Here is a 72089-nt window from a genome sequence, read left to right on the forward strand (position 1 = left end):
GATCGATTCCGACAAGGATCGGGGTGTGACAGTAGAAGTGGCCCGATATTGTAATCTTATGAATTCAACCTCTGGAAAAGGAGAGATGAGAAAATACAAAAGGTTATAGCTTATTAGATCACAATAATGAAGATTTTTGTTTTTGTTCCCTATAATTGAATTCTGTGAATTTATGTGTGTGTGTTTGTGTGAATGTCGATTCTAACAAGTAAAAGAGAGGATTTAATTTAGAAACTATGCACCTTCAACTCCTACTTCATGCACCAATTTTACCATTTCTAACTAAAGTTGGAATCATGCCTCAAAAACTTAAACAAATCAAGTTTTTTTAGTCCAATGTTCAAATTCCAATGATTATAGGATGGAATGGAATTCACATAGAAAAAAGACTATTTTTGGTCCCTGAGTATAACTTCTTTTTTTTTTTGCAATTTTGGTCCCAAAAGTTGAGTTATTTTACTTGGAACAGGGACCAAAACTCTTAGGGTCTAAAAATGAAAAAAAAACCAACTATATTCAAGGATCAAAAATTTAATTTACTCTATTTCTGAATTCAATTTTATTTTGGAGAGAGTAAATTATATTTTTGGAGGAAAAAATTTACAAAGTAAAAAAGCAATGTAATTTACTGGTATTGTAGTATTTGGTAAAGTTGTATGTTTTACATACAAACGGCCAGGTGGTGACAAAGTGTACAACATATTCGATAATCAACTTCCTGCTGCCTTAAAAAGATTACAATTTGACAAACAACTCTCCATGGAAAATGTGAGAAAATTAATCACTGAAGTCGATGGTTATCAGCCTCATCTGATATCCCCTGAACAAGATAGTGTTATGTTATTCCTACCATTTGTCTCAAGGTGAGGGTGGGTATTTGATAGCTATCAAGAAAATGAGATTACTAATTTATAAGTTTGATACTTTAAAATGTTTATAGAATCAAGATTCAAGAATTGTTCTTACATGAGATTTGAGTGCAGTGGGACGAGATTTAGGAGTTCTAATTTGACCCATGACTAGTTTCTGTGATTCCGATTCCAGTGAAGGAAATAGAGGGGTACTAGAGGGTGTTAAAAGCCTGAAAAAGAAACAATTTTCAGGGAACAATAACACAGTGCTATCATCTTATCTAAATTTATATCATGTAATACAAATTATTACCAATCATAATCATTTTTATCATTTTCAGAGTTGAGAAATTCATCAACACCGGTCTTTCTGGCTGGTGTTGCTGCAGGCATACCAAACATTGGTGAACATACTTCAATTGATCCTGGGAAATCAATATAATACAGTTTAATTTATTTCAACTTGAAATGGAATCTTTCCGATCCTTGTACAGGGTAATTAGTCAAAAGAATAATTGTAGTTAGACAATTTGATAATCAAAATCTTAATCCTCATTAATTTCAGTATTATTCTTTTATTATAAACAACACTTCATATATAGGGAAGAAAAGACAAATCTTTTTGTGAAATTGACGAGTATAATTGGAAAGTAACGATAGCTAAAGTTTTTTAAAAGAAATTTTTTTTGAAAATAGTGATTTACCAAGTGATGAATCGAACTCTTCTGAGTTCTGAAGAAGATTGTTTCGCTCTTTTTCTCGTTTTTTCATTTCCAAAAACAACCCTAGCTCTTCTTCTTTCTCTTTTACAGACTTCCTGAAACTCCCCGTCATTTGTTGTTGTCATTTCTTCACAGCCGTTGTTCCCGGCATTACCTTCTCCGGTTCATCGCCTCAAACAAACAGTATAAGCAGTTTTACAACCCCGGATTCCTAAACGCTAAAAAAACACATTGTATTCACGAAACCCAAAGCACAAGCCTAAATCCTAAATGTTAAGAACCCTAACTTTTAAATTTAAAATACAAATGACTACGTACTGGAATCTTGAAACTCTAAGCTCCGAATCTGAAAATCCAGCTAAAATGCTTCTTTCAATGCAGGGAAAACAAACTTAAACAAATCTACTTTAGCAATCAATTCATTCACTGTATTGAAAATGAAATGCTAAATTAGAGAGATGAGCAACAGAGAAATTTCACATGAGAATGAACTTACCGGAGACGGCGAGGATAGGACGAACGGTGTCGCCAATACGACAGATGTAGAGAAGCGCCCAGAGCACTGTTGATCCGATCGTTATCCAAACCACCGCCATCGTTCAACTGGATCTAAGCTTCTCAATGTCAATGTAAGTATAAAACAGATCTTGTTTATATCCTAGCTCTTGGAAGCTTTAGACGGTGCATCGTCCGGTAGCCTAACGTTCACCTCGGAGTGTGCTTGTCGATGATGAGACAACCAAAACAGAAACGTCACCGCATTTTGTGGTTCAGAATTCAGATTCAAAGGATCTAGAGTCTTCACCTTACTCGATTCAATGAATTAGGGAGACGGTTGATGGAGGAGACGATGATTCTGGATTAGGGAACAATCAACGACGAAGTTGTGTGAGAGAGAGAGAGGGATGAAGAGACGATCGAAGAATTTGGGAGAAATATGGCATCGATTGATTTGATGGAAATGATCTGAGTAGCATAAATGCCCTTCAATTAAATTCAATACCATACCCCCGTGTGTTATTTTTTCCAATTATTTACAAAAATGCCACAAATCATCTTGACCTTCCATTAATTTGATCTAACAGCTATTATTTGGTTCTCAGGTTCTCGTGAATATATGAGTTTTCAAATGATCCTTCCTCTATATATATATATATATATATATATATATATATATATATATATATATATATATATATACAAAATTGCAAAAATGGTCCCTGTGGTATGCATTTTTTGGGGTTTTAGTCCAAACCACGATTTTTTTAGATTGGTGGTCCTTTTCAGCTAGTTTCGTTGCGTTTTTGGTCTCTCTGAATAGTGAAATGACTGTAATACCCTTGGGGTATTTATTTTCCATTTTTAAATTCATTTTTTTAATTTAATAATTATTTATTCATTTTAATTATTAAAAAAATGAGAGGGCCCACCTCTTTCTCTCTCTCTCTCTCTCTTTCAAACCCACACAATTATTTGTCTGTAAAAAAACATACATTCATTTCACTCAGTGGCCATGTTCATCAAAACAACACGCACATACACTCAATGTTCGAAGGAATGTTTTCTTTGGTTTAGTAATTCCCCATGGTTGTAGGTTGACAGAACTGGAACGAAGGAAATGGAATCAGGGGCGATTCCGGAATTTTGCATATCTGAAAAGGCTGTAATAGCGTAATAGCAGTTTCACCATCTCCAGTCATGCCATAAGCAGAGATCATGGAAATCCAGGAGACGAAATCTCTTGTTGGCATTTCATCGAACACCTTGTGTGCCTCGTTTAAAGATCCGCATTTAGCATACATGTTGTGACAACCCGAAACTTTTTCCGTTCCATTATGCAATTTCCGTTAATGAAATTTGAATTTTATTAATCTTCCGTCGAACCTTTCATTTAGAAAATCATCTGGTATTATATAATTAAACTTATATATGCAAGTCGGAACCAAAACCGCGCGAAACCTGAATTATCCTCGAAAAACATCATGTTCACGACCTGACTGGAGTTCACGGCCGTAAACCTGTTTAGGGCCGTAAACTCGTTTGCGGCCAGCGTCGGGTGGACCCCACCCACCGACCACAAAACCCCTATAAATATGAGACCCCCACCCTCATTTGAACACCTTTGACCGGAAACTCTCTCTTTCTCTCTCTAAAACTCTTGACCGTAAACACCTAGAAGGCCTCCAATCTTCGAGGAAACACTGAGAAACACCGTTTAGAGTTATTTCGGGGCATCTGGAACACATTTCTCTTCGAAATCAGCACCCTTGTTCTTGAGTTTACGGCCCATCTTCAAAGACCGTAAACCCGTTTACGACCCATCTTCAAAGACCGTAAACCCGTTTACAGCCCATCTTCAAAGACCGTAAACCCAGTTCACGACCGTAAACTCTTCATGGCCGCAAACTCTTCCTAAGTGGTGAAAGTTCATTTTCTCGATTCAAGCAAGTTCCGGTAACATTCCTTAACCGAAAGCAAGTGTTTCTCTAACACTATACCTAAAGAAATCGCTAATTTAGATACATATATGTATTTATTTGATAATAGGATTCCGTTAAGTGCCACGTACAACAACTCGAGGATCTTCATTTCAGTCAACGCTTTCACACAACAACAGTGAGTTCATACCCCTACACTTTTACTGGTTTTAAAACGTTTTCAGGGGGAGAATACAAGCTAAACCATAAATGCTTTTGTAAATTAATACAAAGAGATTTTAACAAATATAAAACTCATGCAATTCTCATACTTTAACCCTTTGTACTATGTTGAGCATAAGGGAAGTTTTCAACTTATCACTAAATTGCATAGTTTTCTGGACTCGATATTCACTACGCTATTCATGCAAACTATAATCGGTATAGTTTGGGATTTTCAAAACATAACAAGTACAGAAACTGTCACTACTAAACATATATGACAGATTTAGTTATAGTTATATCACAACATGAGCATGACATTCATAACTGTAATTGTCACTACATACGGTATACATACGAATTTCACTACGGTATAACGCTACAACACTACATGTAAACTAGATTGTACGATACTGTGAGGCTCTACTTCAACACTGTACCCTTAGGTGTACATGGATATATCCTATCATAGTATAACCAGAGTCTCCTGGAGGGAGAGCGTGAGATTTGTGAATAGATCTATTCGGGACTGACAATCCCACACCTGAGCTGCTAGCTACAGTTAGGCGGGCACGCCTGGGGTGAACAAATGTCATATAGCTTAACGCCAGAAGAACGTTATAAAGGTCTCTAGTCATTCAAGTATGGTTATACGACTCACAATATGTATAAATCACCTTTAGTTTGCAAATTGGCACTCTTCAACAGTTTTATTTATACTAAATAGAACTAATACACACTATAACTGGAGAATTTCCAGGGTTTTCAAACAGAACCGATCATACAATGGTTTCACGTATGAAATACTTATACATCATGATTAGCATTCGCTAATCACTTGAAGTATTATTTACACATATCATTACAGTTTTCAGTAATAAATATGCATGGTTTTATACAGGATTTAAAACACTACATTTTCATTAAAGAAAATATCGGATTTTCTTGAAACTATACGAACACCTTTACAAGCTCATCAACAAGTTTTCATTACAAAATACCACTTATGAACTCACCAGCTTTATGTTGATATTCTTTCAAAACTGCTTGTATTCTCAGGAAATCAGTAGACAGGTACCTGCTGGATTTGAGAAGCTGGAGCAATAAGAGTCTTAAGTTTATATTTTACATACTTTTGATGTACCTAAAACAAGTTTCAAACTGATGTAAACATTTTTCTTATATATGTATCCACTGTACTGGTTGTGTTGCTATGTTTCCTATTATTCATTGGTTGTGATGCTAAACATGACATCCTCCACCCCGGAACGTTTCCGCCATTCTGGTTTCGGGGTGTGACACATGTCAATCAAGGTGTTCTGTTGAACAAGAGAGGATATTATGCTCAATCTACAGGTGAATCATCAGTTATAATCTTCCATTGATCTGAATAATAAGAAGCTGCAGATTTCTAAGAACAACAAAGAACTCAAAAATCAAAATATATTAATGTGATTTAGGGATTTTTGAAAGGATTTGAATAGAAAAGGGAGTTGGATTCCTGTTCGTTGGGTTCCAGATCGTTGGAATAGAAAAGGGAATTGGATTCTCGTCCGACGGTACACAATGAGAGTAAAAAGGGAAACCAGTCGGTGTAGTGGGGTGGCGAGCTGCCTCTGGCGACTTTGCTACCTCCGTTTTTGGAGTCCGACTCGGATTGACGAGAAGGAAGGGGAACAGCAACAACGATGGATGGTGGTGGAGTGAGACTGTGAGGATGGTCAGAATAGGCGGTGTCGGGCGATGGCAATAGGTAACCCAAAATGTCTTCGTGGCCGGAAAAACAGCTCCACCTCCGGTGGGGAGTTCTTGGTCGTAAATGAAGAAGGAGGAGGGGGGGGGGGGGAGTTTGGAGAGAGAGAGAGAGGGAGAGAGAGAGAGAGAGAGAGAGAGAGAGGGCCCACTTATTTTTTAATTTTTTAAATAAATAAATGAATATAAGATTTTAGAAAAATGAAAGAAAAATAAAAAATAAATACCCCAAGGGCATTACAGTCATTTCAATTTACCGAGGGACCAAAAACGCAACGAAACTACTTCAAAATGACCACCAATCCAAAAAAGTCATGGTTTGGACTAAAACCCTAAAAATATGCATATCACAGGGACCATTTTTGCAATTTTATCATATATATATATATATATATATATATATATATATATATATATATATATATATATATATATATATATATATATACACGCCTAGTTTTGATAAGATCTTGCTAATAAACTGACATATCAGTGAATATTATTATAAAGGGAAATCATGATATTAATAATAATATTATTATTACTAATAATAAATAAATAAGCTACTTATATGATTGAAATAAGTAAAGTATATATAATATAAACTTACAGTCTTACACTTGCGTTACCCACATGATACATGATTTTATAAGAAGTTAAAAACCAGTTGAATTTATTAATACTAAAACGATGATGATGCAAGGAAAGGTAGGGGAGAAAGGTGTAATCTAGAGACGAAGGCCAAGGCACGGTTCCCAATTATTGCTTACCGTGGGACACTGGGACCAATATTCATACCAAAACTTTACATTAAACCCCTTGCATTTTCATACAGTTATCATTACATGCTAGGCAACAACGATTAGGTATTTAGGTTTACCAAAGAGGCAAAGACAAATGACCGTGCCATTTTAACATTTTCAATATTTGTGCGTCTCTTCGGCACCATCTTATTTTCATTTAACTTTTTTTTATAGTTCTTTTCTTTCAACTTATATTATACAGTTTTTTCACCTTTTTTTTTTCCATAAAATACAAATGATAAAGTAAATGTTAAGAAAGAAATTGAAATCCTTCAATTGAAATTAATACAGTTTTTTTTTCCTAAAATACAAATGATAAAGTAAAGGGTTATTTGTGTTTGGAAATTTGGTATGAAAGATGATGTACCAAAAACGTTTTGTTGCAAATTTAGTCCTTGCTCATAAACGTTATGTTGGAAGTATGATGACAAAGGAAACTGGATCGGAGTTGAAGTGGAATTGAAATAAGTTTGTTGGTATGATATTTGCAGCGAACTTTGAGTGTTTAGTAAGTTGATATAACCCTTGTATTGAGTGAATATCATAGGAGAGGTTGTGTTCCAATGTGAGTTTGGATTTTGTGGAAGGGTGTTTGGGTTTTAATCCATTTTTTATTTTTGAGGTTATGAAATTGTATAAAATAGATAGAAAGAAAAGAATGATGTAAAAGATTGAGTGGAATGATATGTATTTATAGGTAATTTTTTTTTAAAATCTAACCGTTTGACCAACGGTCATATGATTGTTCATTTTTTCCTTACGTTGAGCAGCGTCAAAACTTCTATGAGAATTAACGACGCATTATGATGGGGTGGTGTTTCAATGGCCTCCATGGCGTTGAAGCTGGCAAACTCAACCTCCTCCACATCGTTTCCGACCCATACCTAACAGCCTTAGGTTGTGAAGAGTGGTGTCGGCATTGTCAAGCACCACCTCATCTTCTTCCCCTCTCCACATCTTCCAACCCTGCAGAGGAGAGAGACTCGACAATGGGCTGCCGAGTTATGCACTTTTTATTTATTTGCCGAGTTTGAGGGGCGGTGTGCCTTCGACGTGCTGAGCCCCACCTCAGCGACGCCGAGCTCTTTTCAACGCCACTCCCTGTAACGTTATATTAGGCCATCGAGTATGTTCACATTGTAGTCACGAGTGAAAATGACACCACATCATCATCATGCATTTTTCACAACACATTCACTTTTGTTTGGGGATGGTGTTCACTAATGAACAAGAGAGAGAAGCCAATGAGAGTTTGGAGCTAGCCAATCACAATCCTCGTAAGAATCTGTAAAGCTAGCTACTCCACATAAGATTCTTACGCGTGAAAATATATCCATAGTTCCATACCTCTCATGGCCTTAGAAAGATATTGTCACCAAAAAAAAATACACAACTAGCCCCAAGTGATATTAGTAGCACCAACACCAATGCCAATGAGAAGGACACACTAGGGATGAGCATGAGACGGAACCGGTACTGACCCGTACCGTTCCCGGTTTCCCGAAAACCGAATTTTATCGAAAGTCAATCCCGAGTACCGAACCGAATTAACATCACCGGTACCGGTAACGGGAATGATACCGGTTTTCGGTACTAGTACCGGTACCGGTGGTACCGAATCCTGAATTTCATGTATTTGGAGTATCGAGTACCGTCCTATATTTTCAAATTCAGTACGGTTCGGTATCGGTTCTGGTACGATACTGGTACGGGATCGGGATTTGGGACAAACTGCTCGTCCCTACGACACACTATAAAGCCTTTGAAGTGCAAGAAATAAATGACATGCCATTGCTAGTTTTAGTTGAAAGAAAGTTTGCAATACCGATGTTGACTCAATTTAATATTGGTAAAGCCCCAATTATTACTTACCTGCATGGACCAATATCTATTTCAATTCTTCACATTTGGCCCGTATAGCTTCATAAAGTTATCATTTGGCCATCATGATTTAAGGTCTTGCCTTTTCTAAGACTATAATTTACTTTTTTTTTTTTTTTGGGGGGGGGGGGGGGGGGGGGGGGGGCAAGAATCGACATTAGGTAGTAGGTACATATTGGATCCAAGGGCGGATCCAAGAAGTTTTCGAAGAGGGGGTATTTATTTATTTATTTTTTTAATATTTGGATCCCATAACATTCTAATGATTTTACACTTGAGATTATGCAAGTTGACTTCTCATGACTATTGTTTTCCAGAAACCTATAGTAACACCACACTAACGACAAACAAAAATTGTTAAAAGTTAGTAAGCTTCATGAAACTAAAAATCAAGCTTAAAACATGATATTTTTTGAAGCTTTTGGAGAGTTGAGCTTCAAACAACTAGGTTTGTTGCATGTGATTTTATTACAAGCAACTTAATTGTCTAACACATGATTTGGTGTCAACATTGACATAAAAGCTATAGTAAAACGGAGAGCTAGCTCCTATTGATTCTTATTTTAGTCATTGTCCATCTCTTTTATCAGCATCACAACCATTTACAACTACCTCATCCATTTTCATTTTGTTTTGGTCAAAAATTATCAGTCCAAGTTCATCATTATTATCATTATTACTATAACCATTTTCATCTTCTATCTAATACATACATGATGATGTTCAAAGTGCAACCTTCCACACTCCAAATCTTTAAAATCACACCTTGATAAAAGAAGTACAAAAACACAATCAAAATCAAAGATTCAAATCCTTTAATATCCATCTAATCAACTTATCTTTTAAAACTTTGTGACTTTGCTGTAAAGTCTGAAACTATAGGTACTATATTGAAAATCCCTTGAACCGTAATAATTGTATGTGTGAAATGAACAATAAACAAGTATTTCATTTATTCATGTTCATAAGGGTGGACCCAATCATTGTGTAGCACTATATTGAAATTGTATATTACTCAATTATCATTATAATATCTTCAGAAGACAGACGCTAACATTGTTGAATGATGATGTGTGAAATGACCAAAAAACAATCCTTTCATGTTTTGTATTTTTTTTTCAGGAAATAATATTAGAAATCAATGAAAAAGCAATAGGCAGGAGGATTAGGAATGAATGAACGTGAGCAAGAGACTACACAAACAAACAATAGAAAATTCAGGACCGCCCGCCCATAATGGGCCCGGTTCATCCAATAACAACAGTGCCTATATTTATAATACAGAGCCAGCATATAACCAGACAAACCATCCTGACGCTTTCTCCATTGATACGCAACGCAAGGCTTGGTTTGGTTTGGTTGCGTCTTGATATCTACCCAAATCTGCCAGCCAATCCATCCCTATTAGTATTAGGGGGAAGGATTGAATCTTTAAGAATCTATCTTGAATCTAAGATATAGATAGCTAGATCTCTGTTTCTCATTATTATGCTGGCAGGTTTTCTAGATTCGTGACCAAATAAACCAATACCGGAGAACAAAAAAGACTCAGATACCGTTGATAACCGAGCGTTGATTCCGATACCCAATTGTCTGTAATTGAGATTGGGTTTTCTATTTGATGGGTTTTGTTGCTGAGTCAAATCAGGGGGCTATTGGTAATGGAGGAAAGTCAGGGTTAAGAAGTTTGGTGAGGAGGAAACGGGTTGATTCGGTTCATTCGAAGTCATTAGAGACAGGCCATCATCAATTGGCTAAGGAATTATCGATTGCGCATCTCATCGCCATAGGTAAACAAAAACGAAACAGAGAATTCTGTTATTTTATCATACATACTTCAAATTCTGAAATCCTCTCGTTTTCGTTCAATATTGAAAGATCTGTATTAATATTGGGATTACGAAATTTATCAGGTGTTGGTTCGACAATCGGAGCTGGGGTTTACATTCTTGTGGGTACAGTTGCTAGAGAACATTCTGGCCCTGCTTTAGCCTTTTCTTTCCTTATTGCTGGTATAGCAGCTGCTCTTTCTGCCTTTTGTTATGCTGAGCTTGCAAGTCGCTGTCCTTCAGCTGGAAGTGCCTATCATTATTCCTACATCTGTGTTGGAGAAGGGTAGGTTCTTCATCTTCAAATTCTTAATAAGCTATGATATTGTAAAAAATCTTGAATGCTGATATTACCATTTTCTAATTTTCAGTCTTGCTTGGATAATCGGATGGGCTTTGATTTTGGAATATACAATTGGAGGATCTGCAGTTGCTCGTGGCATTTCTCCTAATCTGGTATGTATATGAAAATAATAGGCAATGATACTACTTTCTGGACTTAATTGGCATTTCTCCTACGTTCAGGCATTGCTCTTTGGGGGCCCAGATAGTCTACCATTTTTTCTTGCACGCTATTCTATTCCTTCGCTTGGTATTGTGGTCGACCCTTGTGCAGCTTTCTTGGTGTTTATTGTTACAGGGCTATTATGTGTTGGAATCAAAGAGGTATTCCTTCATTTTCTTCCAAAGATCTTTTTTTTCTTCACTAAGTTGTGTTGGAACTGTTGATTTTAAACATGTTTGTTTAATGAAATTTGAATGTTGCAGAGCACTTTCGTGCAATCAGTGGTCACGACTGCAAACATATGTGCTATGATCTTTATTATTTTAGCGGGTGGATATCTAGGGTTCAAAAGCGGATGGATTGGGTATAGACTTCCTGTTGGGTACTTTCCATTTGGAGTTGACGGGATGCTTGCTGGAGCTTCTACAGTATTCTTTTCATACATAGGGTTTGATTCAGTTGCCAGCACAGCAGAAGAGGTACATGATCATCTATATATCTACTCCCTCCATCTCCCTTGAAAATTGCAACATATATGACTAGTATTTGTCAAATGTCTAAACTAACCTTATGAAGGAATTGTACAGGTGAAGAACCCTCAAAGGGATCTGCCTTTGGGAATTGGAGCTGCACTATCTATATGCTGCATGTTATATATGTTGGTGTCTGCAGTGATTGTTGGTTTAGTGCCATATTATGCCATGGATCCTGACACCCCTATCTCTTCTGCATTTGCAAGTCATGGTGTTCAATGGGCAGTGTAAGTAATGATCAATGTGCACAAAATAAATAAATGTCGGATTCAATATGCTAATAATCAATTACTTCACAGGTATATCATAACAATTGGAGCTGTCACTGCTCTATGCTCAACTCTTATGGGTTCACTTTTGCCTCAAGTAACCATCTTTTCTTGATCATGAAATATAAAAACACTTGTTTCTATTGATTTTTGGTCTCCTGACTGAATTTTTTTCTTTTTATGAAGCCACGAATCTTGATGGCAATGTCTAGAGACGGTTTACTCCCATCATTCTTTTCAGAAGTAAATAAACGCACACAAGTTCCAGTGAAGAGCACGATTCTGACTGGTGTGATTGCTGCTGCCTTGGCATTTGCCATGGATGTTGAACAGCTGGCAGGGATGGTATGTGGCATCTTTTTTTTTCTTGAAATGATTCCATAAGTATAAATATTGAACAAGGTGTTTAAGTTCATTTATGTTGCAGGTGAGTGTAGGTACACTTCTAGCATTTACAATGGTGGCAGTTTCAGTGTTGATACTTAGGTATGTCCCACCGGATGAGGTCCCACTTCCATCATCACTACAAGCAGCAATAGATTTGGTCTCTTTGCGTTATAGTAACAACGTTAGAACCGAGGAAATTGATGTTGAGATTAGCAAAAGTCAGACTGGGGAGAAAAATATATCTAAAAAAGGAGAAGCATCAGCTGAATATCCTCTAATTGCTAAAATATCAGCTCAAGGTTTATAATCCAGATTCCTTACTTGCTAAATGATGATGTTTCATTAAAAAGCTATATAGTAAAATTATGTGAATCTTGGCAGCCAAATGCAAGGAAAGCAAGAGAAGAAATATTGCAGGGTGGGCTATAATACTTACTTGTATTGGAGCATTGATTCTTACATATTCAGCCTCGAATCTTGGCATTCCTAGGTTGGTTTATTTCTAATTTCTGTGTTATCAAAAAAAAAAAAAAGCAAATCCCATATTAAAGATTTTTTGGGATTCTGGTCAAAAAGTCAGATTTGTGATGATGGATTATTGAATTTGTTGGTTGTATGATATCGGCAGATCTTTTCGGTTGACATTATGTGGAGTTGGTGGACTTCTGTTATTATTGGGTCTAGGTGTGCTAAGTTGTATAGACCAGGATGATGCCAGACATAATTTTGGGCACTCAGGCGGTAATATTTCTGTTGGATTTGATATATACTTGACTATTCATTGAATGCAAGAAATAGTTTCATTATAGCATCTTACTTTCATTTCTTCATATTACAACAATCTACTATGAACCAGTTGTAGCAATTTCATCAAAATACATAGCAACTTTCACAGATATAATCGAGTAGAATTTACCCTAATAAGAAAATAATTGTAAGTACAATTGGGTAGATTTTTTGAAGGAGAATATAGAAAAAATACAAGTGTGTTGTTATTTCTTGCATTTAGCCATATATGTATTCTAAGAATTAGTTATTTGTGTTCAGGTTTCATATGCCCATTTGTTCCTCTCCTGCCTATCCTTTCGATTCTCATCAATGTATATTTGCTGCTAAATCTTGGGTGAGTTTATTTATATTAGTTTTTTAAGAATGATATATTAAAAAAAAAAAAAAAGTGTTATTTGATAAATGATATGATATGATTGGGATATTGTAGGGCGGATACATGGATGCGGGTATCGGTGTGGCTGGTGATTGGAGTGTTTGTGTATGTGATTTATGGGCGGAGTCATAGCTCCCTGCAACATGCAGTTTATGTGCCTGCAGCTCATGTGGATGAAATTTACAAGAGCAGTGCCGAATCTTTGAATTCTTAATTCAGATTGTTTGGCATCAATTAGTAACACTTGTACTTTAAAAAGCTTTTTGTAATATATGTGCCAAGGGAAATGTTCATTTGATGTAAATATTTATTTATATATATGTATTTACTTATTAAATTATTATTATTACTAGGGGTTGTGGAATTCCCTGTCGGGAATTCCAATGTAATGTATAATTTCTCTTTCTAATAATTCTACGGTAATTGAAAGAATTGTAGTGTTTTACCTTGACAAGATCTGTTAATTTATTTCTGTTGATAAAAATTCAGTTTACTTTCAATCAGGCTACTACATACATACAGATAGTGTCCATTATCAATCAGAACATGACTCCTGACACATACCATAACTAAACTGCATTCTGAAGCCAGCAACCACCGTCCATGTTCAACAACTGACAGTCTGACTCTGACAGGCAACACTAACTATAACTCTACAAGACATTTCTAGGGGCAGACATAGTTTGGCCACTTGCCTCATTATCAAATCAATATTGTATTGAGAAATTAAATATATTTCTTCATCTTATGTAATCAAATATCATCATCAATCATGTATTACGTGATGTTGATATTCCCTCATTAATTACAATTTCCATCATTAATCCATAATAACTCATTATTATCAATCATTCAATCATCAAATCTGTTTTACATCCTTATTAAGTATTGTTATCTGAATCCATAAAATCTTGTTTTGATAGCATGTTTGCTACTCGCCAATATCTATATTCAAAAGATCCCCTTGTCTTAAACTAAATTCCAAATGTTAATAATACCCGTACACTGTAGTGCATCTTTTCATACATTCCATTACCATTCATAGACCTTCTCTTCACTCAATTATCATTTTTCAACAAGTATCACAAAATGATCAATCCGTCTGCGAATTCACAAGATCACCTTCTCTGGGAAAAAAGTTCTTGAAAACAAAGCGGACTAACTTCATTTTTGGCTACGTATTTTAACTACCTTTATTTTTAAACAAGTCGCTTCTTTGACAGAAAGTGTTAATGCTTGGCCAATTCATCTTTGTAGAAGTTTTTTTTTTTTTTTTTTTTTTTGGCTCTTTTTCTTTACTCCCTTTCAATACTTTTTCTTTTATTATCCTTTCCTTCTTTCAGTAGGTGCAAAAACACCGAATCCGACCTAATCCGGATCCAGTTTCAGGTGGATTTTGATCCGGCCCTAATCCGGATTCGAACCATTTTTATCCGATTTGGGTGGATTTGGATCCAGATTCGGGCCAATCCAGTTTCTGATCTGGGGTCAAATTCGGCTGCAGTCGCAGAATATGAATCTGGTCCTAATCCGGTAGATCTGATTAATATGATCCAGATTTGGCAAATCTGGTTTCGGTTTAAACCAATTTTCAATTCAGATCAGAATTTTTTGCTCAATCCAGTTTTCTGTGGATCTCTATCTACTCTCTCTCTCTATCATGTTTTTTCTCTATATCTTTCAAAACCTCTTTTACACAAGTTTGTGTACAAAGGCTTCCAAGACAAGGATGGTTGTAATATTTCTTTGTTTGTGATGATTCGGGGTGCTTCCAAATATCCGAATTCCTTATTTTATGAACCATTTGTTGACTTAATAAAAGTTGAATTAATATGACATCTCAAAATTCTAGCGTAAACAAAGAAATTTATAAACCAAACTTAACAGAAGAACATGATTTTAGTCAACATATAAAAGTCGCAATAACTTCCAACTGACATAGAAAGGTTCTTACATTCCATTACAAAATCTATTCCCTAACCTCAAAAGATGGTTTAAGTAGAAAACAACATACCAAAACAAAAAGGAAGGGGGTGTTCTTAACAAGTCAATTGAAGTTTTTGAAGCATATGAGGTTCATAAAGCATGATGGTTGAGCTCAGCCAAATGTCGCAATTAGGAAGCCTTTGTAGATGCTCATGAACTTGGCCACAAATGCTGCAAATCACAAGACAGAAATAAAACATCAATCTTTTCATTTCAAAGTTGCAACATTTCCTTTTTCAGGAAGTTCTAGGGCTGAAGTTACATATTACCCCTTATCATCATTGTAAATAAACTAAAGGTAATTAATTTGGATCCACAAGGTTTCTTTACTTTAACTTTACTAAAGGGTATTTTAGATATTTAAGAAAAAGTTAGTACAACAATTTTGAGCTATATGTGTCAACCAAAAGCTACTCCCCATTTTATTATAAACACAAACAACCCTCATGAGCTATGACATCAAGGAGGTATAAAAGATAAAAGCTTAATCAATGCACCAATTCAGTCTACTGCATGCATGGTTGATAGCAATCGCTATAAAATATTATGAAATTCAAAAGAGAATAGATTGATGTACCTTCAATGTGAAATATGGCTTTCTGTCCAAGCCGCATCCTATGTTCCTAAAAAGGAAAATAAAATAAAATATATCAATACTAAGAGAATAATGGTTTTAGAAAATCTTTAATAGGACAATAGCAAGAACAGTGAACTCACATAATATGCTGCCCAATGACAGACCTCATGCTTCAACTCAGAATCTAGTTTTTTCAGCAATTCGTGAAGCAGTCTCTGAATCATAACAACAAAAATCTTCAATTTCAATTACAGCAAAATCAAATTCAGACTAGTTCTATGAGAGGAGCGATTATAACCTTCAATATAACGTCAGGAGGGATACAATTCACAAGTAACTCATACAACTTCCCCCGAACCTGGAACAACCTATATAAACATATACACATAAAAATAAGTAAGAAAATATAATGAAAGCATATACATATAGTGTATGATATGTATAAAGATACAAGATATAAACCTTTTAGGGCTCTGCTCTTTCATGATGTCAGCTGCTATCTCAGATACATATTCTTCCCAGTCCATTGGGGGGATTACTTGATTATTAGTAAAAGGGTACCTATGAGAATAAAAAAAAAGTCTCATATTAGCATTCCTTTAAATAACACCACATAAAAACACAAGAAATAATTGATCTTAACTGTTGGACACGACACGTCTCAAATGACAATATAGCCCTCCTTAAACTCCGACCAGATTTTTCTGCTATGCGAGCAGCAAATCCAGGAGGAAGTTGTAACCCCTCCTTTTTGCCAATAAATTCCAGAACCTTAACAATCTGAATAAAAAACAAGTTTGGCATACATCCCTATTAATATTCCTATGTATAATCAATCAGTTATTCATCCCTACCAAAAATGAAACTGCAAATACTGACCTGGTCTTCTTTTGGTGCACTTATTCGCACATTAAGACAACGAGAGCGAACAGCTTCAGTAACCTTTGATGAGCTGTCACAGCATAGAATCAACCGACATGAGGCACTATACTTCTCCATTGTTCTTCTTAGAGAGTGTTGTGCTTCTCTTGAAAGTTTATCAACCTCATTGAGTACTAATACTGATACAGCATATATGAAACACCATGAGCATATTGGTAGGACAGATGTCACATATATATAAGAATACTTGTTTGCAAACCTTTGAAACCCTTCTTTCCTTTAACGTCAATTGGTCTGTTCTTTGCCATTTCTTTAATGATTTCTTGAACAATGTACCGATCCTGGAATCCAGCATCACTTGGGTTCAGCTCCACATGGTGGGAGCTTGAAAGAGTCGTGAGTTCCAAATCAATAGTTCTACTTCCAGCCTGCAAAAGAGCCATGTTTCAATCTTGTTATATACTGCGTGATAGTTACCTATGCATAATCAGAAATAACAAATAATTCAGAAGGGGGATACTTACATCAACTTTCCAGGTTTTGTTCTCCACTTTCACCTGTAGATTAATCAAATTCAGGAAGAGCAGACATTTTCATCATCCGATTAGAGGGACATAAAATTAAACAAAAGAGAGAAGAGATAGAATTTTAGAAAGACCTTCTCGGCACTAGCCCCAAACATCTGCCTGAGAAGGGCCATAATTAGGGTTTTCTTCCCGGAACCCGATGGGCCATAGAAGAGTAAATGTGGGCAGTCCTGCTCGGTGACCTAATACATATATGATGAAAATCACAACGATCTAAATGAGAAACCCTAGTTTTCAGGGTAAACATCTAAATTCCAGAAAGTTAAAGACGGTGTATTAAGAAGTACCAATTTCTTGAGATTTTGAGCGACATCTTCGTGTACAAGAACCTTGTCCAGAGATTTTGGTCTGTATTTGTCCACCCAAAGCATCTTTCAAGGAGACGGAGAGGATGTGTGCGTATGAATTGTGATAGTGAAGAACTGGCGGGAAATGATATGAGCAAGCCAGCAGTAAAGGGGTTGTTCTTGGAGCCATTTTAAAGGGGCCATTGGCAATGGGCCCAAATCGTGTATGTCGTCATTGTGATTTGTGTGTTCTTGATTAGTGTAAAATTTATGGGTTGGATGTGGATTGTTGATTATAGCTAAATGATGAAGGGAAATCTTTAGAAAAGTCTCAATATTTGTGGAAAAGTTACACTTTAGTCCCAAGATTTTTTTTTGAACGAAAAAGTCCTGAAAACCGGTAAAAATTTACAGTTTGACCCCTTTTGACCGGTTGAAACCGGTACCAAATTAATTTGGGATATTTCGTAAACTAACATAAAATATTAGGACTTTTCTGTAAACAAAAAATATTATGACTTTTCTGTAAACAAAAATATTAAGACTTTTCTACAAATAAAACCCTTATTATTATTATTATTATTATTATTATTATTATTAAAAATATAAATAAGAAAACTATTTTTTGAACTTGTTATTATTAATATTGTTACTAATACATATAAATGCATTTAAATGAAAAAAATAATATTAATGATATTATTTAAGGGTTGAGGTGGAGGAGATGGTGATTCTTTTAGCTTTGAAATCATGAATGTTTGCTTCTATATTTTTACTTTGTAGAAGGATTACTTTCCAAATTCAACAGATCCACTACAAACATCTACATACATAGCCCATATCAAAATTCAAAAGTATTAATTACAATATCTTGTTTAATAAAAAGTAATAGGATATGTTTTTTGGATTAATACTTTTGAATTTTGATTAATACTTTTGAATTATTTCTATTACTTTTTATTAAACAATAATAACAAATGTGATTTGACCATATACAAAGTAAAAATATACAAGCAGACATTCACGATTTCAATGCTAAAAGCATCACCATCTCCTCCACCTCCAACCTTAAACAATGTCATTAATATTATTTATTCATTTAAATGCATTTATATCTATTAGTAACAATATTAATAATAACAAGTTCAAAAAATAGTATTCCTATTTATATTTTTAATAATAATAATAATAATAATAATAATAATAATAATAATGATTTTGTTTGTAGAAAAGTCCTAATATTTTTGTTTACTGAAAAGTCTTAATATTTTTTTTTACAGAAAAGTCTCAATATTTTGGGTTAGTTTACGAAATAGTCCCAAATTAACTTGGTATCGGTTTCAACCGGTCAAAAATGGTCAAACTGCAAATTTTTGCCGGTTTTCGGGACTTTTTCGTTCAAAAAAAAAATCTTGGGACTAAAGTGTAACTTTTCCGCAAATATTGGGACTTTTTTTCCAATGATCAATAGTTAAATAATAAACTTTCCAATGACAACGATTATGATAAAACCATTTTAATTATTTTCATACACAATATCAAAACTACTATGACCATAATTAAAATCCTAGTAAGTTGCGTGTCTACAAACTTCTATTCTTCCAACTTCAAACTAATAATATGGTTCATCTTTTTAACTAAAACTACATTTCCTCAGGTTCGGACATATATCCTTCCAACATTAATCTATTGGTTTAGTTTACGATATTTTTCTTTAACTTTAATTGTGTTTCCTTCAGTTCCGACTACATATCTTTCAACTCATTATGCATGTCAATAAGCAAATCTTTATAGCTTTGTAAGTTAGTTATCCGTTTATCCATCTAAAATATTTAGTTTTTTCTTGTGACGTGTAAAAATATCACGTTAAATGTAGTTGAAATAAACAATAATATAAATCGATTACAGTTACTACCAAGATAGTTATTACACAAAGATTGAAATTATGACATCCAGAGAACTTTCTATCAGAATTAAAGAAATCTGAGAAGTAAATAATTTAATTTTGTCATCACAATGACACTTTTTGATTTCACCATTTATGATCAACCGCATTCTCATTTGGTAGCTTCATACTAATAATGAAGAACATGACTATAAAGTAAATATGTTTACATCGTGAAAATCTTACGGCTACTTCAATGGCCAAACACATGCACGAGCTTTTAAGTGTTACATGTACACATTAATAACTCGTGTTGCTCACGAGGGGTTTTATTTAAGCGTTTATTTCTTATGCATCTGTTAATGCAAACCGCAAATAATTCACATAGTTTAGGAGGTTGTTTATTAGTTGTTTGTTTCTCATGCAACTATTCATATCGCATATCATTACCATCGAAATGCAAACCCCGAATTGTCATAGAGAGTTCATGTGGTTCATTTTTTTTTTTTGGGTTGACTGAAGATTATAGATTAACCAAACTTATGTGTAAATTATATCTTGATCACGACATGGTACTCTCAAAACATGTAGAAATGTAGAATAACTACCAATGGGGGAATACGGAATATGTCAACAAACTACCTATTGTCCACCTTCTCTTATTTTCATTTTGAGTGTTTCTTTTTCATTAGGCACATCTACTTTGTCAAGCACAACTTATAATTCCAACAAAGATCTATCAACTATCATACGCTTATTTTCATCTGCATCCTAAGAGTTATTAAGAGTATTTGAAAGAACTTTAGATGTTGCAAAAATAGATGTTCATACACCTATACTGATTTGATCTGACTTGTCAACATTATTCTCAAAATATCATTTTGCGGCTCACCATCAAACGTTAGATCAAACAACACCGAATATATATATATATATATATATATATATATATATATATATATATATATATCACAAAACGACAAGACATTGTCTCATATAATTCTATTTATTTGCTTTTAACTTATGTATCCTCATTTGACACCTTGTTTCATATGAAGCGTCAACATAATCAAATGCCATGTTTCTAGGCATTAATAATCAAATTTTCGTTATAAATTATTATTATTATTACTATTATTATTAGAATAACATTCTAATCTCGTGATATATTGTGTATACACTAAACGCAAATTTTAGAGCAACGACATGAATAATAATGTTATATATTTATTTATTTAGTTTGTGTATTTTGCTATTGAACTTTCAAACTTAAAAATGTTTTGTTTTAGCTTTTGGTGACACGACATTATTATGTCACCTTAAAAGCCCTTTAGAATGTTTAGTATTAGAATTAGGATGTTTTTGATAACAAACTTTTAAGAGTTTTTAGTTTTTAGTTTTTAGCTTTTAAGAAAATCTCCAATACCTAGCACAATTTTATAATTTTAAAAACTAACTTTAGTAACCTATTAGTTTTGCCAAACACACCGTTAATGTACAAGTTAATAGGATAAATAACAGGCCATGTCACTTCTATAATAGCCTGTGCGCATGTATGGTCAACAATCATATCTTCATTTTAAAGTAAATGTAGGAAATAGACAACAAAAATAGAAAATCTACAACTCTCCAGTTCACATTATTTTCCTAGCTGGGATCTTATATTTGATAAAATATTCATTAAATAAATTAGTTTTTAGTATATGTTATATTTGTCGTGTCGTTTCGTATTTGTCGTTTTTTAATTCGTTCGTTTTCGTATTAGTTAAAAAAAACACAACATCGTGTCGTGTCGTGTTCGTGTTACAAAAAACTTTGTCGTGTCGTGTCGTGTCAGACAGAAACACGAAACGGTAGCACGATTTGCCACCCCTAATCTCATTGTATGACTACAATGATAATTGGCGGAAGTTGCAATACGCATGCACCAATACCAATTTGATTGAACACAATATAACAACAACAAACAGGCTTAAGTTAGTCACACTATTGGTTTCTGAGACAAAAATACAGCAGCGTCAGTAGCTGGTTTGGTTTATAACTAGAGTTTCTAGTGTCCCCCCACCCCAACTTCGGTCTTTGGATGTTGTTGTGAAAAATGTTGTTTAAGTTAGTTTATACAAATTCCCGCATCCCTTCTTGGCTGATGACACCTCCTCCCTCCTGGCAACATAAATAATCAACCAGTCAAGCTTTCATTAACATTAACTCCTTACGATAATGTTTCTATTTTGGGAAACTTTTCGTGTCACATTTCTATAAAATTAATGAGTTGGTACCTCTACCCTTTTAGTTCTAGAGCAGGTCTTGATCCATAATAGCTTTCATGTGAAATTACTCTTTTACCAAATGTATTTGCACTTTTATCCATTAACTTGAGCCTCCCCATTAACTAGTGTATTTCCACTTTCATTAGATGCAGATGCAGCAGGGGTATCAGGTTTGGTGGTGCTTGTTTTTTGCTCGCTTTTGCGGGACCCGGAGCCGGAGCCAACGTATCTTTTGATGAACACGCCTTCAGGGCTCTTATCTTTGCGTTGACCTGAAGAAGTCTCTTCTCCTGTTCCATCACCCATTCGTCTAAATTTGCTTCTCTCTGTATATTTCTGTGGGCTCCCACTCTCCTTTGTCGCAGCACCATCTGTACTCCCCTCTGGAACTGGAAGCAGTGCTTTTCGGCTTAGACGAAGTTGCCCTTTTTCATTGATCTGTAATGTATGTATATTATCACAATTTTACTAATTTAAATATAATCATCCTTAAACAACCCCCAACGAAACAAAACTCAAACCTCAATCAGCTTCACATCAACAACGTCTCCAACCTTAAAAGCCTGAAAACCAAATTAAAATAAAATTCATCATACCACCAACACCAACACCAGCACCTCATGAATATTTATTCATTATAATAATACAAGGAGGTGATATATATATATATATATATATATATATATATATATATATATATATATATATATATATATAACCCTTACATCTTCTGGTTTTGACAGCCAATCTGGACTCAACTCGCTAATATGGCAAAGTCCCTGAAATGGAGTGGACAGGAGTAAAATTCCATTTCAATTTTCAAAATTCAAATAAATAAAAAGTTACTAATTAAAATCATGTAAATTCACAAATTTTCATTTCTACCTCACGCCCTGGTACTATTTCAACAAAAGCTCCATAAGGAACAATGGATGTGATTTTACAATTCCTGATAACCAACCAACACAAAATCAAATACATAATCCTGTATAAACTAACATAATAAATTAATGTCAACCATTCATTTCCAGACCTATATACATCACCAACAATCGGAACCATGGTCAAGTTACTGATAATAGCTTTTGACTTTTCTAAGCTTGCCATATCTCTTGCAGTTATTTTAACCTGCAATAATACATACCCATTCAGACATGTGAGAAATGAGATTTCATGAAAGCACCAGGCATAAAAAGCACACTATGTCATGCTTATCTTACTATTCCATTATCTTGTGTGTCAATAGAGTCCACACCAGTCTCTTCAATAATACTCTTCACCTTTTTACCCCCAGAACCAATAATAAGATTAACCTTCTCAGGTTTAACCTTCATTACAAGAATAAGTGGAGCATGCTTGGAAAGCTTCTTTGAAGGAGGAGGTGAGCATTTCAACATCTCAGCTGAAAAAAAAAACATAAAACATAATCATGCAAACTGACAACACAAACATGTCAAATGATGGTTGGCATCTTTTATATAAATTTTACCAAGAATACGTTTTCGCCCTTCCTTTGCTTGCATTAAAGCATGCTTCATTGTTGACAAAGTGATTCCTCCTACCTTTATATCCATTTGGAATGCGGTTACTCCATCATCATTTCCAGCAACCTGCAATCATTAAATTCGGTAAGTTCATAAAACCCTATCCTTCCTTTATTTTATTAAAAAAAAATAATAATAGACCTTGAAGTCCATATCTCCAGAAGCATCCTCAGAGCCAGTGATGTCAGATAAAATAAGTGGGGTCCCATCTCCCCCAAATTCCTTTGTGTCCAAAACCAGTCCCATTGCTATACCTGCAATAGGACTCTTTAATGGCACTCCAGCATCTTGTAATGCTAGGCATCCCCCACAAACTGATGCCATACTATCAGAGACCATCCATCATACATAACAAATGAATGTCAAACAATGTTTTGGAAATATTTATTTTCATGGAAATGCATTTGTTATATATGTAGTAGTGTAGCACCTTGAAGATCCATTACTTTCTGTTATGGTACTCTCGACACGTATAGTATATGGAAAATCTTCTTCAGAAGGCAATACAGGTTCCAGGGCTCTTTCTGCAAGGGTACCATGACCAATTTCTCTTCTACTTGGTGCACCAATTCGCCCAACTTCCCCAACACAAGATGGTGGGAATGAATACTGTTGTATAGTTTATATTCAACAATTTGGAAACTTATCAACTTAACTGCTCTACAGAAGTTGCAAAATAACATCTATCCAAGATTTAAAAAAAATAGTCATACTGATACATACCTGAAGATAGAACCTTTTCACATCTTCTACACCCGCAAGGATGTCTATTCTTTGCGCCATCTGTCTATCCCCAAGGGTAACCACTGCCAACGACTGTATTGTAAAACAAGAGACATGAAAAAAATAGATTATGAGGAACAAATGATAAAAATTACAACACTTGTGTTTTTAGCACAAACCTGTGTTTCCCCACGTGTAAAAAGAGCACTTCCATGTGCTCTAGGAAGTAACCCACATTCTGAGTCAATAACACGTATCTCCTCTGAACTTCTTCCATCGCTTCTTTTTCCTCCCTTAATCAAGAAATACAAAATATAAAAAACATGGCCAATTTGTAAACTTTTGTAATATAAAAACATGGTCAACGTGCATACCTCCACTATTCGTTTTCGAAGGTATTTGGATGTTACACTCTTGAACACCAATTTCACATCTACCTCCGCGTAAAACTACATAGGAAAGAGGGATAATTAGTAATCATGTAGGTGATAAACTAGCAAAAAGAAAGGGTAAAAATGGTAATGAAATGATACCAGGGGAACCGGTTTTTTAGAGACTGGTTTTATGTGAACATCGCCTTCATCAAATTCACCATCAACAACAAATTCCTCTTCTTCATCCTCATCCTCCAACATGTCTGGAGTTATTTCAGTACCAACACTAGTTTCACTTTTACTAACATAACCCTCTTCAGTAAGTATACACATAACTTTTTCCTCTAACAATGAGAGTGCTTTTCTTCTTGGTATTTTGCTTTTAAGTTGCAGCACTTTGACCAACTCCTCACCAACAATTTCCTGAAGCATTATAGTATCAGTTATATAAAATCAATAAAAAAAATATATTCAAAAAGATGAAAAGAGACACGTACTTCCACATGTTTATACAGCTCAGGTGGAGGTAACTTAATTGAGTCAAGCATTTTGGGTTTCCCACACTTCTTTACCAAATTGTCCACCTCTTTGCATATGGCTCTAACAGCATCATGGCCAATTTCTATTGCTTGAAGCAACTTCTCTTCAGGAAGAAAGTCACAGTAACCCTAAAATAGATAAAAGTCAGAAACATAAAATACTAGTGTCAGAATGAGTAACTACCAAACTGACTATGTATTTAAATTCAAATGATGAGGAATTAACAACAACCTCTATCATCAATATCCCACTTTCTGACCCTGCTAACAATAAATCTAATTTTGAATTTTCCATCTCCATGGTTGTTGGATTCACGATAAACTTATCATCAATTAAACCAATTCGAACTCCTGCTATAGTGTTTGTATTTGGCACTTCTGACAAAGCTCTGTTTGTACATAATATGGCATTAACTATAATTAGGTAGCTGAAATTATAAAAACTGATGATGTGATCTAAGAGAAGCAATGCTAATTTGTTGATGAATCTTACACTGCAATTCCAGCTGCTGTAACAGCTAGAGAATCTGGGGGGTGCAGACCATCATAGCTCAAAACCTACAAATTCATTAAGTATTCTCAAAAAGAAGAAAGAAAACTGATATTTTAATATTTGACCATTGGGAAAGTACATACTACATACCCATGATAGTATTTGAGTTTCATGGTAGAAGCCCTTGAGCATGGTTGGGCGTAATGGTCTATCAATTAGTCTACAGATAAGTACCTGTATCCCAGTAATAAATACCATTCAGAATAACTAAAATGTAAATACAAAAAACTGAAAACAAATAGAGTCATTCTATTGAGGGATTTAAGAACAAACTAATACCTCATGGTCCTTTGTCCTTCCTTCCCGCTTGAAAAATCCTCCACTGGAAGCAAGAAATAAAGATCAGAATATTTGTATTAAATGATATTGAACAGTAACTTTAGGCATTGCTAGTTAATTTTGACACATTAAAAAAGCAAAAAAGCATGATAAACTTGCCTAGTTCTACCAGCTGCTGAAAAACGTTCTTGATAATTTACAGACATAGGGAAAAAGTCAGAAGGCTCACTTGGAGTATCAGACAAACAAACAGATGTATAGAGAATCTGCATAAATAAAATAATCCATTTTTCAGAGATATTATTATAGCATCATAAACTTGCATTTCCAAAATGTACAATACCTATTTTGATTTTTGAAAATACATTTTTTCTGCAATCCCGTTTGTCGTAACATAACATGATACAAAGCAAAATATAAACACATTTATTTCCCTGATACTTACCGTTTCTCCATCTCTTACAATAACAGATCCACTAGCTTGTCTTCCTATTTGACCAGTCTCAACTATTATCTGCAAAAGTAGGAACACATATGATAGCTATAAGGGACAATGAGAGATACTTTTAAGCTTTACAATACAACCATTGCTGCCACCATGTTTACACAATATGATTAATATAAAGTTCATCTACCTATGAACCAACAAACTAAAATAACTTCTAGCACTTTAAAGACAGTTCACACTGGATAGAGATATATGTACTAAAATCAAATACATTTCTACCCTTCCACTATGGAACCAACCCCTCAAATTGCAAAACTGACAAGTATTAAGGCAACTGTTAGCTATATCGCCAGTTCACCACATTGAAATGCAATTATTTCCACCTATAAGCGTGGGCTTCTTTTGATTGATGGAAAGATTGGAACTTGATGGCCATTTGCAACCGAAAATGGTAGTCCCTTTTCATGGAACGCACCAATCAATTCCTCAGAGACCATCAAAACCGGTTTCCTACAAATTTAAACAAACTTGCAAAAATATAAAATCCTACTCAGTTGGGACCTTGGGTGTTCAAATCTCGTAAGACACAAGGTCGTGTGAGTGTGTCGCATAAAAGAAAGGAAATGCTTGAGCAGGCAAAAAATAGAGAACAAAACACAATACTACACCACCACCACACACCGGAATGCAATTTCACCTTGCTAGTATCTACCGTCTAAACCTAGCAATCCAATATATTAAATTCATTTCCGAGAAAATTCACAACCCTACGCAATTCGAAAATAACTTAAAACCATAACTGAAATGGCCAACTTACGTGTCTATCTCCGACGGGAATTTTAACGGAATGGCGGTGAGGGAAAAACGGTATTGCTTCTTTTTCTGCGACTGAGTCACCATTAGACTCGCGATTTAGAGCCCGTATTTTGAACCGATTCGAGGTTATTCTTCTCGACAAAAGAAAAGCACAGACAGAAGGAATAGAGTGGGGTTTTGTAAGGGGGGAGTAGGAGGAGATAGGGGGTTTGTTGTCTCTACTAGTTGTTGAGTGTGCGAAGTGAGAATAAGGTCGGCCATGGAAGCTACTGCTTGCTAGCATTTCGACAGCAATCAGTGTGAGAGAAAGAGAGAGTGGTGAAGACGATGGTGATGGAGGAGGAAACTCTTATCCGTTGTTGCTGGCGCGCGGCATGTGCATAAAATCTAGTCGCCCCGGCCCAGCCCAGTTTGTGGAAAAGACGGACTAACGGGTCTAGACAAGTGACCCTTTCACTTGGGCCCTATCTATCATATCCTCACTCCTAGGTTTTAACAATCTATTTAGACCATCTCTAATATAAACTTATTTTTTTATTTAAAAATAAAATAGAAAATAGAGTAATATGTTATCCTATTTCATTTTTTGTGTATTTTTAGAATAAAAAGAACTTATAAAAATTATTAAAAGAATATGATATGTGCATATTTAGTCATCTATTTTGTACATATTTCTAATACTTTTAGCTACAATTATGTTTATTTTGAGACATAAGGTACTGTTAGGCGTGTCAAACCCAACAAATAATAGGGGTACAACAGACTCCAAATACACTGCTTTAATGCACTAAAAAGGTAGTACAAGGCAAGCAGGGTCGAACCACAAAGACACGTGATAAAAGTCTATACCTCTTTGCGTAAGGTACTTTGGTCACAAAGGGGGGTTTGTTTACAAAGGTCAAATAATGAAAATAACAATCAACTTTGAAACATGCAAAAAATGAAATAGATTTGTAAGCAAGTTGTAAAAGTGCTTCCAGTTCTAGTTCTCAATGTTGTTGTTCAACTTGATTATGACTTGATGTAATTCAAGATTGCTATTCTAAGTTGGTACTGAAAGATATTAACACGCTCTAACACCTCTCGCTTGCCAAATTATCTAACCAAAACACGCTCTTTGACTAGACCTAACTTTACTAATTCAACCTAAACACGTTCTTAATAATGTTCATTTCTTCTCATACGCTCGGAAGTGTGAAAACATGTGATATATGTTTTAGAATAAGAAAACTTATTGCTTGTTACGAATTATTAACTTAATAGAACGATTAGGTGCCCTAAAAGTTAATTAATTGCACAAAAATTCAATTCATGAAAGTGGCCAATCAAACACAAATCAAATTTAAGGGTTCTAGTTTAAACAAAAACATAATCACTAGAATAGAATCACAAATCAAACATCAAATCATATGCTTCAAGTCAAGCAATCAACATGTTTTGAACAAGAACTAGAAACTAGGGTTTCTTAGCCACACATGACTAAGAACAAATCACAAGAACAAAATATGGAAAAATGTGTGATTACAACTTACAAAATGCTAGAAATAGTGTTTCCAAATGATTATAGATCAATCCCTTGCAATAACCTTCGAATTCCCTTCTCAAAATATGCTCTGATATGTTGTGTGTGTCCCCAAATGACCCAATTTCCCGTAATATGAAAAATAGAAAAACTGCCAAAAGTTAGTTTTCTTGGGTCGAACACGGCCCGTGTTCAGCATAGGGCAAAAAGGACACGGCCCGTGTTCAGCTTGGTCAACAGCTTTCCTTTTTGGTCAACACGGCTCGTGTTGATTTTGCAGTGTAAATCCAACACGGCCCGTGTACCCTTCTGACTCCGACTCCCAACTTGATTTTTTCAACTTTTTTGTTCTTCGCCCGATCATCCCGAAATCTTTACCAATGCTTCCCGGCACCTCCCAAAGAGCATTCCAAGCTCCGGTTTACCTGAAAAAGACATGAAAGTATGCAAATAAGGTTGTTCTAGAGACTAACATGAATATTATGCAATGCAAGAAAAGGAAGAACAGTTATGCTAAATAGATGCATGAAATGGGACTAAAAGGTGTGCAAAAAAAGTGCACAAAATGCACCTAACAAATCTCCCCAAGCTTAGACCTTTCTTGTCCTCAAGGAAGAACAAGAATCAGACGAAACAGGACGATTTCTAGATGACAAAAAGGAACATAGAACAAAAAGGGACAGAAAGATCCTAAAGGCTAGGAATGAATGCATGCAATGAAAACCATGAAAAAGAAACATATGTACAAAGGATAATTAAGGACAAAAATGAACCAAAGAAAAATTTAAGAACACAAGTAATCTTTTTTTATTTATTTTTATAAATATGGACATATACGATCAGACCTTACATCAGTGGGGCTCCAATCATTAATACCTAAGCGACCATCCTGCTACCTTCCACATATCACAGACTCCCAAAGTGAGGAAGACCCTAAACGGTGTAACCCAATAATCCAACCATAGTTTTATTTAAACTTCATACCTTAATTAGCTTTATGGGCGAAAATAACACAGTCCGGATCTCATGTCTTTAAGACTAGATGGCCAAGAATCAGAATCGACGCATCCTTAAGGACCCGTCATGGCGAATCAGCTTTCGCTGAAACAGTGAGCCCACCCGAAGGGGCCCAGCTCCTATGCTTTCACTTTTTCGAGAGCCACAAGTATCATATCACACAGTTCTTCATTCGCCAGATTTGACTTTAAGGCGGCTTTTGATTTTGATTGAACTTGGATTTGTATCTTCATTTTGAGCTTTGAATTCTTAAATCAACTTTTGACTTTCTGAAAGTTTCTTCGTTTTGGCACTTGAAATTCTGTTTGGGGTACTGGATGTGACAGTTGTACCCTTTCTTCTTTCTTGACTGTGTGGATCTGATACTTAAGCTCTCTGTCACCGCGAGGGTAATGCGTGTCAACAAATAGGTCCGTGTTCTGTGGGTTCAGAGTTGCCGATAAAAATTATTTTTAAACATTCAGAAGCAAATCATCCTAAAGCTGTTATTACCGCCCACAAAAACGTTTCAATATTCCATTTTTTTTATTATCTAAGGTCGGGGTCTCGAATTACGGTGTTTGGGTCCCCTAGTTATGATAGCTGATTCTACACTTCCGGCAACTATCCGGTCACTTCAATATTTTTTTCTCATTTGAGCTCTCGATTTCCCACTTCATGGAGCTATTGTATATAAAGAGTGTCATCATCTCGTATAAAGTTTTTTTTTTTTGTTTTTTTTTTATGGTACATGAAAATGATGGAATGCAAAAACTTGAGGAAAGAAAAGAAAAATATTGTTGGGTTTTATAAATGTAGAATGCAAGGAAAATGAAAATAAGAAAGGTAAAATTTTATTTTATTTTTATTATTATTATTATTATTATTATTTTAAAACAATGCATGCATGAATATGGATGTGAACATGAAAATGCACCTAATGTACAACTCTACCCCAAGCTTAAATATAAGCATCGTCCCCGATGCTTGGAGAGGGCGGAACAACCTATTGCGGAGGAGGAGGAGGATAGTAGCTGGGATTTCGGGTCCAAGCCCAAAAGTCCTCCTCATGTTTGCGCTGACGCTCTTGATCTCGAGCATATTGAGTGGTGAAGGCGGAAAAACTTTGGGTTAGGTTCGTGACATCTTGATGGTAAGTATCGAGGCGGATATGGATCGATTGGAATTGATCCAAATATTGCTGGTGATATAATGGGTATCCAGCATGATGAGATGAGGTAGCACCACCCATGGGAGGGGAGTTTTGTGGTGCCGCCCCGTCACTCTCCTCATCTTCCTCCTCTTCCTCTTTGGTGAAGGTTCCAGGGAAGAGATATGGCTTGATTTGCCAGTCGGTGAAATTGATAGGACGCCTGAGGGCAAGGATATCCTTGTTCTCCGTGGTGATGAGGAGCCTTGGATCGTGGTTTTGACCCACGGTCCAATTATGGTTCCCGTCCTCCGCCCGAAACATTCTCATAGACTCTAAAACTCCCGTGGTCAGGTAGGTCTCACCGGGCAGGGGTTGGTGAGTTACGGGGTATGGGGCCCGGACTGGAGCACTTTTGGCCAATAAACTGACAATGCCACCACAAGATATTTTGTCGGACCGTGATGTGCTGAGGCGGGTGAGTTTGTTACAAAGGAATGAGCCATAGTGAGGAATGAGATTATCGTCCGGGTGGGCCATCGCATAGAGTATTTTGAGCTCAATGGCGCTAATGGTGCTTCTTTATTCTCTATGGACGACAAGTGAAGCAACGATCATGTGGGCCACTTTCATCACATGGTGGATGAGAGATGAGGCCTTAGCAGAACTTGAGACATAGGGGAGCTGACGCGTAAGGTCGGTCCACCACGTAAGATCACTGTATCCTGGGATTGGGTCATTGGGGCCAAAGGTGTGTTCTGTGGGGGCCCCAACTATAGCATTGATTTGTTCTAAGGACAGGGCATGATCTTGGTTCATAAGTCGGAAGCTTAGGACACCGTGGTCCAAATCAAATGAAGATAAGAACTCGGCAGTTGGAACTTTATAGCTGAGTTCGTGGACCTTTAACAACCCCTGCCATCCAATGTTCCGGAACAGTGTGTGGACTTGGTTGTAGATGTGCAACTCACGGAGAGATGGCACATGCGCGAATTGTTGGGTAGTGTGCGCGCGTTGGAGAAAGGCCTCAAGTTTGGCGGCTTGAATTGGGCCACGACAAACCACACCACAATGTGCCGGATTGGGTGGAGATGAAGGTGGGGGTGACGTGGACCTGGGCGGCGGTGATGGGGACCTACGACGGCGGGCTGACGATTTGGTGTGCCGAGGTCGTTTAGAACTCTCACCTTCCATATGCAAAATTTGGGGGTAAAGTCAACTGGTCAACGGGTCAAAAAGTCAACTGTTGACGGGTCCAGTCAACACGAATTTGACCACCAAAATTTCGCGGGAAATTCGGTTCTTGGTGATTTGTAAGTGATTGTCAAGTCCAATACGACCAAAATGAGTGCAATTTGACCTTACAAACACAAAATCCACAAGTGAAGAGTTGGAAAGATTTTACCGAATCGTTAGTGGAAATGCGTTGTTGTTGATGAGAAAGACCTTCTTCAACCTCCCCAAGCTTGCCTACATGAAGATTTAAGCACAAAAACACCAAAATTCTTAGAAAATTTCGGACCTAGGGTTTGTCAAAAACCCCTAAATCCACCATGAAAGTGTAAGAAGATGGTGTATTAGATGTAGGAGATGAAGTGGGGAAGATGAAAATCAAACCTCTTGGAAGATTTAAGCCCAAATCGTGAAGAATCAAGGGATTTTTGATGAAAATCGGACCTTGGGGTTTTCTTGGGAGAGAGAGAGGCTGTTTTAGAATGAAAGTGTGGAAGAATGAGGCAAAAATCCTGATTTTTAGCATTAAAACCCACAGGCTCTGCTGCGTGAACACGGCTCGTGTTCCCACAGGCCAAATTAACACGGCCCGTGTTGGGGTTAGGATGCCTGAGATATGCATGAACACGACCCGTGTTCATTATAAGCCAAGAGGAACACGGGCCGCGTACTCCTCTGACTCCGGAATTGTTTGCTCTTTGATGAACACGACCCGTGTTCATTATAAGGCAAAGGGAACACGGGCCGTGTTAGCCTCTGATTGCCACTTCCACTTTTTGAACCAAAAATTTTCCCTCTCATTCAAATGAAATGTTTTTGCATCCCAAGGTCCGTTTGGTGATTTTAAATCGTGTTTAAATACATTTGGAACATTGAAAACCAAAAACTCAAAGAAATGGAAATCGTTTTTAAAGAAAAGACAGAAATACCCCTGGGTTGCCTCCCGGTAAGCTGCCCTTGTTTAAAGTCGTTGGCTAGACTTTGCCCTTTAGATTCACTCAAAGTAGTCCGGGCGTTCCAAGCTATCAACCTCCATGTCTTTCTCTTGGAAACCTTCATAGAAAACCTTTTGTCACAACCAGGAATTCTGATACCTTGTAAAACACTTAACAAAGAATGACATTGTGGCTAAAACTAGAAAACATGTATGGTGTTTATTCAATGACAACAAAAATCCTATCAAATACCCTATACAAACTTTCAAATAGTCAACAAAAGTTGGAAACCCTAAAAATCCCGGTTCAAGTCCATTTTGGACTAGGATTTTCTTATTGGGCCTAATGGACCAATAAGCTTCCAATTTGACTATTTTGGGCTTAGAACTCTTAAATGAGCTCTAATTGGACCCACTTTCATTGATTTTAACATTTTGGGCCATAATGGGCCTATAATGAAATAAAATACTCTTATTGGGCCATAACAAATTTAATTAGCCCTTTTGGGCCATAAAACTCGTACTTTGATTGTTTTGGGCCGTGAACCATCTCCAAAGACCTATTGGGTCGAAAAATCATCAAAATGGGCCATAATATGGATTTAAGCACAAAAAGGGCCCAAATTCTTTCTTTCTTCTTCCTCTCTCGGCTCAACTACAAAAATGGGGGGGGGGGAAGAGTTGACTTTTATATGCCACCTCATATTTGTCCATTGGAAACCCATGCACAAATCTCATACTTCCATGCATGTCAACTCAATTCACACTCTCTTCTCTCCCCTCCTCTTAATTCGGCCGAAACACACACACACCCCATCACCACTTCAAAGTTTCTTCAAAACTCACTCTAGAACTCCTTCACTTTTCCTCCAAAATTTCAAGATTCACAAGGGGCTACAAGAAGATCTTTTCCTAATATCACTAATCCTTGGTAAGTTGTTGTTTGATCCATACTTTAACTTCTTGATTACCTCAAAAATCTCCCTTAACTCATACAAAATTCGTGATCTTGCTTCTTAGAACACATCTAAGCCAAAGATCTTCCAAGAAGCTTACTAGGCCGAAAAATCTCACCAATTTCTTTCATTTCTTCTTCAAAACCGAGATCCACAAGAAAAAGGTGAGTTCATACCCCTCTCTTTTCGGTTTTCACAAGTTTTATGGGGGAGAATACAAGTAAAATGTGTAGATCTATGTGTATGTGTATGTTATGTATGATTTCATGTATGTATGTGTGATTTTATGTGTTTATGTGGTAAATATGTAACAAAAAGGGAAGAAATCTCGAGATCTATGACACAAAAGAGGAAACAAACATGATCTAATATACTTTTATTGAACAAATCAAGAAAAGTTCCTAGCTTAAGTCATAATAAACAAAATGCAACATAAAACTCATTTTTGGGCTAAATTTGTCAAACAATTAAAAGTTGAGTTGAGAGTTGCCATCCACGGTTTTCTTAAGGACTAAAAGAGTCAAAACAGTAAAAATAAATGTTTTTATGAATATCATACTCTTTAAAGGGCTAGAAATGTAATTTGTAGCTTAATGGGCCAAATTTTTGGGTTTTTCGGCCCATTGAGCTCAAAATTGCGAAAAACATAATTTTCAAGGGATTGAAATGATAAACTTCTCAAAACAGGGGGTAAAAAGGGTAAACAAAACCAATTCAGGGGTTAAAATGATTTATTTTCCAAACAAGGATCAAAAATGTAAACTTTTTGGATTTTGGGCCAAAATTGTAAAAGTTGCGAAAGGTTTGGGTTTTAACTGAAAAATTCCTTACTGGAAGGGCTGAAACTGCCAAAGAGTAAATTTTGAACTAAAATCATCATTTAAACAAGTTTATGGGTCAAAAATGTCAAGAAAATGGTTTAAGGGCCTAAAATGTTTCTTTTTCAAAATAAGGGACTAAAATTGTTATTTTTATTAAAGAATGGCTGAAAAGGTCAAACCAACATTTTGAACCAATTATTTTGTTTTTAAGATATTTGAGTCAAAAATACCAAACTACAACTCATGAAAATAGAAAGATGAATATACGTATAATTCCAAATATCGTTATAAACAACCGACCGGCCTCGTGCCGATACGAAGATAACAATCGTTCAATCAAACTTTCCAACAATTATACTATACCTAAAACAAGTAAATATCTAAATAGTTGGGCTTGAAAGATCCTAATCATGCTTATTGGGCCTTCGTGGCCCATTGACATGACTTTTGGGCCTAACACTAATAATAAATGTTTATTGGGCCTCTGGTGACCCAATTACATGTTTAAGGGACCCTCAATGGCATATATAAGCTATTGGGCCTTGGTGGCCCATTAGCATTGCTAGTAAGGTCTAAATTAAATCAAATATGAAATGGGCCAATGCGTCCTTCGTATAACCAACAGCCTTAAATAACACACGTAATTAACAGGACCTTGTAATCCTCTTATCCTCGTTTGTTAGGCTTACCTTCAATTCAAGTAAACAAATACAGGTCGTTAATCAATAGTAATCAATTTAGTTTGGATTAAGTGAGTAATAATGGGCGACACCTCTAAGGGTCGTTCGTAGTCTGTAGTTATAATCAAAGTCTCCTGGAAGGAGAGCGAGAGTTTGTGTATAGATCTATACGGGGGTGACTCCCCCACACCTCAGCTGTTCGCTACAGTTAGACTCGGCCAGTCTAGGGTGACAAAATCTTAAGATCAATTCCGGCGTTCATTAGGATGCCAAGACAGACGAACTAGTCATTATTATGCATGGTTATAACGACTCACGAAATTAAATAAATCTAATACTATCCGAGTAATCAAGGAAAAGTAATCAAAATCATTCGTGTAGCGGTATAACAATTTGAAAAAAATTATATTTTATGTTATCGGAAAACATCGGGTTTTTCGAGGAAATCAGCACCACTCGCTTGTATTTTTCTATAACTATAATACAACACTTCCCATTTATACACATTTTGAAATCATTCACGCACCAACTTATGGATCTTCACCCTTTGGTAAACAATTGTCTTTTCAGAAAATATCGGATTTTTTGGGTTTTATAAACTACGCAAATCATTTTTTATCACAACCCTGCTTATGAACTCACCAACATTTCATATGTTGACGTTTTTCAAAATAACTTGTATTCTCAGGTAACAGGTAAGCTGAAGGGTAATATCAAGTATGTTAGGATGTTATGTTTTGAAAACACTCGAACAATTGATGCTATGGACATGTAATATTTAAACAATGTACTGGATGTGAACAATGTCAATTGTTATGTATTAATGCATGGTGAAGTTTATGTTGTGTTTCATATATGACCATTGTGATGATATTCAATTTAAGTCACGCGAGCCCTCGGACGTTTCCGCCGTCTGGTTCGGGGGTATGACAGGTTGGTATCAGAGCTCTGTTTATAGTGAACTGGCATATCTAACCACACATTGATATGCAACTATAAACCAAAGAGGGACTAAAACAACTCTGAACAAAATAAATAAAACACAACGATAAAACATCTTTACTTATGCGATATAGGAAAAAGAACATAATACCAAATCAAATAAGATAATACTGACATCTCGGTTAATTCGGGACTGTTCCTAGTTGTATTAAGGGGTGAATGTAGCCTGATCAACTACGTTTTCTCCGAAGTACAACTATTACATGCCCCGGGGAAACCTCGATGGTCGGTAAACCTAAAAACATACCCCTTTGTTACCAAGAAGAGAACATCAACTCAATTTACATAATAATTAAAACATATTAGGAATAATATTAGTACATTTATACACTCTTGCAGACAGTATGGCCGGCTTCCATCACCCTCGAGATCCGTATTTCCCTAATCAGGGGAATAACGGATGGATGGAAGAGGAACCTGAAGAAGACCCTGAGGAGGGGTCTGAAGAGGAACCTGAGGCGGAAGTCGAGGGCGGACCTGCTGAGCCAGTGGTGGACCTGGAAGAAGAGGAAGCCGAAGAATACCTTGAGGATGAACCCAGCGATGACGGTGATTCGGACGCGGAGTCCGAAGTCATCAACCCCCCCTTACCCGACTAGGGTGCCCGCTCACCGGATGGGCCCGACTGGCCCTACACCCCCTGGGGTATCGACCTTTGGAGGTGGAGCAGACAACAGGGACAACAACCCCCGTTTGGCATGGCACGCGAGTTCTACGACTTGAGGGAGGGAGGACCAGCTGATCGCGTGCTTCCGGTCATGGTGAGACGATTGCGAAACACTGGCGACCTAGCTCAGAGCACCGCCGATCAGATGCACCAGATGCCGACTAGAGTCGAGCGTGCAGAACAGGAGACACGAGAGGTTATCCGAGAGTTCCACATGAGGCAGGTGAGATGGGAGATTCGCCTCCGAGACGCGGAACGACAGGTGGCTCACCTTCAGGGAGCGTCCACTTCTTCAGCACCACCCCCTGGCGCATCCCACCATGACTAGGGCTAGTCATATCTATCTTTAGTATTATGCTTATATGATCTATGTTATGTACCATCGACTCTATGTTTAAGTGATTACACTACTCATAGAGTCGTTACGCTGCCGAACTTGCACCACTTATGTATGCTCCTTCGAGCAAATTTTCATGTATCAAACTATGGATATTATTAATGGAAAATTTTATGTGCTCTATTGTGATGTTGTGATCTGTTGTGTGTTATGTATCCATGATTGTATGCTAATTTGTGAAACCACTTAAGTCCATGCAATACACCTAGATTATAGGACCACAAGCTCACAAAAATCATAGGCACTCAACATCTTTCCGTTCCATGACAGAAAGATGCCTCAACGACTAACCCGTGGAAACCCTGGACCAACCCCACCCGAAGTCAACTCAGCTGCATTCCAAGCAGCTGTATCTGCTGCGGTCACCGCAGCCATGGCGCAAATCCACCAATGGAACAATGGTGGAGGCAATGGACAAGGGGTTGGAAGTTCGAACAACGGAATAAATCAAGGACCTACCAAGACATGCTCTTACAAAGATTTCACCAATGCCAAGCCACGAACCTTTAATGGCACGGGCGGAATGATAACCCTAATAAGATGGATCGAAAAAGTGGAATCGGTATTTGAGATATGCGAATGCCCCGAGGAGGTGAAAGTGAAGTTTGCCGCATGCACATTTGTTGACCAGCCTCTCACCTGGTGGAATGGACATGTAGAGGCCATGACTCTCCCCGTAGCCAACACTATGCCGTGGGCGGAGTTGAAAGAAATGCTGATGGCTGAGTACTGCCCGCGAGGCGAAATTCAGAAAATAGAGCAAGAGTTATGGAATCTCACCGACCGAAACTCTGATATAGATGCATACATATCAAGGTTTAGCGAACTGTCACTGTTGTGCCCTGGCATGATTACTTCAGAGGGAAAGAAAATCGAACGATTCATCTGGGGATTAACCTCCCCAATTCAAGGAAATGTGATAGCTGCAAATCCTGAAACCTTCGACAGTGCCAAGAGGTTGGCTAAGAAACTGTACGACCACAACAACAAGAAGGGCGAGAAGCTAGTGGAAACTGAGGGCAAGAAGGAGAGTGACAACAAGAAAGGAAAGAACAACAAGAGAAAGGGGCGACAAGGCTCGGAGTCGTCAAAGAAGCAACAAACAGTAACAGTCAATGCTGAAACCACCCAAGTTCCCTCCACACCACCTGCTCCAGTCTCAGCTAATCCAAGTGCCCCTAGGCAGTATTCCGGGAATCTCCCAAAGTGCAACAAGTGCAGTCTCCATCATAATGGCGAATGCAGGGAGATGCATTGTACCAGCTGCAATCGGAAGGGTCATACGGCAAAATATTGCAGGACCTATCCTCCCCAGAACCAGCAACAAGGAAACAACAACAACAACAACAACAACCGCAACAACAACAACACCAACAACAGCGGCAACAATGCAGGACGAAGCCACACCTGCTATGGATGTGGAAGGACTGGGCATTTCCGTCGAAACTGCCCCAACAACAACAACCCTGGGAATGGAGGAACCGGAAGAGTGCTGACCATGGGTCAGGGAGAAGCGGTTCAGGATCCCGCTGTTGTCACCGGTACGTTTCTCCTAAACCACACTTATGCATGCATCCTATTTGATACTGGGTCAGAACGAAGCTTTGTGAGTAATAAATTCAAACACTTGTTAAAACAACAACCCCAGAAGCTTAATGAAACCTTTACGGTGGAAATGGATAATGGGAAAACAGAATCCACTGGGGAAATCTACATCGGATGTACCCTGATCTTAAATCATCACGTCTTTCAAATAAACTTAATGCCTGTTTCCATTAGGAGTTTTGATGTGATTATCGGCATGGACTGGTTAAGCCCCCACCATGCTGAAATTATGTGTCACGAGAAGGCCGTTCGCCTTCACCTCCCAAATCATGAAACCATAACTATATACGGAGACAAACCCAGCACAAACCTTCGTCTTATCTCGTGCATTAAGGCACAGAAGTATCTACGAAAGAAGGACTTGACGTTTCTAGCTCATATAGTGGATAAGTCCAAAGAAGAGGTCAATATTCAAAACATCCCTCTGGCTTGTGAGTTCCCGGATGTATTTCCTGAAGACCTTCCGGGGATACCCCCAGAAAGACAAGTCGAGTTCCGAATTGACCTCGTGCCAGGAGCTACACCCATCGCCAAATCGCCCTACAGATTGGCTCCTGTGGAAATGCAAGAGTTGTCCAGCCAACTCAGCGAACTTTTGGACAAAGGATTCATCCGACCCAGTTTCTCACCCTGGGGAGCTCCGGTTCTCTTTGTTAAGAAGAAAGACGGTTCCTTTAGGATGTGTATTGACTACAGGGAACTTAATAAGCTCCCTATCAAAAATCGCTATCCATTTCCGAGAATCGACGATCTATTTGACCAACTCCAAGGAGCAAGTTATTTCTCTAAGATAGATCTGCGATCCGGATACCACCAACTCAAAGTCCGGGAGGAGGATATCCCCAAAACCGCCTTCCGAACTCGTTATGGACATTATGAATTTGTCGTAATGCCCTTCGGTCTAACGAATGCCCCTGCCGCATTCATGGACCTAATGAATCGAATCTGCCGACCATTCCTCGACAACTTTGTCATCGTTTTCATCGACGATATCCTAGTCTATTCTCGAAGTGAAGAGGAACACGGCTGACATCTCCGACAAATCCTAGAAACCCTGCGAACCGAAAAGTTATACGCAAAACTCTCTAAGTGTGAGTTCTGGCTCCGTAGTGTGAACTTTTTTGCTCATGTTGTTAGTCAAGAAGGGATACATGTGGATCCTTCTAAGGTCAAAGCCATCGAAGGATGGGCGATCCCAACGACACCCACAGAAATTCGTCAATTTTTAGATCTCGCAGGCTATTACAGGAGGTTCATTCAGAACTTCTCCAAAACAGCCAAGCCACTTACCTTGCTTACGCAAAAGGGTGTACCCTTTGAACGGACGGATAAGCAAGAAGTTGCATTCCGAACTCTGAAGCAAGCACTCTGCAGTGCACCAGTATTATCACTACCAGAGGGAACAGAGGACTTCGTAGTCTACTGCGATGCGTCGAATCAAGGTTTAGGCTGTGTACTCATGCAGCGTGGGAAGGTGATAGCTTATGCGTCCCGACAATTAAAGACACATGAGGTGAATTATACCACCCATGATCTCGAATTGGGAGCTGTGGTCTTCGCCCTGAAGATTTGGAGGCACTACCTTTATGGTACCAAGTGCACCATTTTCACCGACCACAAGAGTCTCCAACACATTTTAAATCAAAAGGAGTTAAACATGAGGCAACGAAGATGGGTTGAGCTGCTAAACGATTATGAGTGCGAAATCAAGTACCACCCAGGTAAGGCTAACGTGGTAGCTGATGCCTTGAGTCGAAAGGATTACTCGAATCGTCGTTTGAAGACTCTCTCCATAACCATCCAATCCCACCTGACCTCGCAAATCAGAGCAGCCCAGTTGGATGCCATTAAGGCAGAAAACAAAACAAGCGAAGCGTTACGTGGAATGGAAAAGAATTTCAAAGTGAAGGAGGACGGAGCATATTACCTCATTAACCGCATTTGGGTCCCTAAACTTTGGGGATTCAGAGAAGTAGTCATGAATGAAGCCCACAAGACACGATACTCCATCCATCCGGGTTCAGATAAAATGTACTTGGATATCAAGCAACATTATTGGTGGCCTAACATGAAGGCAGAAATTGCCACTTACGTTAGCAAGTGCCTCACATGTGCTAAATTAAAGGTGGAATTCAGAGTCGGGGATCGGGTATTGTTAAAGGTCTCTCCTTGGAAAGGGGTGATTCGTTTTGGGAAGCGGGGAAAACTAAACCCTCGATACATTGGACCCTTCGAGATTCTTGCCCAAATAGGTCCAGTGGCTTATAGACTGCAGCTACCCGCTGAGCTCAGCAGTGTACACCCCGTGTTCCATGTTTCCAATTTAAAAAAGTGCTTATCCGACGAGACTCTCGTCATTCCATTAGAAGAAATCGAAATCAATGAGAATCTCCTATTCATCGAAGAACCAGTCGAAATCATGGACAGGGAAGTGAACCGTACTAAGCAAAGTCGCATTCCGATTGTGAAAGTTCGATGGAACGCGAAACGTGGACCAGAATTCACATGGGAACGTGAGGACCAAATGAAGCAGAAGTACCCTCATATATTCTCACATTCTCGAATCTAGCTTTAAAAAGAATTTCGGGACGAAATTCCCTCTAACGGGGGGATGATGTCACAACCAGGAATTCTGATACCTTGTAAAACACTTAACAAAGAATGACATTGTGGCTAAAACTAGAAAACATGTATGGTGTTTATTCAACGACAACAAAAATCCCATCAAATACCCTATACAAACTTTCAAATAGTCAACAAAAGTTGGAAACCCTAAAAATCCCTATTCAAGTCCATTTTGGACTAGGATTTTCTTATTGGGCCTAATGGACCAATAAGCTTCCAATTTGACTATTTTGGGCTTAGAACTCTTAAATGGGCTCTAATTGGACCCACTTTCATTGATTTTAACATTTTGGGCCATAATGGGCCTATAATGAAATAAAATACTCTTATTGGGCCATAACAAATTTAATTAGCCCTTTTGGGCCATAAAACTCGTACTTTGATTGTTTTGGGCCGTGAACCATCTCCAAAGACCTATTGGGCCGAAAAATCATCAAAATGGGCCATAATATGGATTTAAGCACAAAAAGGCCCCAAATTCTTTCTTTCTTCTTCCTCTCTCGGCTCAACTAAAAAAATGAGGGGGGGGGGGAAGAGTTGACTTTTATATGCCACCTCATATTTGTCCATTGGAAACCCATGCACAAATCTCATACTTCCATGCATGTCAACTCAATTCACACTCTCTTCTCTCCCCTCCTCTTAATTTGGCCGAAACACACACACACCCCATCACCACTTCAAAGTTTCTTCAAAACTCACTCTAGAACTCCTTCACTTTTACTCCAAAATTTCGAGATTCACAAGGGGCTACAAGAAGATCTTTTCCTAATATCACTAATCCTTGGTAAGTTGTTGTTTGATCCATACTTTAACTTCTTGATTACCTCAAAAATCTCCCTTAACTCATACAAAATTCGTGATCTTGCTTCTTAGAACACATCTAAGCCAAAGATCTTCCAAGAAGCTTACTAGGCCGAAAAATCTCACCAATTTCTTTCATTTCTTCTTCAAAACCGAGATCCACAAGGAAAAGGTGAGTTCATACCCCTCTCTTTTCGGTTTTCACAAGTTTTATGGGGGAGAATACAAGTAAAATGTGTAGATCTATGTGTATGTGTATGTTATGTATGATTTCATGTATGTATGTGTGATTTTATGTGTTTATGTGGTAAATATGTAACAAAAAGGGAAGAAATCTCGAGATCTATGACACAAAAGAGGAAACAAACATGATCTAATATACTTTTATTGAACAAATCAAGAAAAGTTCCTAGCTTAAGTCATAATAAACAAAATGCAACATAAAACTCATTTTTGGGCTAAATTTGTCAAACAATTAAAAGTTGAGTTGAGAGTTGCCATCCACGGTTTTCTTAAGGACTAAAAGAGTCAAAACAGTAAAAATAAATGTTTTTATGAATATCATACTCTTTAAAGGGCTAGAAATGTAATTTGTAGCTTAATGGGCCAAATTTTTGGGTTTTTCGGCCCATTGAGCTCAAAATTGCGAAAAACATAATTTTCAAGGGATTGAAATGATAAACTTCTCAAAACAGGGGGTAAAAAGGGTAAACAAAACCAATTCAGGGGTTAAAATGATTTATTTTCCAAACAAGGATCAAAAATGTAAACTTTTTGGATTTTGGGCCAAAATTGTAAAAGTTGCGAAAGGTTTGGGTTTTAACTGAAAAATTCCTTACTGGAAGGGCTGAAACTGCCAAAGAGTAAATTTTGAACTAAAATCATCATTTAAACAAGTTTATGGGTCAAAAATGTCAAGAAAATGGTTTAAGGGCCTAAAATGTTTCTTTTTCAAAATAAGGGACTAAAATTGTTATTTTTATTAAAGAATGGCTGAAAAGGTCAAACCAACATTTTGAACCAATTATTTTGTTTTTAAGATATTTGAGTCAAAAATACCAAACTACAACTCATGAAAATAGAAAGATGAATATACGTATAATTCCAAATATCGTTATAAACAACCGACCGGCCTCGTGCCGATACGAAGATAACAATCGTTCAATCAAACTTTCCAACAATTATACTATACCTAAAACAAGTAAATATCTAAATAGTTGGGCTTGAAAGATCCTAATCATGCTTATTGGGCCTTCGTGGCCCATTGACATGACTTTTGGGCCTAACACTAATAATAAATGTTTATTGGGCCTCTGGTGACCCAATTACATGTTTAAGGGACCCTCAATGGCATATATAAGCTATTGGGCCTTGGTGGCCCATTAGCATTGCTAGTAAGGTCCAAATTAAATCAAATATGAAATGGGCCAATGCGTCCTTCGTATAACCAACAGCCTTAAATAACACACGTAATTAACAGGACCTTGTAATCCTCTTATCCTCGTTTGTTAGGCTTACCTTCAATTCAAGTAAACAAATACAGGTCGTTAATCAATAGTAATCAATTTAGTTTGGATTAAGTGAGTAATAATGGGCGACACCTCTAAGGGTCGTTCGTAGTCTGTAGTTATAATCAAAGTCTCCTGGAAGGAGAGCGAGAGTTTGTGTATAGATCTATACGGGGGTGACTCCCCCACACCTCAGCTGTTCGCTACAGTTAGACTCGGCCAGTCTAGGGTAACAAAATCTTAAGATCAATTCCGACGTTCATTAGGATGCCAAGACAGACGAACTAGTCATTATTATGCATGGTTATAACGACTCACGAAATTAAATAAATCTAATACTATCCGAGTAATCAAGGAAAAGTAATCAAAATCATTCGTGTAGCGGTATAACAATTTGAAAAAAATTATATTTTATGTTATCGGAAAACATCGGGTTTTTCGAGGAAATCAGCACCACTCGCTTGTATTTTTCTATAACTATAATACAAAACTTCCCATTTATACACATTTTGAAATCATTCACGCACCAACTTATGGATCTTCACCCTTTGGTAAACAATTGTCTTTTCAGAAAATATCGGATTTTTTGGGTTTTATAAACTACGCAAATCATTTTTTATCACAACCCTGCTTATGAACTCACCAACATTTCATATGTTGACGTTTTTCAAAATAACTTGTATTCTCAGGTAACAGGTAAGCTGAAGGGTAATATCAAGTATGTTAGGATGTTATGTTTTGAAAACACTCGAACAATTGATGCTATGGACATGTAATATTTAAACAATGTACTGGATGTGAACAATGTCAATCGTTATGTATTAATGCATGGTGAAGTTTATGTTGTGTTTCATATATGACCATTGTGATGATATTCAATTTAAGTCACGCGAGCCCTCGGACGTTTCCGCCGTCTGGTTCGGGGGTGTGACACCTTTAACCTGTGACCATTAACTTTGAACACTTTTCCAGTTTTGTTACTCTTAATCTCAACTTTTGACCAATCTCAAAGGTCTTACGGGAGAGGTACTTATCATGGAATGCTTTGGTCTTATCTTTGTAGATGTGTGAACTCTCGAATGCTTCATTTCTTATCTCCTCCAACTCTTGAATCTCTAGCTTTCGGTGAACACCCGCTTCATCAATCTTCATATTTAGCTTTTTGATAGCCCAGAAAGCTTTGTGTTCCAGTTCAACAGGGAGGTGACAAGCTTTGCCAAACACAAGTCTGTAAGGTGACATCCCAATTGGAGTTTTATATGCAGTGCGGTATGCCCAAAGAGCATCATCTAATCTCAAACTACAATCTTTGCGGTTTGTGTTCACTGTTTTCTCAAGTATGGACTTGATTTCTCTGTTTGACACTTCATCTTGTCCATTTGTTTGCGGGTGATAAGTCGTGGACACCCGATGTTGGACTCCATACTTCTTGAGAACCGATCCAAGATTTTTGTTGCAGAAGTGTGTTCCTCTGTCACTGATGAAGGCTTTTGGAGTTCCAAACCTACATAAAATGTTAGCCTTGACAAAATCTAGAACAACTTTAGCATCATCAGTTCTTGTTGCCTTTGCCTCTACCCATTTGGAAACATAGTCAACAGCCAAAAGGATGTATAAATTCCCAAAAGATGAAGGAAAAGGACCCTTAAAATCAATACCCCATATATCAAATATTTCACAAACCAAGATAGGGGTCAAGGGCATTTGGTTTCGGGAACTCAAAGAACCTGTCATTTGACATCTCTCACAACTTTTACAAAAAGTGTAAGAGTCATGAAAGAGTCGAGGCCAATAAAATCCACAGTCTAAAATTTTCCTGGCAGTTCTTTGAGGACCAAAATGCCCTCCGCAAGCATAACTATGACAAAAGCTGAGGATAGATTGTACCTCATGTTCTTCAACACATCTTCTTATTACCTGATCTGCACAATGTTTCCAAAGGTACGGCTCATCCCAAATGTACCTTCTTGCATCTTTCTTGATCTTATCTCTCTGTGACCTCGTGAGATCGGGTGGGAATTTTCCCGTGACCATGAAGTTGCATATATTCGCATACCAAGGTGGTGTTTGGATAGCAAACAAGTACTCGTCTGGGAATGTGTCATGAATGGGAGTCGCATCTTCGGGTTGGACTATTCGGCTCAAATGATCGGCGACTAGGTTCTCTTTCCCGCTTTTATCTTTGATCTCAATATCGAACTCTTGCAAAAGCAGCATCCACCGTATTAACCTCGGCTTCGAATCTTTTCTTGTAAGTAAGTGGTTTATGGCTGCATGGTCCGAATATATGATCACTTTAGTTCCAAGGAGGTATTGCCGGAATTTCTCTAGTGCAAACACAATAGCAAGCAACTCTTTTTCTGTTGTGGTGTAGTTGCTTTGTGCAATATCCAAAGTCTTGGATGCATAGTAGATGACATGGTGGGCTCGGTCCACCTTTTGTCCCAAAACTGCCCCAACCGCGGTGTTGCTGGCATCGCACATGATCTCGAATGGAAGATCCCAATTTGGCGGTTGGATGATGGGGGCGGATGTCAACAAATCCTTCAAACGATCAAATGCACTTTTACATGCATCACCAAACTCAAAATCGGCCTCCTTTTGTAGAAGTTGACACATCGGCACCGTGATCTTGGAAAAATCATTTATAAACCGCCGATAAAAACCTGCATGGCCAAGAAAAGAACGCACTTCCCGAACATTTGTCGGGTATGGTAAGCTCTTAATAACATCTGTTTTGGCCTTGTCAACTTCTAAACCTTTTTGTGACACCACATGTCCAAGTATCAAGCCCTTGTCAACCATAAAATGACATTTTTTATAATTAAGGACTAAGTTCGTGTCAATGCACCTTTGTAAGATTTTGGTAAGATTTTGCAAACATTCATTAAAAGAATTTCCATAAACAGTAAGATCGTCCATGAAAACCTCTATGATATTTTCGACATATTCTGAAAATATGTTCACCATACATCTTTGGAAGATCGTGGGTGCATTGCACAAGCTGAAGGGCATGCGTCTATACGCAAAGGTGCCGAAGGGACATGTGAATTTGGTTTTCTCTTGGTCTTCCGGAGCAACCGGAATTTGGTGAAAACCAGAAAAACCATCAAGGCAGCAATAGTGGGATTTCTCGGCCAATCGTTCTAACATCTGATCGATGGATGGCAAAGGGAAGTGGTCTTTGCGGGTGGAAGCATTCAACTTCCTATAATCGATATAAACTCTCCACCCGTTTTGCACACGGGTGGGTACCAATTCCCCCTTGGAGTTTTTTACAACGGTGACTCCGGCTTTTTTCGGGACAACTTGCACGGGACTTACCCACTTACTATCAGAAATGGGGTAGATTACACCTGCATCCAAGAGCTTCATGATCTCTTTTTTAACCACCTCCATCATAGGTGGATTCAATCTCCTTTGGGCTTCACGGGTTGGCTTAAAGTCTTCTTCCATCAATATTTTATGCATGCGTAATGATGGACTCAACCCCTTTATGTTCGCAATGGTCCAACCAATAGCCTCCTTGTACTTTTTTCAAAATTCCAACCAACTCTTTTTCTTCTTCCTTTGCTAGCTTGGTTGAAATTATCACCGGTAATGTCTCTTCCTCTCCAAGATAGACATACTTGAGATAGTCAGGGAGAGTCTTCAAATCAAGACTTGGTGGGTGTATTATGGATGGAAGGAGTTTCGGATCAGGATTTTTGAGCTTCATGCGGGGTGGTTCAACTCTCAAAGGTTGTGCTTTTTCCAAGGAGTTGATTGCTTCAATCAACTCATCCTTCAACATATACTTATCAGCCAGATTCTTGATCCCTGCTTCATCAAAATGCTTGCTCAAGATGGTGGTTAGCACATCTTGGCTTGACAACTCAAAACAATCATTAGTACATGAATGAATAACATCTATGAAGTTTAAAGAATGAATATCGCTAGGATAACGCATAGCTTCAAAGATATTAAAGTTGATCACCTCACCATCGAACTCCATAGACAAAGTACCATTTGCTACGTCTATTTTTGTTTTTGCGGTACTCATGAAGGGTCTCCCCAAAAGGATGGAGCTCGATTGTGGGGTGTTGTCATCACCCATATCCAAAACATAAAAGTCAGCAGGAAATATAAGTTCATTGACTTGCACTAACACGTCCTCCAATACACCTTTTGGATGTACCAAAGACCGGTCGGCAAGTTTAATAATAACTCCGGTTTTTTATAAAGGTCCAATTCCCATTGTCTTATAGCTTGAATAGGGTAAGACATTAATTGATGCTCCAAGGTCTAGCATGGCGCGTGGTACAAAAAGGTTACCCATTTTACAAGGAACCGTGAAAACACCCGGGTCCTTGCATTTTTTTGGTAGCCGTTTTTGTAACACGGCTGAAATGTTTTCCCCTACTTTTACAGTTTGATTTCCTTTAAGCTTTTTCTTAGATGTGCAAAGTTCCTTAAGAAACTTAGCATATCTAGGAATCTGTGTAATAGCATCTAAAAGGGGGATATTGATTTCAACCTTTTGGAACATTGCCATGATTTCGTCATCTTCCCGTTCTCTCTTTGTACTTGTTAGCCTTGAAGGAAATGGAGCTGGTGTGACTTTCACTTCAGTCTCTCTTGGTTTCTTTGACTCGGAAGTATTTTTCCTTTCCTCTTCTTTGACAACTTCTTCCACCTCAATCTCTTTCTCTTCCTCTTCTTCATCTGGCATCTTTGGACCTTCATAGCTTTTCCCACCTCTTAAGGTAATGGCACATGCGTTGTGTTTCGGGTTCTTCTCGGTTTGAGATGGTAGCTTGCCTTGTGATTCCATCTTGCTCACGGATTGAGCAAGTTGTGAAACTTGTTGCTCCAAGCTTTTTATGCTTGCTTTCATTTCTTGTTGGAAGCTTTGAGTGCTAGTGGCAAGGCTCTTGACAATATCTTCTAGTGACATGCTTGATGAACCCGCTTGTGGAGGTGGTTGTGGTGGATGCCTTGGTTGGAAATTTTAAGGTTGAAAAGGTGGTCTTTGTTGATTTTGAGGAAATGGTGGTCTTTGTTGGTATTAATGTGGTTGATTTGGTTGATAATTTCCCTGTTGATTTCCTCCCCAAGCTTGATTGTTGTTCCATCTTTGGTCATTTCGTGAGTGCTCAAATCCCCTTTGGTTTGACCCGGAATATCCTCCTAACGCATTTGCTTCTGCATAATCCTCATCTTGAAGTTGTGGGCACATATCGGTTGGGTGCCCCACTTGAGTGCAAATACCGCACCGGCGGGGTGTGGGCTGCACACCTTTGTCTTTGGCTAGCATCATAACCACTTTAGTAAGCTCGGACAATTGAGCTTCAATTTGAGGAGTTTGGACTTCCTTTACACCTCGGGGTGCATCCGTGTACCATTCTTCATCATGACTTGAATGTTTAGAATCTTCAGCCATGTTTTTGATCAAGTTGCGGATTTCAGTGGGAGTCTTGTCGGGTAAAGATCCGCCACTGGAGGCATTAAGAAGCCTTCTTTCCATTGGAGTCATGCCTTCAATGAAATACTGGAGGAGCTGGTATTCGGTGATTCCATGCTTTGGGCATCAGGCACAAAGTTTCTTGAACCTTTCCCAATATGTGTGAAAAGCTTCTCTCTTGTGTTGCTTGATTCCAATGATTTCCCTCCGTAGGGCTGAAGCTTTCATCTCGGGAAAGTACTTATCCAAAAACAACCTTGCAAGATCTACCCAAGTAGTTACCGTCCCCGGTGGGAGGTCATAAAGCCAGTCTTTGGCTGCATCTTGCACTGCGAAGGGGAATGCCCTAAGCTTGATTTGATCCTCCGTGACATTGTGTGGTTTCATGCCCACACATACAACATGGAACTCAGCGAGGAACTTGTGAGGATCTTCATTTTCGAAACCTCTAAAGGTAGGGAGTAGGTGGATGAGTCCGGATTTAAGTTCAAGATTTGTGGCTGCTGGATATGTGATGCAAAGAGGTTGCTCGAGTGGTGGGTTTGGAGGTGGATTCCCTCCATGGTTATCTCCCATGGTATGAGTATGAATTGAGGTTTCTGTGGGTGTAGTGTTTGGGATGTTATGAGTAGGTGAAGAGAGTGGGTGGTATTTATGGGTGAGGATGGTTGAGATGATGATGAGGGGTTTTCTGTTTCGGATGCGGACACACTTGAGAGGGGTATATCCTCCCAAATGTTGATGACCGGATGGGTAGATGATAAAGAAGTTCCGGAAACCGGTTGCCTCTTACGAAGCTTTGCTTGCTTCCGTAGCTTCTTTGCAGTCTTCTCTATCTCCGAGTCAATTGGCAATGGTGTACCTGTACGGAAAGATCTAGGCATAAATAATTAGTAACACCGTGTCCCCGACAATGGCGTCAATTTGTTAGGCGTGTCAAACCCAACAAATAATAGGGGTACAACAGACTCCAAATAAACTGCTTTAATGCACTAAAAAGGTAGTACAAGGCAAGCAGGGTCGAACCACAAAGACACGTGATAAAAGTCTATACCTCTTTGCGTAAGGTACTTTGGTTACAAAGGGGGGTTTGTTTGCAAAGGTCAAATAATGAAAATAACAATCAACTTTGAAACATGCAGAAAATGAAATAGATTTGTAAGCAAGTTGTAAAAGTGCTTCCAGTTCTAGTTCTCAATGTTGATACGCTACTATTAAGGAGACCTTCGATTCTCGTTTAGGTTGCATCAGCTAAAACCGCTCGATCTAATATTCGAACTTCGGGCTGTATACTGCTAAGCCGAAACTTCGAAAAATCATAACTTCCTCATAAGAAGTCAGATTTGGGCGTTCTTTTTATGGACGCTCTCGGTTTAACGTTTTCTACGACTTTCGTTTAGATCGCTAAGGCTAAAACTCGCTCTATCGTAAATTCACTATTTACGCTTCCCGGTATCGTGCCGGTTCCATCACGAAACTTCGACGAGTCATAACTTCTTCGTTATAACTCGGATTTCGGCGTTCTTTATATCTCCAGAATCCTTGTTTCGACCACTACAACTTTATGTAAAGACATCGGGCTTATCTCATACTTTAATTTTGACGCTTATTTTTATTCTTTATTAATTATACATTTATAATTAAACAATAAGCATATAAATTCACATAATTCACAAAATATTCAAATATTTCATTTTTATTACATCAAAAGAGTTACAATAGTTGACCTAGACTATTACATCGTCTAAAAATGCTTAGCCCCGAAACCCGGGCGTTACAAGTCAAGCAATCAACATGTTTTGAAGAAGAACTAGAAACTAGGGTTTCTTAGCCACACATGACTAAGAACAAATCACAAGAACAAAAGATGGAAAAATGTGTGATTACAACTTACAAAATGCTAGAAATAATGTTTCCAAATGATTATAGATCAATCCCTTGCAATAACCTTCGAATTCCCTTCTCAAAATATGCTCTGATATGTTGTGTGTGTCCCCAAATGACCAAATTTCCCGTAATATGAAAAATAGAAAAACTGCCAAAAGTTAGTTTTCTTGGGTCGAACACGACCCGTGTTCAGCATAGGGCAAAAAGGACACGGCCCGTGTTCAGCTTGGTCAACAGCTTTCCTTTTTGGTCAACACAGCCCGTGTTGATTTTGCAGTGTAAATCCAACACGGCCCGTGTACCCTTCTGACTCCGACTCCCAACTTGATTTTTTCAACTTTTTCGTTCTTCGCCCGATCATCCCGAAATCTTTACCAATGCTTCCCGGCACCTCCCAAAGCGCATTCCAAGCTCCGGTTTACCTGAAAAAGACATGAAAGTGTGCAAATAAGGTTGTTCTAGAGACTAACATGAATATGATGCAATGCAAGAAAAGGAAAAACAATTATGCTAAATAGATGCATGAAATGGGACTAAAAGGTGTGCAAAAAAAAGTGCACAAAATGCACCTAACAGGTACTTATGATGTTTGAAATTTGTTTTGTAGTAGCAAAGACATGCTCGGGATGAAAAATAAGCAAACAAGGAGCTGGAAGCAGGAATGAATGAGTTAAGGCAAAAGAAGACAAAGAAGGCTTGAAGACAAAAGACCATGACATGGTGATCATCCACCACGACGTGACGAATGGAAGATTCTCACTTGGAGAATACGGGATATCTATGAAGACCATGTCGTGGTGATCAGATATATGGAAACTATATATATTCAAACATTAGGTCGAATGGAGAGACTTCGAGCCGATTTTATGAGAAGGATTACGACAAAAACCCTCTGGAAACCTTGGAGAATATCAGGAATCGATTGGAGCTCAAGAGTTGAAGAGATATAGAAGAATTCTACATAGATCTAATCGGTTTGCTAACATACTCATGTCTAGTCTTATTTACATGGATTTTGTGTGTTTTTCTGCTATTATGAGAAGCTAAAAAACTTATACTTCTATTTGGTGAAGATGAACCTAATTCTTATGTGTTGATTTCGATTCATGGATGATATATGTTGATTTTACTTGTGTTTGATAACTAAACCCTAACATGTTTTAGTTCTAGTTTATATTGCTTATTAATCAAGTTTTGTGTGATAGTTGATCATTCTAATTGCATGAATTTGTCACAAAATTGTTAATGATCATTAAATAATTAGAGTTAGGATTAAAGCAATGCGATACGATCCTTTTTTCTGCACTGCTTGCACCCGCGAATCCACTAACACCAGGACCAGATAAAATATTAAACAATAGCCCAAGTCCTTAAGTTTGAACCAAGGTCAAACTTTGTCAAAAGTCAACAGTCAACGAAAGTCACAGTCCAAGACTGGTTGCGTACGCCCAGCGTACTCCACGTACGCCCAACGTACGAGATTCAAGTCCAGTACACCCAACGTACGCTGGTTGATCCCAACATTCCATTAAGCACTTTATCCCTTAATACATTTTGTCTAGAGCGTAGATCTAGACTCAAAACATCGACTTAAGTCATAAAGTTTCCACATTTATGCCTTCCCATGGCTAGAAAAGGTCTAAAAGCTAAAACCCTAGCTTATTAATCCATTAAGACATCATAACTCTTGCATGGAAGGGATATAAGGACCAAAATCACATTTTTATGGTTCCTAATAGCTCCATAATGGATAAATTTTCCAACTTTATCCATTAGAATGCTCCGAGCAAGCGAGATCTAGTCTTTTAAGTTTCAAAAGGACCAAAAGTGCATATTTCTTACTTGATCCACTAAGTCCAAGTTTCAAACCTTCAGATCTGAATCAAAACGATATTTAGATGGATAAAGTTTCCAAATTTATCCATAACAAGGTCACAAACTTCAAGATCTAAAATTTATGCACTAAAGTGACCAAAAGGTCATAACATCCAAAACTAGCTAGATCTAAGTAACAAATACATCATAAGATTCAAGCTTTATACCTCCAGAAGAAACATCAAGGTGAACAAGGTCTGGATCTACAAGCTCTAATGCAACCATCACTTCTCTAATGAGATCGTTCTTCTCTAAGATGAACCAAGAACACTCCAAAGCACTCAAAAACACCTTCTTTTACTCACAAGGCTCAAACTAGGGTTAGAGTTTCAATTGAGGGCGTTGGAGAGGTGGAAGTTGAGAATGGAATGGGTTTGGGGAAGTTAAGGAGCTTAAATAGGGTTCAAACCACAAAAATATGGTTTGGGCACTGATTGCGTACGCTTAGCGTACTCAGGGATGCCCTAGTACGCCCAGCGTACGCGGCTTAACCCAAAACCTTCCTAACTTTAAACGGTCATAACTTCTTCGATTCAACTCCGATTTCGACGATCTTATATCCACGGAAAGGTGTTGAGGAGCCCCACAACATTATCTAAAAATCTTGGACTAAAAACTTCTCGAACAAAAAAATATATATTTCGTGCAAGAACCCGAACTATGACTTTTCCCTTTTTACCCTTCGACCCAAAACACAGTTCAAGGGTTAAATCGATTAACTATCATTACCTCATTCCACAAGGACTAAACTTTGCCTCTTTAAGGCCCAAACCCTTACACAATCGACTTTCGGCCCACGTCCCTGAAATAAGAAATGACATGAAACACGATGTTACTGTAACATCCATAAATTTCATAAAAATTTAAAACTTTTTCAAACATCCAAAAACTATTAGTTGTTACAGAATGTTTTCAAAATAGTTTCATATCAGAGAATCCCATAAATCAAAGTCATAGAATGTGAGGAGGTGCACGATCAAGCCTTCGCCTTCCCGCGATCATCCGAAGTACCTGAAACAAAATCCACAAATGTAAGCCTGAAGCTTAGTGAGTTCCCCCAAAATACCAACGACATATAAACCAAAACAATATCATAACAAACGGCATGCATATAGAGTCTTTAATATGACTGGACCGCCCTCACCGGCCTTCAGTCTATCTGGCCCACTCTCAGAACCTTCAGCATGTCTGGTCCGCCCTACCGAGCCTTCAGCCTGTCTGGACCGTTCTCTGGGCCTTCGACATGACTGGTACGCCTCGACGGGCCTTCAGTCTATCCGGGTCGCAATGGGTCTGTTGGCCTAGAGCACAAAGCAGGACCGCCTCAACCCACCCGCAATCACACAATTAACACATAAATATAATACGCTAGCTAGCATGTACAGACAATCTGTCACAACTGGCATTTTGCTAGGAAGTTCTATTCTCATGTAAACATCTTCCATTGTAAAAACTTGTACTCTAAGTGAATATTATACTCTATGCTCATTCAAATACATCTCATATGTTCAAATAAGGGTTGGAAGCCCTAGAAATCCCGGTTCAAGTTCATTATGGACTAGGATTCTCTTATTGGGCCTAATGGACCAATAAATCATCAATTCGACTATATTGGGCCCAAGAAACCCTAATTGGGTTCTAATTGGACCCAATTCATCAATCTATAACATTTTGGGCCATTTGGGCCTAGAATGATTCATTCTACCTCCCATGGGCCATGATGGGTCATAAATGATTTAATTAACCCTAATGGGCCATAAACCCATTCCTTTTTACCATATTGAGCCGTGAACCTTCACAAAGGCCCAATGGGCCGAAAAATATGGTTAGACGTCTTAAAATTCGAACAAGGCCAAGGTTGGGCCCAAATCATTTCATTCTTATTCCTTTGCCCAAATCTCAGCCCAATAGAGATATTTATGCATATATGTGTAAAAAAAAGGGAAAAAAGGGAAATTTTGTGCTTGTGACACCTCATGTTTGCATGGTGGTTTTCCATGCAAACATCACCTCAACATCTCTCTCTCTCTCTCTCTTCTCTTATTGCTCTCGACCGAGACTCCCACCACCCCACCTCCATTTCTCATTTCAAACTACTTCAAACTCCTGAAGTTGCGTCATGAGCTCCTTCATCTCCGTCGGTGCTAATCGGTATGGTGCCTTTGCTATCGGTGTTGTACCTGGTAACAAGTCTATCCGAAACTCCACTTGTCTATCAGGTGGTAATCCGGGAAGATCTTCGGGAAAGACTTCCGAATCCAAACCTCAATGTGAGTTCATACCCCTTGTTTTTTGGTTTTACCTTGTTTTTGGGGGGAGAATACAAGTTGCTATATGTTAGATCTATGTATTTGTGCATGTTTATGTGTGTTTTCTAAGTGTATGTTGTGATTATGTGAAGAACTTCATAGATCTAGACAATATTTGGAAACTACAACACTTTATACAACTTATCATAAGGATAAATGTCACAACTGACATTTTGCTAGGAAATTATATTCTCATGTAAACATCATCCATTGTAAAAGCATGTACTCTAAGTAAAAATCCCTCAATGTTCATTCAGATACACCTCTCATGTTCAACAAGGAGTTTAAAACTCTAAATATTCCGGTTCAAGTCTAATATGGTCTAGGATTTTCTTATTGGGCCTAATGGACCAATAAGTATCCAAGTTGATTATTTTGGGCCTAGAAACCATTATATGGGCTCTAATTGGACCCACTTTCATGAAACTTAACATTTTGGGCCATAATGGGCCTAAGATGAATAGGGTTACCCCTAATGGGCCTGGTTGGGCCATAAGTAATTCCAATAGCCTTAATGGACCCTAAACCTCTTTAATTAGACTCATTGGGCCGTGGACATCTATGAGGGCCCAATGGGCCGAAAAGTAATTATTGGGCCTCATAAATTTCGAGTAAAAACAAGTAAAGCCCCAAACTACTCAACCCCTTTTCTCCAAGCCCAAGTTCTCAGCCCAACAACATCACTTAACAAAAAAAAAAATCTTGCATGGGGAAGAGGTTGACACCTCATTTTTACATGTAGGACTTCCACACTATTACCTCTCATGTATCAACACACTCTTATACTTCCATGCAAAGGTCACTTCTCTCTCTTCTCTCTCTTCCCTCCCTATTTCTTTCTTTCGGCCGAGACCACACACCTACACCACCATCTTCAATTTACTTCAAACAACTCTCCAAGAATTTCTCCCTCTCCTTCATAATTTCGCAAGTTGTGGGTGTCTTCAAGAGAGTTTTTCTTCAAGATCATCATATTAGGTAAGATCTTTACAAACCTAAGTTGGATTCTCACATATTTACTCTTAAATCACTCCTCTTACCACCTTATTTTCTTGAATCATACTCTTAAAACTTCCTAGAATTTGAGAATCCCATCAAGGAAACAAGCTAGGCCAAAAACAACACCATCTTCTTCCACTTCTTCTTCTTCACCGAAACATCAAAGCAAAGGTGAGTTCATACCCCCTATTTTCGAATTTTACTTGGTTTTGGGGGAGAATACAAGTTGCTTTATGTAGATCTATGTGTATATGCATGAATATGTGTGTTTTTCATGACTTATTTGTTGATTATGTGCTATTTACTTCATAAATCTAAAAATATGTTAAGAATATTAAGTTTATCACTTGGATCTACATGAAAACCTTGAGAAAAGTATGCGTTATCACATATAATACATGTAAACTAGTAGATCTGGGATTTATACACTTAAAATAGCAAAAATGAGTGTTGTGTTCAAAGATCTATAAACTAAACTAAAAATTCAGCCCTTGACAGAAAGGTTTGGGTCCAATCTCGAACTGTTTTGACCACCTAAATGATAATATTTTGTAAAACTGTCTTATATGCAAAAAGTTCAGGTTTATACCTTTAAAATGACTACTCTCACGTTTTCATACGATTTTTCTACAATTTTTGGCGAATTTTACAAAACTGTCTATCAGATTTGAAATAATTTCGGACCAGCCTGTGAAGGTGAGCAATTTCACACTTGTTAGAGGCCATTAAAAATTATGAGAAAATTTTTAAACAAAGTAGACAAAATTTCAAAACTTCCAGAATTTACGGATCCAAATTTCGAATTACGATGATTTTTCTACAAATTTTCCAACAACTAAGTCAGAAAAGCCAAAAACCAGAAAAATGTGTGTTTTCACAAAAATCAAGCCAAAAATGATATTTTCGACAAAAATGGGTTTAAAATGTTATTTTGACCACAAACTAGTCATAAACACAAGTTTTGAACAAAATGGGGACTAAAGTGTTATTTTTATAAAAATTGGGCCTTAATTGTAAATTTTTGGCTTATTGGGCCAAGAACGTCATTTTTATAAAAAGTGGGCCTTTTATGCTATTTTAGTGAATACTTGAACCAAAACCAACAATAAACTAACAAACGGATTAATTTTGATCATGTTTTAGGTTATTGGGCCTTAGTGGCCCATTTATATGTTTGATAGGTTTTGTATACTATTTGCGTGCTATTTGAGCCTATAAATACATTACATGTGAAATGGGTCTTAGTTGTCCTTTTACATATATTTTGGGCCCATGTTATATAATCTCTTTCATATTAGGTTTTGAAATGACTCACATGTTTAGCGATGCCCTAGTGGCTCACTTACATGGTTCGCTGGGCCTGGAATTAGTTATATACGTTTATCTTCGCGTAAATTCGATTAAGGATCTAGTGAGTTTTTGTCGGTTGACACCTATTAAGTGTTCGATCATAGCCTGTAGTTATAATCAGAGTCTCTTGGAAGGGGAGCGGGGTTTTGTGTATAGATCTATACGGGGGTGACACTCCACACCTGAGCTGTTCGCTATAGTTAGACTACATCGGTCTAGGGTGACTATAACCTTATTCTATTTTTCAGTCGGCGTTCACAAACGCCAAGACAGGTGAAATTGTCATTATTTAGTATGGTTATAACGGCTCGCTTAGAGGAATTAACGTTATGAAGTTTGCGGAAGACTATTTTCTTTTATGTTAGATTACTAGGAAATTTACTCACACTGGTACCCCACCTCGGTGTTGGTACGGCAGCATTATCTATTTTCTTTTATGATTGGATTACTCGGTAACTTACTCACACTGGTACCCCACCTCGGTGTTGGTACGACAGCATTAACTATTTTTCTTTTACGGGCAACATCGGGTTGTCCGGGGACATTCTATATACATTCTCTTCAATCACTTTTGACATTCTATTAAACAATAACACACATGCATTAATACAAGATCAGACATAAACATACCAAACTATTTTAAGAAAATACAGGATTTTCTTGTGATTACAAAGTTATACAAATAATCTACTCAAATATACTTATGAACTCACCAACATTATATATGTTGACGTTTTCAAAATAACTTGTATTCTCAGGGACTCGTTAAGCAGAAGAAATCAACAAGTATAGGGGATTTTGTTTTGTGTACTGTTAAACATCATACATTGAATGTTTTGGGTCATGTTATTTAAAAGATTGTACTTAATGTAAACAATGGCAGTTGTATTATATTATGCATGGTAATGATGATGTTATGTTTCATTTATATTCACTGTAATGATATTTCAAGATGAAGTCACGCACAAGCCCCCGGACGTTTCCGCCATCTGGTTCGGGGGTGTGACAGATTGGTATCAGAGCATTGTTTATAGTGAACTGGCATATCTAACCATACAAGATATGCAACTATAAATACAATGGGACTAAACTACTCCGAACATAATAATTAAAATACATACCTATGTGTGCATTTTAGAGTAATAACACAACAAGAAAAGTAAAAGTCTTTGGAGGATTTGAACATCGCTATTAAACCCGGGCAGTTATGTATTCGTATTGGGGGTGAATGTAGCCTGATCAACTACATTTATTCAAAATACGACCAACATGTGTTCGGGAGTAATTGTGATGGACAATGAATCAAAAACTTACCATTTAATTATCCAAAGAGCTTATAGAACCAAACCTAAACAAAATTAAAAATACTATAGGAGTATTTGGTGTGCTATTTGTTTCTAGTATTTATACCCCCCTTCGTGCAATACACTATAGACGGGCATCATTAGCCAGGAAACCCCTATCTCCCTAGTCTGGGAAGAGCAGGGTGACTCGACCTAGAGAAAGACCCAGAAGGAGACTCAGAGGAAGAACTAGGGGAGAAACATGTAGTTGAACTTGCAGATGGACCCACCGAGTCAGTAGTGGACCTCGAAGAGGAAGAGCCCGAGGGCAATGACGATGATGCCTCGGATGCAGAATCTGACGTCATCAATCCTCCATGCATGGCCAGAGTACCGACTTATCGTATGGGCCCCGGTGGCCACACGCCCCCATGGGCACACAATATTTGGAGATGGAGTCACCAGCAGGGGATACGACAACACTACGGTAGGAACCGAGGTTTCTTCGATCTTAGTCATAGAGGACAAGCTGACCGGGTCCTCCCAGTCATGGTCCGGCGCACCCGAGATATTGATAACCAAGCTCAGGACACCCCAAATCAAACGGACCAAATGCGGACTGCTGTTGAGGGAGATGAGAGACAAACACAGGAAGCAATTGGAGACTTCCAAGCGAGATAGTCAGTTTGGGAGGCAAGACTGCGAGAAACCGAGCGACAAGTAGCTCGTCTCCAAGGTGCATGTACTTCATCAGCACCACCACCAGACACTTTCCGCCACAATTAGGATCAGCCTTTTCTTTTCCCCCTACTAACCGATATGACTCTCTTTCGTGTACTAAGATACTACTTACCAATGAAACAATTGTGTGTTATCTTTATTTCATGTTATTGTGTAAATTCAATTATATGCACAACCGAACCCTCGAAACCGCTAGATACTTAAGGATCTCGAAACCAAAAACAACCCATATACTCTAAGAATAGACGTAACGATCGTGCCAAATTTGCGATTACCTACTACCGTAAATACATCATAGGGATGTAGATGGAGACAACGAGAATCATACGACAAGACGCGAAATTTACAGAGTACAACCAGTAATGACGATCGTTACTTACGATCTGGCTTATCATCATGCAGCAGTAAAATGTCATCCCACAAAAATAACAAGCACACCTGCGAGACACCGCTCCTGCAGATGGACTCTGCTACATTCCAAGCTGCTGTAACAGCGGCAGTAACTGCTGCTATGGCACAACTCAACGCAAACAACACCAATAGAGGTAGAAATAGCATCGACAACTCCAACAGTAGGAACGAGCACGGAAACCAACAAGTGACAGCTTATCAAGGCACTCCAAACCCCAAGCTTAAGAGCAGGAAGCGAAAGTCTGGAAGTAAGAGAAAGGGACAGGCAACTCAAGGGTTCTCGAAGAAGCAACATGTTGTTGTTGTCCATGCGACCATGACACCTACTACATCAACACCAGCGAGATCATATGCTGGAAGCCTTCCAAAATGCAACCAGTGCAATTTCCATCATATGGGAGCCTGCCGGGAACCATATTGTAAGAGATGCAACCGAACGAGTCACACCACCAAATACTGTAGAACTTATCCACGACAGAATCAGCGGCCAAACAAAAACAACAACAATCGCAACAACCTTAACAACAACACCAATGATGGGACCAGTCACACCTGCTATGGGTGTGGAGGAACCGGTCATTTCAGGCGCAATTGCCCCAAAGCTAACAATCAAGGAGAAGGAGGATTAGAAAGGGTCCTGACCTTGGGTCAAGGTGAAGCAGTCCAAGACCCGACGGTTGTTACTGGTACGTTCCCACTTAACAACTCTTTTGCTTGCATCTTATTCGATAGTGGAGATGAGCAAAGCTTCGTTAGTAACAAATTCAAGCACTTACTAAAACAACAACACCAGAAGCTAAACGAAGCCTTCACGGTGGAGATGGCTAATGGGAAAAACCGAATCAACCTAGGATATTTATGTAGGATACACCTTAACACTAAACAACCATTCATTTCAAATAAATTTAATGCCAGTAAATATTAGGAGTTTTGATGTGATAATCGGCATGGTTGGGTTAAGCCCCCACCATGCTGATACTATGTGTCGCGAGAAGGCCGTTTGCCTTCACCTCCCCAATCACGAAACTCTAATAATCTATGGTGATAAACCTGGCGCCAATCCTCGTCTTATCTCGTGCATTAAGGCACAGAAGTGCCTGCACAAGAAGAACTACGTTTTCCTCGCTCACGTTGTGGACAAGACCAAGGAAAAAGTAAGCATACAAGGTATTCCAGTAGCATGCAATTTTTCGGAGGTATTTCCCGAAGAACTTCCGGGAATACCCCAGAGAGACAGGTCGAAATTTCGAATCGACCTCATACCGGGAGCCACATCAATTGCCAATTCACCCTACAGGTTAACTCCTGCCGAAATTCAGAAGTTATCCAGTCACACTAAGAGAACGGTTGAGCAAAGGATTCATCAGACCAAGCTTCTCACCCTAGGGAGCTCCGGTCTTGTTCGTCAAGAAGACGGATCCTTCAGAATGAGTATCGATTTTAGGGAATTGAATAAGCTCCCTATCAAAAACCGATACCCATTCCTCGGATTGACAACCTATTTTGCCAGCTCCAAGGAGCTAGTTACTTCTCTAAAATAGATCTAAGAACCGGTTATCATCAACTTCGAGTCCGAGAAGAGGACATTCCAAAAAAAAACTGCTTTCCGAACTCGTCGCGACCATTTCAAATTCGTTGTGATACCCTTCGGTCTAACGAATGCTTCCACGGTATTCATGGACCCTACGAACCGAGTCTTCCCAACCATTCCTAGTCAGCCTTTTCATTATTTTTTATCAATAACATACTCGTCTGCTCACAAAGCAAGAATAAGCCACTGTCAACACCTACGACCGGCCTTGAAAAGCACAAAATCCGAAGAATATCGCAAACAAAGCACTGCATGGATCGAGATAACAGAATTACTTCAAGATTTTGACAAACACTTCGAAAGGCTATAGGAATACAGCTAGTCATGAGCATTTCTTACCATCCTCAAACCAATAACCAAAGCGAACGAACCATTCAACCACTCGAAGTCATGCTCCAAGTCTGGGTGTTTGAATTCAACAAGTCATGGGATACCCAGTTGCCCTTGATTGAATTCTCATACCATAACAACTATCGCACGAGCATCAAGGTTGCTCCTTTCGAGGCTTTTTATGGTCGTAAATGCAAATCACTCGCCAGTACTCTCACGAGACCAGAAAACCATTCGCGAAATGATAGAGAAGATAATCCAAATCAGAACTCGACTTCAAGCGTCACGAGACAGACAGAAGAGCTATGCTAACAAACGACAAGGACCCCTGAAATTCCAAGTCGGGCATCGGGTACTATTGAAAGTCTCTCCCTGGAAAGGAATAATTCGCTTTGGGAAACAAGGAAAATTGAACCCGCGATACATCGGACCGTTCGAGATTCTTGCCCGAATTGGTCAAGTAGCTTATAAGCTGCAGCTACCTTCTGAACTCAGCAACGTACACCCCGTATTCCACGTTTCAAATTTGAAAAAAAAGTGCCAATCTGATGACACTCTCGTCATTCCTTTAGAAGAGGTCGAAGTAAACGAGAATCTCCTGTTCACCGAAGAGCCAGTCAAAATCATGGATAAAAAAAGTGAAGCGTGCGAAGCAGAGCCGCATTCCAATTGTGAAGGTTCGATGGAACGCCAAGCGCGGACCAGAATTCACATGGGAACGCGAAGACCAGATGAAGCAGAAGTACCCTCACCTATTCTCTCATTCATGAACCTATATTTCGAAAGAATTTTGGGACGAAATTCCCTCTAACGGGGGGATGATGTCACAACTGGCACTTTGCTAGGAAATTCTATTCTCATGTAAACATCATCCATTGTAAAAGCATGTACTCTAAGTAAAAATCCCTCAATGTTCATTCAGATACACCTCTCATGTTCAACAAGGAGTTTAAAACTCTAAATATTCCGGTTCAAGTCTAATATGGTCTAGGATTTTCTTATTGGGCCTAATGGACCAATAAGTATCCAAGTTGATTATTTTGGGCCTAGAAACCATTATATGGGCTCTAATTGGACCCACTTTCATGAAACTTAACATTTTGGGCCATAATGGGCCTAAGATGAATAGGGTTACCCCTAATGGGCCTGGTTGGGCCATAAGTAATTCCAATAGCCTTAATGGACCCTAAACCTCTTTAATTAGACTCATTGGGTCGTGGACATCTATGAGGGCCCAATGGGCCGAAAAGTAATTATTGGGCCTCATAAATTTCGAGTAAAAACAAGTAAAGGCCCAAACTACTCAACCCCTTTTCTCCAAGCCCAAGTTCTCAGCCCAACAACATCACTTAACAAAAAAAAAATCTTGCATGGGGAAGAGGTTGACACCTCATTTTTACATGTAGGACTTCCACACTATTACCTCTCATGTATCAACACACTCTCATACTTCCATGCAAAGGTCACTTCTCTCTCTTCTCTCTCTTCCCTCCCTATTTCTTTCTTTCGGCCGAGACCACACACCTACACCACCATCTTCAATTTACTTCAAACAACTCTCCAAGAATTTCTCCCTCTCCTTCATAATTTCGCAAGTTGTGGGTGTCTTCAAGAGAGTTTTTCTTCAAGATCATCATATTAGGTAAGATCTTTACAAACCTAAGTTGGATTCTCACATCTTTACTCTTAAATCACTCCTCTTACCACCTTATTTTCTTGAATCATACTCTTAAAACTTCCTAGAATTTGAGAATCCCATCAAGGAAACAAGCTAGGCCAAAAACAACACCATCTTCTTCCACTTCTTCTTCTTCACCGAAACATCAAAGCAAAGGTGAGTTCATACCCCCTATTTTCGAATTTTACTTGGTTTTGGGGGAGAATACAAGTTGCTTTATGTAGATCTATGTGTATATGCATGAATATGTGTGTTTTTCATGACTTATTTGTTGATTATGTGCTATTTACTTCATAAATCTAAAAATATGTTAAGAATATTAAGTTTATCACTTGGATCTACATGAAAACCTTGAGAAAAGTATGCGTTATCACATATAATACATGTAAACTAGTAGATCTGGGATTTATACACTTAAAATAGCAAAAATGAGTGTTGTGTTCAAAGATCTATAAACTAAACTAAAAATTCAGCCCTTGACAGAAAGGTTTGGGTCCAATCTCGAACTGTTTTGACCACCTAAATGATAATATTTTGTAAAACTGTCTTATATGCAAAAAGTTCAGGTTTATACCTTTAAAATGACTACTCTCACGTTTTCATACGATTTTTCTACAATTTTTGGCGAATTTTACAAAACTGTCTATCAGATTTGAAATAATTTCGGACCAGCCTGTGAAGGTGAGCAATTTCACACTTGTTAGAAGCCATTAAAAATTATGAGAAAAATTGTGAACAAAGTAGACAAAATTTACAAACTTCCAGAATTTACGGATCCAAATTTCGACTTTCGATGATTTTTCTACAAATTTTCCAACAACTAGGTCAGAAAAGCCAAAAACCAGAAAAATGTGTGTTTTCACAAAAATCAAGCCAAATGTAACACCCTGTTTATTTATTAAATAAATAAACAAATTAATGAATGAATAATATCCCTAAAATAAATAATTATATATGCAGGGTGTTGGGTTCGAGGAGTTAATTGCCACATTTTTAGAAGTCGGGGGTTAAAAGTGTGAGTTCGGGACTCATTTTATAAATATTCATGTAGACAGGGGCTCCGTGGTAATTATTTGGATTTAATTGAAAAAGGAAATGAGTTGGAAGGGCTGATTATGTCATAATTAAGATATTGGGTTCTGTTTGGTAAACTTTGGACCTAATTTGTAAAGGGTTTTAGATGGTGGGGTTCAAATGGTAAATTATGGCCTAATATTGAAAGGAACTCGGATGGGAGGGACCTATCTTGTCATTATGGAAAATTATTAGTGGGATCGGGTATAAAGGTTTATGAAACCCTAACCCTAGAGGACCATACAGCCGCCACTTCTCTCCATCCTTATGCCCCCTCACCGGCGCCACCACCACCCCCATTTTCCGATCAGCGAATGGCGGCCATTCGAACACCGAGTCTCCACCGCTCTTCTTCTCCTTCTTATTCTACAGTCGCTGCCACGAGACGTTGCATCCACCACCCGCTACCTCGCAAGTCGGAGTCACCCAACCGCCAATGGAAGCCGTAACCACCGCCATGGCGTGCGCTGCTAATGCTGCGTTTCGACGACGACGAGACCGTCGCCTGCTGCCTTGGTAATGAGCGCCTTCGCGGTGTGGTTGTCGGAGGCGTAACCGAATCGTGAAGGTGTCGCCGCCACCTCCCTCGTTCCTGTTGCGTCGTCACAGGTCCACTGCCGACGTTAGCCGCTTCTGTGACGCCTTCGAGCTCCATCCGTTGCTGCCATCGATGATTGTATGTGCTACCGTCGCTGCCGGCCGCCATACGCCACCAAGAGGGTGACTGGGTTATTTTTGCAACTGGGTGTGTGTATGTAGTTGTATTTCCACTGTTCATGTGTGGTGTGTGTACTTGGAAGGTTTGTTTCGCCGGAAAGCAAGTGCACCACCATGGCAGCCAACCATGGTGGTTGCCACCGGTTATAGCTTTTCTGCCACCACCGACCACCATAGGGGTGGCGGTGTGTGTGCGTGTGTGTTATTTTTAGTGTGTATGTGTGTGTGTATTATCGAGTTGTATATTGTAATGGTGCCAAAATAATAATAGAAATCTCGAAACCACGGTGGTGGCTGCCACCTCCTGCCTCCACCGGCCGCCGTGTCAGGTGGCGGTGTGCCTCGTTGTATGGTGACTCGTTTGTGGTGTTTGGACAAGGGACATAAACCCTAATGGGCCCAATGAAGCCCTAATTGACATTAAAGCCCAAACATGTGTCTAATGGGCTTAATGGACCCTAATGGATCTAAGGACTTAGCTAATGGGCCTATTGGGCTAAGTTGGGTTGGAAACCCTAATTAGGGTTTGGAAAACCCTAATGCCATGAAACCCTAATTTGGGGTTTATCGGGATCGCATTGGGATTAATTAATGAACTCAAAATATTAATTAATAATCATTGCAATCAACCTAAGTCAACATTGGACTTAATGGATTAAGTCCTTAGTGGGTTAAGTCCTTAATGGGTTAAGTAGGAAACTTAACCCTAATCATCATTTTATGTGAAACCCTAATTTCACTTGGGTTTATTGTTGGGCCTCCTATTGGGCCTTGATGATTGGGTTATTAAATGGGCATACAAGATCAAGCAATTAGACTAGAATAATCTAATGGACCTAGGGTAAGGCCCATGTAAGGGGTTTGGGCCTAATTTGGAAAATTGGGCCATAGTTTGGGCCTTAATGATTATATGATGTTGGGCCGTAGAATAAGACCATGTATAGGCCTGGGCCCAATTTGGAAAATTGGGTCATATGTTGGGCTTTGATTTCTAATTAACTTTGGGCCTATGGCTTGGGCCTTGGGCTTGCATAAGGCCAAGCTTGGGGTAATGTAGTAATTATCCAATGTATGCACTCATGGTTATGTAGTGGAACCCAATTATTAATTGGGTGTTATTTTGGTGTTGACAGTTCGGGAATCTGTCAACCAGCAGCTAGGGTTGAGTCTGCGGGACTTCAGCAGTGTGGGATTGAGTCTGCGGGACTTCAGCAGTGTGGGATTGTGTCTACGGGACTTCAGCAGTGTGAGGTGAGTTACCTTCCAGTAGCGGTGGGTCTACGGCCACAATGCCGACCCACTAGTAGGAGTTGTATGTTAGATGATTGTCTTTGTGATATTCATCTAGGTTTGCTACTACCTGATATGTTATGTGCTAGTATGATATGATGTTAGCAGTAGGGGAGATAGTCCCCAAGATTTCCGGTCGATAGGGCCGAAGGGGGTAGTCATACCCAGCCATGCCAGATAGAATATGATTATGTGTTATATGTTATGTGGTAGTAGTAGTGGGGGTGAAATAGTCCCCAGTATCCGGTCGAGAGGACCGAAGGGGAGGCCAGCACCCAGATATGCTAGGCAGTATCCGGTCGAGAGGACCGAAGAGGAGGCCAGCACCCAGATATGCTAGGCAGTATCCGGTCGAGAGGACCGAAGGGGTAGGTCGGGCACCCAGATATGCCTGACAGTATATGTATGTTATGTGATTGTATGGTATGTGGTACGATGGGGGAAGTCACTAAGCTTCGTGCTTACGGTTTACAGTTTTGGTTTCAGGTACTCGTTTTCAAAGGAAAGGAGCCGGCTTGATCGCGGCGCATCACACTATGTTTTCCGCACAAGAGATCTTTGGGATTACACTCTGATATGGTTTTATGATAATATCTTTTGATTACTGGCACTTTGGTTTGACACGAGATATTATTATGAATGTTTTTATACTGATGGTTTTATGTAATAACTTATTTAAAAATGAAATTTTTGGCCTTGAATTTTGGGATGTTACAAGTTGGTATCAGAGCCTTCGTTTGAGGGATTCGGCCACACTCTTGGGTGTATCTGAACTCAAACTAAGGGCTTGGTATGAAAATTTTCAAAGGTGAAAATCATTTTATAAAAAGAATATGAAAGGAGAAAAGAACTTTGAAAAGAACAAGGTGTGTGATGCGTGCAATCAGCCGAGCTCAAGTAAGTTTTCCCCAAGATACCCATACATGTTATGTTATGATATGATTATGAGGACTGCATGCTAGATTAGGGCTAAGGATCTAGGAGGATGCCTTATATGCCTATTGTATGTGCTTGTAGACTTGCATGCTAGTACTGATCGGTCAGTAATAGGATAGCCTGTTTAGGTTATGCCTGATTGTATGAGCCTTTGAATTGCATGTACAGATTCCTGATTAGAGGATAGAATGATTTGATTGGAACATGATGTTTAGATTTTCCATTGTCTGAATGTTGTTTGCTTTGTGCTTTGTGGGACTCTTGGTGATGTCAGTTAGCTACCAAGTGAATATGCTAAGTCACATGGGACACAGGACGGATAATCTCAGAGTGATGGACTTGACCCTATTGCGCAGCTCTTGTCTGAGTCCAACCGTTCTAGGGATGGGTCTTTTACTCGAAGGATTATCTGATCTTTGTTTCATGTGGCTATATTCATGAGGTAGCTAGTTGACATTAGTGGGAAGTCTTTCAGCAGCTGAGGACTGGGTGAGTACGGGAACCTAGGAAAGCCTAGGATATGTATCAGTGGGTTAGTAGTGAGGCTCAGTGAGACTCGGGTGTACCAATTGACGAAGTGACTTGGAGGATCCGGGAGGATTGCTGAGGAAAGTATGGATAGGTGTAGAAGGTAGTATTGGGCCCGTACTACTGAAAGCACAAGATCCATACTTGAATCGGTGAGAGTCTTGGAGAATCTGAGGAGCTTCAGGGAAGAGTTTGTGACCCAGTTTGGGGACAGAGGATGTTCCAGTGTTGCAGCTTAGCCATTGGCAAGTGAGTTAGTGAGCGTGACAGGGTGTCAGACCCTGAAGGATATGACTTCCAAGAGTTTGAAGATACGAGATCGATTTGGAGCACCTTGGAAAGAGAGGGTTGTGCCAGGTGCGTATAGTGGAGGGTCCCGGGAAGAAACCCATGACTTCTAATCATCGGGTGAAAGGCCAGCAGGGCCGGAGTCAGTGCAGCACGTATGAGAAAGTGCACGAGGGAGTTTTTCGCTCCAAGGGTTTAGGCTGCTACAAATGTGGCAGGGTTGATCATGTCAGCTGGAGGTGATTAGGATTCCTCCAGATGTTGCGGGTATGCCATCTTCTACTACTATTAGATGGATGTTTGGAATACGTATCGCTTTAGGATTGCGAGTGAGTTTGGATAAGTCAGATGTCGGGTCGGTTTTCTGCTAGTGTTTGGGTTATCAAGGATCATATATGCCATCTTGCATGCCGAAAGGTCCTTGATGAACCCACAGAGGGACGCATCTTGCGGAATGGGTTTCACGTGTACCGTTATTATTCCGGATCTTTGTCGGGATCTGTGCAGAAGAATTAGTTAGAGGATACTCGGTCAGGAGTAGAGCTATAGTGTTGGGTTATGAGCATTCTAACACTCCTAAGTGTACATGCAACCCTAAATACCTTTGATCTATGTTTTCTCTATTATACATACAATTATGAACATCCAAGGTATTATCCTAATCTAGCATACAAAATAATAAATATAACAAGATAGAATACATACCTCTTTGATGTAGAATGTCTTCATGAAGCTTGAGTGCCTAGTGCCCCAAGTGTGACACCTCAAATGGTTCACACAACACCAAATACACTTGGAATAACTTGAGAGAAACTTGAACACTCCTTGAAATCGTCTAGCCCTCACACTCACACATTAGTGCACAATTTCTTGAGCCATGGGATTCTTTTATATGGTGGCTATTAGGGTTACACCATGTAACTCATAACTTTACCCATTCCTTATGATCCATGGATTTTAACCTCCATGGAGTATCCATGGGTCACCCCATGGACTTAGTCCAACATAAGGAATCTTGGATCACAAGCCCACATATATAAGAATGAATGATTTACACAATCAACCCATATATTTAATTAGTCTCCTTTTGATCACTTAATTAATTCCAAATTAATTCTTGATCAATACTAATTAAATAACCTTATTAATATATTAGAACTTATAATATATTAACCAACCTTAAGTGTTATTTCTCTTATTATAGTCTATCCAAATGCATGATGTCATGAAACCCAAATGGACCATGCCGGGTCGGGTCAAGTCTTACCAATTATAGTTATAGACTTAGACATTAATCCAACAGTCTCCCACTTGGATAAGTCTAAAAATATTATTGCGCATGACTTCAGGAACCGATCAGCAATCGTAGCTCTCAAAAGCTTCGGTTGAACTCTGACCTTGTCGATGAACTCTGACCTTTGTCAATGACTTGTCCATTAGATAAGGGATCATATATTCATCCATTCTAGATATCATATGGACTGAGACATGGATTATCAATCATTCTCTCTGTCCATTTGTTGTTTCCCGATTTCCGATTCATGATGACTGACTGATTGAACAAATCAAATCAGTCCTGGCTTGGCCAAGCACTCACATGTATCATCTTTAAATCATCGAGGGGCCCACAGATATCGCTTTTATCCCGAAGGTAAAAGGAATGGATAAACTTCGACTCATATGGCTTGTTCTACTACTTGTTGAATCATACACAAAGGTACGTTTTATAACATCGAGTTACCAATGCGTTTTCGTGTAATCAATGTATAACCAACTCATAGTAACAACTCATATCTCTAGGTTTGAAGAATATAAGATATTATCGTCTCATGATCACTCGTGATAAAATCCATGAAGTGATTCAAATGAGCGCGGGTTGAATCCAATACTCAGAACTTATGAGCACTCATGAGTGTTGTAGCACCACTTTGTCCACCAACTTGGACCTCTACAAACCAACCCATGACAGTCTTGATTCATATCTACTTCCAACATATGACCGACTGTGGATGGTTTGAATAACTTAATCATTCAGGAAGAGCGACTTAGTTATTCTGGAAGTCAAAACATGCAAAGTGAAACACAAGAATAAATGAATCAAATATGGTATCAAACCCTATGAATATAAATAAACACTTTTATTTATCACCATACTGATTACTCATTATTCATTGTTTCGGTTTTATCAACTTTATACTTGAATTTAAAACAATAGTTGTCCCATGCTCCAAGCATGTACACTATGTTTTCTAAACACTAGTCATGCCATACACCAAGTATGCATACTATGTTTGTCTATGATCTTTACTTTGTAAAATAGATCAATTGAACATCACTCCAATGATCCTCTTTTCACAGTCCCAAATCCTTACTGCAAATGCAAGAATTCCAAATTCATGCCATTTACTGAAATCTGTTAGATTCTAAACTTATATGCATTGATCCTCTTAATGATTATGCACAAAGTCAGAAAGACTTGACAACAATCATTACAAAGCATTCCAAAGGAGATCAGCTCCTTGGAAACATCCTTCTTTCATTAAGTTTCCTAATCTTACACAGATTGAATAATTTCTAACTTTGAAACATTTCCATATTCCATTTTGACTATCACTTCTGAACAAGAGTTGCCTCCTTACAGATTATGTCAATATGGTCCTTCCAGAATTAACATTATACTTCCAACTGTCCTTGAGCAACCAATCTTTGGTAAACCTTAGATTGTCCTCGACAATTGCTTAATCATTTTAGTCATATCCAATTCTAGACCTTTTCCCTTCATAATGCCCCAGGCATTTGGAAAATTTTAGAAAGGATGAATATAGCACATGTAATCGATCCTATATCCGAAGCATATGGGACACGATTCATGATGTCTCACATAAAGACTAAACCAGTCTTTTGCTATAATATTTCCATTTCAATTTGCCAAGTTCTCAAAATTCAGATTATGAAAAGGGATGCCGTAATCATAATCGAATTTTAGAACGCAAATAATGGACCCATATATAGAATTTCCTTATGTTGAGCCATTCCAACATGAAATTCATATATATATCCTTGATTAAATACGATTAAAATCTCAATCTAAGCTTTTTAGAATTGAAATGAAGTATAATTTCCTCTCCCTTAATTATAGCAAAACAACTTTTTCAACCCCTGCAACCTCACGAATTGAAACTTTTGTTTTCTATAATTAACATTGCTAACTTGCAACCTTTGTCATAATTATCATGCTCCCACTAACATGATGATTATTAGCATAACACTTATGCTCCCACTAGCTTTGACATGTACTCAGAAATCAGCTGACTTTCTTACCAAAGTTCAGATTTCTGATACTAGATTGTTTTGATAAAACTTTATCAAAATC

The 72089-nt window shown here is 38.3% G+C and overlaps 3 protein-coding genes across 4 annotated transcripts; 1 reads left to right on the top strand and 2 right to left on the bottom strand.

Moving 5' to 3' along the window:
* Window positions 1–9918: 9918 nt before the first annotated feature.
* Window positions 9919–13790, top strand: LOC145160848 (cationic amino acid transporter 3, mitochondrial-like). The gene is made up of 13 exons (XM_079080210.1): window positions 9919–10438; window positions 10562–10763; window positions 10849–10933; window positions 11003–11143; window positions 11246–11461; window positions 11570–11742; window positions 11815–11881; window positions 11971–12129; window positions 12212–12470; window positions 12553–12661; window positions 12800–12912; window positions 13219–13294; window positions 13391–13790. Exons 1-13 carry the CDS (start codon window positions 10270–10272, stop codon window positions 13548–13550), a joined length of 1929 nt encoding a protein of 642 aa, XP_078936336.1. The 5' UTR covers window positions 9919–10269; the 3' UTR covers window positions 13551–13790.
* Window positions 13791–15182: 1392 nt separating this feature from the next.
* On the bottom strand, window positions 15183–17878 carry EMB2775 (ATPase family associated with various cellular activities (AAA)). Its single transcript, XM_079080212.1, has 11 exons — window positions 17656–17878; window positions 17440–17550; window positions 17306–17338; window positions 17041–17209; window positions 16779–16960; window positions 16543–16679; window positions 16362–16460; window positions 16198–16267; window positions 16040–16114; window positions 15900–15945; window positions 15183–15493 (listed from the first exon to the last, which is right to left on the bottom strand). Exons 1-11 carry the CDS (start codon window positions 17737–17739, stop codon window positions 15435–15437), a joined length of 1065 nt encoding a protein of 354 aa, XP_078936338.1. The 5' UTR covers window positions 17740–17878; the 3' UTR covers window positions 15183–15434.
* A 3585-nt stretch (window positions 17879–21463) lies between these two features.
* On the bottom strand, window positions 21464–27445 carry RIF10 (polyribonucleotide nucleotidyltransferase). 2 transcript variants are annotated; one of them, XM_079080214.1, is made up of 22 exons: window positions 27088–27445; window positions 26268–26336; window positions 25982–26088; window positions 25823–25865; window positions 25634–25717; window positions 25484–25548; window positions 25223–25379; window positions 24949–25119; window positions 24611–24874; window positions 24452–24526; window positions 24257–24370; window positions 24078–24170; window positions 23785–23963; window positions 23496–23679; window positions 23300–23420; window positions 23031–23212; window positions 22844–22938; window positions 22696–22759; window positions 22536–22589; window positions 22332–22373; window positions 21826–22248; window positions 21464–21703 (listed from the first exon to the last, which is right to left on the bottom strand). In XM_079080214.1, exons 1-21 carry the CDS (start codon window positions 27367–27369, stop codon window positions 21904–21906), a joined length of 2790 nt encoding a protein of 929 aa, XP_078936340.1. In that variant the 5' UTR covers window positions 27370–27445; the 3' UTR covers window positions 21464–21703; window positions 21826–21903. The 2 variants fall into 2 exon arrangements, with proteins under 2 accessions (XP_078936340.1, XP_078936339.1); XM_079080213.1 differs by having other exon boundaries at window positions 21820–22248.
* Window positions 27446–72089: the final 44644 nt, after the last annotated feature.

The sequence above is a fragment of the Lactuca virosa genome, chromosome 2 (assembly GCF_052849685.1).
Source record: "Lactuca virosa cultivar CGN04683 chromosome 2, Lactuca_virosa_CGN04683_v6, whole genome shotgun sequence".
NCBI lineage: Eukaryota > Viridiplantae > Streptophyta > Magnoliopsida > Asterales > Asteraceae > Lactuca > Lactuca virosa.

Coding starts and splice junctions, on each gene's coding strand:
- RIF10 (XM_079080214.1), bottom strand. CDS start 27,369: ATGCTAGCAAGCAGTAGCTTCCATGGCCGACCTTATTCTCACTTCGCA. Junction 24,371..24,451: donor TTCGAAAACGAATAGTGGAG/GTATGCACGTTG, acceptor TTCTTGATTAAG/GGAGGAAAAAGAAGCGATGG. Junction 23,213..23,299: donor AGGGCGAAAACGTATTCTTG/GTAAAATTTATA, acceptor TTTTTTTTTCAG/CTGAGATGTTGAAATGCTCA.
- EMB2775 (XM_079080212.1), bottom strand. CDS start 17,739: ATGCTTTGGGTGGACAAATACAGACCAAAATCTCTGGACAAGGTTCTT. Junction 17,551..17,655: donor CTCAAAATCTCAAGAAATTG/GTACTTCTTAAT, acceptor TATATGTATTAG/GTCACCGAGCAGGACTGCCC. Junction 16,680..16,778: donor GTGCACCAAAAGAAGACCAG/GTCAGTATTTGC, acceptor TTTTTTATTCAG/ATTGTTAAGGTTCTGGAATT.
- LOC145160848 (XM_079080210.1), top strand. CDS start 10,270: ATGGGTTTTGTTGCTGAGTCAAATCAGGGGGCTATTGGTAATGGAGGA. Junction 12,662..12,799: donor TCGAATCTTGGCATTCCTAG/GTTGGTTTATTT, acceptor TGATATCGGCAG/ATCTTTTCGGTTGACATTAT. Junction 12,913..13,218: donor TAATTTTGGGCACTCAGGCG/GTAATATTTCTG, acceptor ATTTGTGTTCAG/GTTTCATATGCCCATTTGTT.